The sequence below is a fragment of the Ascaphus truei genome, unplaced genomic scaffold (assembly GCF_040206685.1).
Source record: "Ascaphus truei isolate aAscTru1 unplaced genomic scaffold, aAscTru1.hap1 HAP1_SCAFFOLD_199, whole genome shotgun sequence".
In the NCBI taxonomy this organism is placed as follows: domain Eukaryota; kingdom Metazoa; phylum Chordata; class Amphibia; order Anura; family Ascaphidae; genus Ascaphus; species Ascaphus truei.
In genome coordinates this window covers 369,772-441,860 of record NW_027454897.1, presented here as the reverse complement: position 1 = coordinate 441,860, position 72,089 = coordinate 369,772, and the positions used below count along the sequence as shown (strand labels likewise).

Here is a 72,089-nt window from a genome sequence, read left to right as displayed (position 1 = left end):
AACATTGTGTAAAAAAGTTGCTCACAGCTGTTCTAGGAACACATTGTGAAATCGCGTATATCTTTGCTTCTACACATAACAATGTATTGTGCTTTGCTTTACACACTATTCTACAGTCAAGAGGAGAGAATTCATCAAGTTTAATAAGCAAAAACACTGTATAAGTCGATTTTCAGCATTATTGTGTGACCGGGAAAACCACAGTCACAAGCCGAGATGCAGTTCCATAGAAACTTGCCATTTTACCGCTGAACCTAAAAATGGGTAGAAAGTACTTTTTTACCCTTCCTGTTAATGCCACAGACTTCGCCTTTACAGGGCACACGTTTTCTATCTTCCTCGCTTTAGCCCATGAAATATTGAGCTTCAAATGTGTTGTTAACATTGTGTAAAAAAGTTGCTCACAGTTGTTCTAGGAACACATTGTGAAATCGCGTATATCTTTGCTTCAACACATAGGAATGTATTGTGCTTTGCTTTACACACTATTCTACAGTCAAGAGGAGAGAATTCATCAAGTTTAATAAGCAAAAACACTGTATAAGTCGAATTTCAGCATTTTTGTGTGACCGGGAAAACCACAGTCACAAGCCGAGATGCAGTTCCATAGAAACTTGCCATTTTACCGCTGAACCTAAAAATGGGTAGAAAGTACTTTTTCTCCCTTCCTGTTAATGCCACAGACTTCGCCTTTACAGGGCACACGTTTTCTATCTTCCCCGCTTCAGCCCATGAAATATTGAGCTTCAAATGTGTTGTTAACTTTGTGTAAAAAAGTTGCTCACAGCTGTTCTAGGAACACATTGTGAAATCGCGTATATCTTTTCTTCTACACATAGGAATGTATTGTGCTTTGCTTTACACACTATTCTACAGTCAAGAGGAGAGAATTCATCAAGTTTAATAAGCAAAAACACTGTATAAGTCGAATTTCAGCATTTTTGTGTGACCGGGAAAACCACAGTCACAAGCCGAGATGCAGTTCCATAGAAACTTGCCATTTTACCGCTGAACCTAAAAATGGGTAGAAAGTACTTTTTCTCCCTTCCTGTTAATGCCACAGACTTCGCCTTTACAGGGCACACGTTTTCTATCTTCCCCGCTTCAGCCCATGAAATATTGAGCTTCAAATGTGTTGTTAACGTTGTGTAAAAAAGTTGCTCACAGCTGTTCTAGGAACACATTGTGAAATCGCGTATATCTTTGCTTCTACACATAGCAATGTATTGTGCTTTGCTTTACACACTATTCTACAGTCAAGAGGAGAGAATCCATCAAGTTTAATAAGCAAAAACTCTGTATAAGTCGAATTTCAGCATTTTTGTGTGACCGGGAAAACCACAGTCACAAGCCGAGATTCAGTTCCATAGGAACTTGCCATTTTACCGCGGAACCTAAAAATGGGTAGAAAGTACTTTTTCTCCCTTCCTGTTAATGCCACAGACTTCGCCTTTACAGGGCACACGTTTTCTATCTTCCCCGCTTCAGCCCATGAAATATTGAGCTTCAAATGTGTTGTTAACATTGTGTAAAAAAGTTGCTCACAGCTGTTCTAGGAACACATTGTGAAATCGCGTATATGTTTGCTTCTACACATAGCAATGTATTGTGCTTTGCTTTACACACTATTCTACAGTCAAGAGGAGAGAATTCATCAAGTTTAATAAGCAAAAACACTGTATATGTCGAATTTCAGCATTTTTGTGTGACCGGGAAAACCACAGTCACAAGCCGAGATGCAGTTCCATAGAAACTTGCCATTTTACCGCTGAACCTAAAAATGGGTAGAAAGTACTTTTTCTCCCTTCCTGTTAATGCCACAGACTTCGCCTTTACAGGGCACACGTTTTCTATCTTCCCCGCTTCAGCCCATGAAATATTGAGCTTCAAATGTGTTGTTAACGTTGTGTAAAAAAGTTGCTCACAGCTGTTTTGGGAACACATTGTGAAATCGCGTATATCTTTGCTTCTACACATAGGAATGTATTGTGCTTTGCTTTACACACTATTCTACAGTCAAGAGGAGAGAATTCATCAAGTTTAATAACCAAAAACACTGTATAAGTCGAATTTCAGCATTTTTGTGTGACCGGGAAAACCACAGTCACAAGCCGAGATGCAGTTCCATAGAAACTTGCCATTTTACCGCTGAACCTAAAAATGGGTAGAAAGTACTTTTTCTCCCTTCCTGTTAATGCCACAGACTTCGCCTTTACAGGGCACACGTTTTCTATCTTCCCCGCTTCAGCCCATGAAATATTGAGCTTCAAATGTGTTGTTAACGTGGTGTAAAAAAGTTGCTCACAGCTGTTCTAGGAACACATTGTGAAATCGCGTATATCTTTGCTTCTACACATAGCAATGTATTGTGCTTTGCTTTACACACTATTCTACAGTCAAGAGGAGAGAATTCATCAAGTTTAATAAGCAAAAACACTGTATAAGTCGAATTTCAGCATTTTTGTGTGACCGGGAAAACCACAGTCACAAGCCGAGATGCAGTTCCATAGAAACTTGCCATTTTACCGCTGAACCTAAAAATGGGTAGAAAGTACTTTTTCTCCCTTCCTGTTAATGCCACAGACTTCGCCTTTACAGGGCACACGTTTTCTATCTTCCTCGCTTCAGCCCATGAAATATTGAGCTTCAAATGTGTTGTTAACATTGTGTAAAAAAGTTGCTCACAGCTGTTCTAGGAACACATTGTGAAATCGCGTATATCTTTGCTTCAACACATAGGAATGTATTGTGCTTTGCTTTACACACTATTCTACAGTCAAGAGGAGAGAATTCATCAAGTTTAATAAGCAAAAACACTGTATAAGTCGAATTTCAGCATTTTTGTGTGACCGGGAAAACCACAGTCACAAGACGAGATGCAGTTCCATAGGAACTTGCCATTTTACCGCGGAACCTAAAAATGGGTAGAAAGTACTTTTTCTCCCTTCCTGTTAATGCCACAGACTTCGCCTTTACAGGGCACACGTTTTCTATCTTCCCCGCTTCAGCCCATGAAATATTGAGCTTCAAATGTGTTGTTAACGTGGTGTAAAAAAGTTGCTCACAGCTGTTCTAGGAACACATTGTGAAATCGCGTATATCTTTGCTTCTACACATAGCAATGTATTGTGCTTTGCTTTACACACTATTCTACAGTCAAGAGGAGAGAATTCATCAAGTTTAATTAGCAAAAACACTGTATAAGTCGAATTTCAGCATTTTTGTGTGACCGGGAAAACCACAGTCACAAGCCGAGATGCAGTTCCATAGAAACTTGCCATTTTACCGCTGAACCTAAAAATGGGTAGAAAGTACTTTTTCTCCCTTCCTGTTAATGCCACAGACTTCGCCTTTACAGGGCACACGTTTTCTATCTTCCCCGCTTCAGCCCATGAAATATTGAGCTTCAAATGTGTTGTTAACGTTGTGTAAAAAAGTTGCTCACAGCTGTTTTGGGAACACATTGTGAAATCGCGTATATCTTTGCTTCTACACATAGGAATGTATTGTGCTTTGCTTTACACACTATTCTACAGTCAAGAGGAGAGAATTCATCAAGTTTAATAAGCAAAAACACTGTATAAGTCGAATTTCAGCATTTTTGTGTGACCGGGAAAACCACAGTCACAAGCCGAGATGCAGTTCCATAGAAACTTGCCGTTTTACCGCTGAACCTAAAAATGGGTAGAAAGTACTTTTTCTCCCTTCCTGTTGACCTGTTGAAGTGGCTTGACCTTTATTAGTGAGCCTGGTTACCCCTTCTCGGAACCACAGACTTAGAAATCGCCAGCTCATATACAGTGCATAAAATATATTTATATATATACCCTTATACAGTACACCATTTTAATAAAAAATATCACAAAATTCTTCTAAGTCCCTCGGGAAGAGTGAAAGACGCACACGTTCATTTTCAGAGCTCCTAGACCTTCCTATAAGAAGTTAGCCAAAAAGTAGCTTCGAAAAACGCTTAGGTTAAGTTTCAGAGTTGCTTCTAATGTACCAAAGCTGGACTTAGACATAATTTCACTCTCACAACATTATGGCTGGTTGGAGACAGTCCGAACCACAAGTACCGAGTCCATGGTTCTGGCCGTATACTGGGGGGACGGGGACGACTCCCATTAACCCCTGACTATACCGGGGATACGCTTATCACAATGCCTTTCTGGTCTGTGCTGAAGCAGGGCATTCTGGCAGCCAAGTGGCTTGACCTTTATTAGTGAGCCTGGTTACCCCCTCTCGGAACCACAGACTTAGAAATCGCCAGCTCATATACAGTGCATAAAATATATTTATATATATACCCTTATACACCATTTAATAAAAAATATCACAAAATTCTTCTAAGTCCCTCGGGAAGAGTGAAAGACGTGCACGTTCATTTTCAGAGCTCCTAGACCTTCCTATAAGAAGTTAGCCAAAAAGTAGCTTCGAAAAACGCTTAGGTTAAGTTTCAGAGTTGCTTCTAATTTACCAAAGCTGGACTTAGACATAATTTCACTCTCACAACATTATGGCTGGTTGGAGACAGTCCGAACCACAAGTACCGGGTCCATGGTTCTGGCCGTATACTGGGGGGGCGGGGACGACTCCCATTAACCCCTGACTATACCGGGGATACGCTTATCACAATGCCTTTCTGGTCTGTGCTGAAGCACGGCATTCTGGCAGCCAAGTGGCTTGACCTTTATTAGTGAGCCTGGTTACCCCCTCTCGGAACCACAGACTTAGAAATTGCCAGCTCATATACAGTGCATAAAATATATTTATATATATACCCTTATACACCATTTTAATAAAAAATATCACAAAATTCTTCTAAGTCCCTCGGGAAGAGTGAAAGACGCGCACGTACATTTTCAGAGCTCCTAGACCTTCCTATAAGAAGTTAGCCAAAAAGTAGCTTCGAAAAACGCTTAGGTTAAGTTTCAGAGTTGCTTCTAATGTACCAAAGCTGGACTTAGACATAATTTCACTCTCACAACATTATGGCTGGTTGGAGACAGTCCGAACCACAAGTACCGGGTCCATGGTTCTGGCCGTATACTGGGGGGACGGGGACGACTCCCATTAACCCCTGACTATACCGGGGATACGCTTATCACAATGCCTTTCTGGTCTGTGCTGAAGCAGGGCATTCTGGCAGCCAAGTGGCTTGACCTTTATTAGTGAGCCTGGTTACCCCCTCTCGGAACCACAGACTTAGAAATCGCCAGCTCATATACAGTGCATAAAATATATTTATATATATACCCTTATACACCATTTAATAAAAAATATCACAAAATTCTTCTAAGTCCCTCGGGAAGAGTGAAAGACGCGCACGTTCATTTTCAGAGCTCCTAGACCTTCCTATAAGAAGTTAGCCAAAAAGTAGCTTCGAAAAACGCTTAGGTTAAGTTTCAGAGTTGCTTCTAATGTACCAAAGCTGGACTTAGACATAATTTCACTCTCACAACATTATGGCTGGTTGGAGAGAGTCCGAACCACAAGTACCGGGTCCATGGTTCTGGCCGTATACTGGGGGGACGGGGACGACTCCCATTAACCCCTGACTATACCGGGGATACGCTTATCACAATGCCTTTCTGGTCTGTGCTGAAGCAGGGCATTCTGGCAGCCAAGTGGCTTGACCTTTATTAGTGAGCCTGGTTACCCCCTCTCGGAACCACAGACTTAGAAATCGCCAGCTCATATACAGTGCATAAAATATATTTATATATATACCCTTATACACCATTTTAATAAAAAATATCACAAAATTCTTCTAAGTCCCTCGGGAAGAGTGAAAGACGCGCACGTTCATTTTCAGAGCTCCTAGACCTTCCTATAAGAAGTTAGCCAAAAAGTAGCTTCGAAAAACGCTTAGGTTAAGTTTCAGAGTTGCTTCTAATGTACCAAAGCTGGACTTAGACATAATTTCACTCTCACAACATTATGGCTGGTTGGAGACAGTCCGAACCACAAGTACCGGGTCCATGGTTCTGGCCGTATACTGGGGGGACGGGGACGACTCCCATTAACCCCTGACTATACCGGGGATACGCTTATCACAATGCCTTTCTGGTCTGTGCTGAAGCAGGGCATTCTGGCAGCCAAGTGGCTTGACCTTTATTAGTGAGCCTGGTTACCCCCTCTCGGAACCACAGACTTAGAAATCGCCAGCTCATATACAGTGCATAAAATATATTTATATATATACCCTTATACACCATTTTAATAAAAAATATCACAAAATTCTTCTAAGTCCCTCGGGAAGAGTGAAAGACGCGCACGTTCATTTTCAGAGCTCCTAGACCTTCCTATAAGAAGTTAGCCAAAAAGTAGCTTCGAAAAACGCTTAGGTTAAGTTTCAGAGTTGCTTCTAATGTACCAAAGCTGGACTTAGACATAATTTCACTCTCACAACATTATGGCTGGTTGGAGACAGTCCGAACCACAAGTACCGGGTCCATGGTTCTGGCCGTATACTGGGGGGGCGGGGACGACTCCCATTAACCCCTGACTATACCGGGGATACGCTTATCACAATGTCTTTCTGGTCTGTGCTGAAGCACGGCATTCTGGCAGCCAAGTGGCTTGACCTTTATTAGTGAGCCTGGTTACCCCCTCTCGGAACCACAGACTTAGAAATCGCCAGCTCATATACAGTGCATAAAATATATTTATATATATACCCTTATACACCATTTAATAAAAAATATCACAAAATTCTTCTAAGTCCCTCGGGAAGAGTGAAAGACGCGCACGTTCATTTTCAGAGCTCCTAGACCTTCCTATAAGAAGTTAGCCAAAAAGTAGCTTCGAAAAACGCTTAGGTTAAGTTTCAGAGTTGCTTCTAATGTACCAAAGCTGGACTTAGACATAATTTCACTCTCACAACATTATGGCTGGTTGGAGACAGTCCGAACCACAAGTACCGGGTCCATGGTTCTGGCCGTATACTGGGGGGACGGGGACGACTCCCATTAACCCCTGACTATACCGGGGATACGCTTATCACAATGCCTTTCTGGTCTGTGCTGAAGCAGGGCATTCTGGCAGCCAAGTGGCTTGACCTTTATTAGTGAGCCTGGTTACCCCCTCTCGGAACCACAGACTTAGAAATCGCCAGCTCATATACAGTGCATAAAATATATTTATATATATACCCTTATACACCATTTTAATAAAAAATATCACAAAATTCTTCTAAGTCCCTCGGGAAGAGTGAAAGACGCGCACGTTCATTTTCAGAGCTCCTAGACCTTCCTATAAGAAGTTAGCCAAAAAGTAGCTTCGAAAAACGCTTAGGTTAAGTTTCAGAGTTGCTTCTAATGTACCAAAGCTGGACTTAGACATAATTTCACTCTCACAACATTATAGCTGGTTGGAGAGAGTCCGAACCACAAGTACCGGGTCCATGGTTCTGGCCGTATACTGGGGGGACGGGGACGACTCCCATTAACCCCTGACTATACCGGGGATACGCTTATCACAATGCCTTTCTGGTCTGTGCTGAAGCAGGGCATTCTGGCAGCCAAGTGGCTTGACCTTTATTAGTGAGCCTGGTTACCCCCTCTCGGAACCACAGACTTAGAAATCGCCAGCTCATATACAGTGCATAAAATATATTTATATATATACCCTTATACACCATTTTAATAAAAAATATCACAAAATTCTTCTAAGTCCCTCGGGAAGAGTTAAAGACGCGCACGTTCATTTTCAGAGCTCCTAGACCTTCCTATAAGAAGTTAGCCAAAAAGTAGCTTCGAAAAACGCTTAGGTTAAGTTTCAGAGTTGCTTCTAATGTACCAAAGCTGGACTTAGACATAATTTCACTCTCACAACATTATGGCTGGTTGGAGACAGTCCGAACCACAAGTACCGGGTCCATGGTTCTGGCCGTATACTGGGGGGACGGGGACGACTCCCATTAACCCCTGACTATACCGGGGATACGCTTATCACAATGCCTTTCTGGTCTGTGCTGAAGCAGGGCATTCTGGCAGCCAAGTGGCTTGACCTTTATTAGTGAGCCTGGTTACCCCCTCTCGGAACCACAGACTTAGAAATCGCCAGCTCATATACAGTGCATAAAATATATTTATATATATACCCTTATACACCATTTAATAAAAAATATCACAAAATTCTTCTAAGTCCCTCGGGAAGAGTGAAAGACGCGCACGTTCATTTTCAGAGCTCCTAGACCTTCCTATAAGAAGTTAGCCAAAAAGTAGCTTCGAAAAACGCTTAGGTTAAGTTTCAGAGTTGCTTCTAATGTACCAAAGCTGGACTTAGACATAATTTCACTCTCACAACATTATGGCTTGTTGGAGACAGTCCGAACCACAAGTACCGGGTCCATGGTTCTGGCCGTATACTGGGGGGGACGGGGACGACTCCCATTAACCCCTGACTATACCGGGGATACGCTAATCACAATGCCTTTCTGGTCTGTGCTGAAGCACGGCATTCTGGCAGCCAAGTGGCTTGACCTTTATTAGTGAGCCTGGTTACCCCCTCTCGGAACCACAGACTTAGAAATCGCCAGCTCATATACAGTGCATAAAATATATTTATATATATACCCTTATACACCATTTGATAAAAAATATCACAAAATTCTTCTAAGTCACTCGGGAAGAGTGAAAGACGCGCACGTTCATTTTCAGAGCTCCTAGACCTTCCTATAAGAAGTTAGCCAAAAAGTAGCTTCGAAAAACGCTTAGGTTAAGTTTCAGAGTTGCTTCTAATGTACCAAAGCTGGACTTAGACATAATTTCACTCTCACAACATTATGGCTGGTTGGAGACAGTCCGAACCACAAGTACCGGGTCCATGGTTCTGGCCGTATACTGGGGGGACGGGGACGACTCCCATTAACCCCTGACTATACCGGGGATACGCTTATCACAATGCCTTTCTGGTCTGTGCTGAAGCAGGGCATTCTGGCAGCCAAGTGGCTTGACCTTTATTAGTGAGCCTGGTTACCCCCTCTCGGAACCACAGACTTAGAAATCGCCAGCTCATATACAGTGCATAAAATATATTTATATATATACCCTTATACACCATTTAATAAAAAATATCACAAAATTCTTCTAAGTCCCTCGGGAAGAGTGAAAGACGCGCACGTTCATTTTCAGAGCTCCTAGACCTTCCTATAAGAAGTTAGCCAAAAAGTAGCTTCGAAAAACGCTTAGGTTAAGTTTCAGAGTTGCTTCTAATGTACCAAAGCTGGACTTAGACATAATTTCACTCTCACAACATTATGGCTTGTTGGAGACAGTCCGAACCACAAGTACCGGGTCCATGGTTCTGGCCGTATACTGGGGGGGACGGGGACGACTCCCATTAACCCCTGACTATACCGGGGATACGCTAATCACAATGCCTTTCTGGTCTGTGCTGAAGCACGGCATTCTGGCAGCCAAGTGGCTTGACCTTTATTAGTGAGCCTGGTTACCCCCTCTCGGAACCACAGACTTAGAAATCGCCAGCTCATATACAGTGCATAAAATATATTTATATATATACCCTTATACACCATTTAATAAAAAATATCACAAAATTCTTCTAAGTCACTCGGGAAGAGTGAAAGACGCGCACGTTCATTTTCAGAGCTCCTAGACCTTCCTATAAGAAGTTAGCCAAAAAGTAGTTTCGAAAAACGCTTAGGTTAAGTTTCAGAGTTGCTTCTAATGTACCAAAGCTGGACTTAGACATAATTTCACTCTCACAACATTATGGCTGGTTGGAGACAGTCCGAACCACAAGTACCGGGTCCATGGTTCTGGCCGTATACTGGGGGGACGGGGACGACTCCCATTAACCCCTGACTATACCGGGGATACGCTTATCACAATGCCTTTCTGGTCTGTGCTGAAGCAGGGCATTCTGGCAGCCAAGTGGCTTGACCTTTATTAGTGAGCCTGGTTACCCCCTCTCGGAACCACAGACTTAGAAATCGCCAGCTCATATACAGTGCATAAAATATATTTCTATATATACCCTTATACACCATTTTAATAAAAAATATCACAAATTTCTTCTAAGTCCCTCGGGAAGAGTGAAAGACGCGCACGTTCATTTTCAGAGCTCCTAGACCTTCCTATAAGAAGTTAGCCAAAAAGTAGTTTCGAAAAACGCTTAGGTTAAGTTTCAGAGTTGCTTCTAATGTACCAAAGCTGGACTTAGACATAATTTCACTCTCACAACATTATGGCTGGTTGGAGAGAGTCCGAACCACAAGTACCGGGTCCATGGTTCTGGCCGTATACTGGGGGGACGGGGACGACTCCCATTAACCCCTGACTATACCGGGGATACGCTTATCACAATGCCTTTCTGGTCTGTGCTGAAGCAGGGCATTCTGGCAGCCAAGTGGCTTGACCTTTATTAGTGAGCCTGGTTACCCCCTCTCGGAACCACAGACTTAGAAAGTGCCAGCTCATATACAGTGCATAAAATATATTTATATATATACCCTTATACACCATTTTAATAAAAAATATCACAAAATTCTTCTAAGTCCCTCGGGAAGAGTGAAAGACGCGCACGTTCATTTTCAGAGCTCCTAGACCTTCCTATAAGAAGTTAGCCAAAAAGTAGCTTCGAAAAACGCTTAGGTTAAGTTTCAGAGTTGCTTCTAATGTACCAAAGCTGGACTTAGACATAATTTCACTCTCACAACATTATGGCTTGTTGGAGACAGTCCGAACCACAAGTACCGGGTCCATGGTTCTGGCCGTATACTGGGGGGGACGGGGACGACTCCCATTAACCCCTGACTATACCGGGGATACGCTAATCACAATGCCTTTCTGGTCTGTGCTGAAGCACGGCATTCTGGCAGCCAAGTGGCTTGACCTTTATTAGTGCGCCTGGTTACCCCCTCTCGGAACCACAGACTTAGAAATCGCCAGCTCATATACAGTGCATAAAATATATTTATATATATACCCTTATACACCATTTAATAAAAAATATCACAAAATTCTTCTAAGTCACTCGGGAAGAGTGAAAGACGCGCACGTTCATTTTCAGAGCTCCTAGACCTTCCTATAAGAAGTTAGCCAAAAAGTCGTTTCGAAAAACGCTTAGGTTAAGTTTCAGAGTTGCTTCTAATGTACCAAAGCTGGACTTAGACATAATTTCACTCTCACAACATTATGGCTGGTTGGAGACAGTCCGAACCACAAGTACCGGGTCCATGGTTCTGGCCGTATACTGGGGGGACGGGGACGACTCCCATTAACCCCTGACTATACCGGGGATACGCTTATCACAATGCCTTTCTGGTCTGTGCTGAAGCAGGGCATTCTGGCAGCCAAGTGGCTTGACCTTTATTAGTGAGCCTGGTTACCCCCTCTCGGAACCACAGACTTAGAAATCGCCAGCTCATATACAGTGCATAAAATATATTTATATATATACCCTTATACACCATTTTAATAAAAAATATCACAAATTTCTTCTAAGTCCCTCGGGAAGAGTGAAAGACGCGCACGTTCATTTTCAGAGCTCCTAGACCTTCCTATAAGAAGTTAGCCAAAAAGTAGTTTCGAAAAACGCTTAGGTTAAGTTTCAGAGTTGCTTCTAATGTACCAAAGCTGGACTTAGACATAATTTCACTCTCACAACATTATGGCTGGTTGGAGAGAGTCCGAACCACAAGTACCGGGTCCATGGTTCTGGCCGTATACTGGGGGGACGGGGACGACTCCCATTAACCCCTGACTATACCGGGGATACGCTTATCACAATGCCTTTCTGGTCTGTGCTGAAGCAGGGCATTCTGGCAGCCAAGTGGCTTGACCTTTATTAGTGAGCCTGGTTACCCCCTCTCGGAACCACAGACTTAGAAATCGCCAGCTCATATACAGTGCATAAAATATATTTATATATATACCCTTATACACCATTTTAATAAAAAATATCACAAAATTCTTCTAAGTCCCTCGGGAAGAGTGAAAGACGCGCACGTTCATTTTCAGAGCTCCTAGACCTTCCTATAAGAAGTTAGCCAAAAAGTAGCTTCGAAAAACGCTTAGGTTAAGTTTCAGAGTTGCTTCTAATGTACCAAAGCTGGACTTAGACATAATTTCACTCTCACAACATTATGGCTGGTTGGAGAGAATCCGAACCACAAGTACCGGGTCCATGGTTCTGGCCGTATACTGGGGGGACGGGGACGACTCCCATTAACCCCTGACTATACCGGGGATACGCTTATCACAATGCCTTTCTGGTCTGTGCTGAAGCAGGGCATTCTGGCAGCCAAGTGGCTTGACCTTTATTAGTGAGCCTGGTTACCCCCTCTCGGAACCACAGACTTAGAGTCTCCCTTTCAGGCGATAAGTTCAAGACTTCTACCGCCGCTTTCATTGACTCAGGAGCTGGAGGAAACTTCGTGGATCTTGAATTCGCCAGGTTAAACCGCATACCACTCGTGAGAAAGAAGGTTCCCATCGCACTCGTCTGTATCGATGGACGTCCTCTTACCCCGGCCCACATCTCCTTAGAGACGGCTCCCTTGCTTCTGTCCTCACATCTGCACAAGGAGATCTTAGTTCTCGATGCCACTCACGCTCCTGGGATACCCATCACCCTTGGTCTTCCTTGGCTACAGCTTAACAATCCTCTCATTGACTGGACTTCCTCTGCTCCCATTTCCTGGAGGCCGAGGTCAGACGAGACTCATCAACTGCTGGCCAATACCTCTGTTCCCGAAGTTATTCTACCTTCCATTTACCATCAATTCCGGGACGTTTTCAATAAGGTACAGTCAGACCTCTTGCCGCCACACAGGACTTACGATTGTCCGATCGATCTAGTTCCCGGTTACTCCCTACCCAATATGTATAAACGTAGAGATTGACGCTCATACAAGTGTATGGACTCACAAGCTGTATTACAGCATATAGGTAGATAGGAACTTCTATAAATAATTCCAGCATGTATATAATACTAGGTCAAGGGGGGACATGAACATGGGACCTAGCGGTCAGTCAGCGCGACTACCGCAGATATGGTTTACCCTGCTTACCCCCCTTAACATATACACTTCCCTAAATACACTTATCTACTTAGATTAGAATATAGTCTTCTAAAATGATTGAAGTCTAAATGTAGCTTTGTGACTGCTTAAAACATCTTCTTTCTCTTTATTTATCAAAGGTTATTCAATGTGATTAGTGTTTGTTTTTAATGTAATCCTAAACTAAAGTAGCACTGTGTCTGTTTGCAAAGTTTAGCTATGGGCAAAATATGTTTGTCTCTTTTTTTAACATTAATAAAGTTGTTGAGTGTAAAAAAATGTAGCTTTCATCCCTCTTCCGCCTTCGCCCAATAGGAGCACAGCTGGCATGCGTTCCAGGGTGGAAACGGACGCATCCCAGTGACGTGGTCTCTGACTCTAGGACTAGTGCCAGAGGGGAGGCGATGTCACAGAGATGCGACGCGTCGCCGGCGCGCATGCGCAGTGTACTCGGTTGGGCGATTTTGGCGCAAAACGGGTGTATTAAAGGTAAGGAGGTATAGTGATGTGGTACACCTTGATAAAGTCCCGTGGGACGAAACATGTCGGTTGTGGGCTGTGTTTCTGTCCCTGTGCATTTATCCAATAAATCACCCTCAGTTTTAGCACGGAGTTGTGCCCTTTATTCATTTTTTCTACAGGATTCTCCCTGCAGACTTCTACTTCAGCTGTGCTCCTTGCTTCCCAAAACTCTACTCCCTACCCAAGTCCAAGACCTACCCCTTGTCGTTACCAGAATCTCACGCTATGGATGAATATATCCAGGAGAATCTCAAGAAAGGCTTTATTCGTCACTCCAATTCCCCAGCAGGGGCTGGGTTTTTCTTCGTCAAGAAAAAGGACGGATCGTTGAGGCCTTGCATCGACTACAGGGGTTTAAACCACATCACTATTAAAAATCGTTACCCCTTCCCCTTATTACCGAACTGTTCGATAAATTACAGGGGGCCAAGATTTTTTCCAAGTTAGATCTACATGGTGCCTATAACCTGGTGCGCATCAGGAAGGGGGATGAATGGAAGATGGCCTTCAACACGCGTCGCGGAATCACTCCCCTCGGCGATTCCTCTGCACAGCGCCGGGCGCGCCCACGCCCTCCTGCACGCACACCTGCACCATCCACTGGCTCTGTTCACACGCGTACACGAGTTACGGAGCAAGCTCAGTCTGCACACTCTTATTCCCGTCCCCCGGACCTCAGGCTCCGCCCCCGCACACTGCACGGGCATACTCAGGTTACTAACAAGACTCACCTGGCCTGTTATGCCTGCACCAATCTGCAGTGTCTCCCTGTAGCTCTTCCTGTCCCGCCTCCGTTCCTAATTAGACCTTCCTGCTTTATCTAGCTCCTCTCTGCTCAGTCTTTGCTCGACATAGTCTCTGTATGGAAGTACTTCTGGATTCTCTCAGTGTTTTCACAGGTTCTGACGCAGCTCGTACGACTACGCCTCTGGCTCTCGATCTCGGCACTCCTTGGACAACGCTCACTCTGGTAACCCCTTGAACTCGGCTTGGACTACGACCTATCTCCACTCTCCACTCCCTGACTTCGGAAAGGCATCATTCACTCTATCTCTACAACCGGTACCGGCAAGTATTGTCTACCTTACTACACCTGGCCTGGCAACGCTTCATACCACACTACGGACACGCTCCCTTTGCTGCGGGTGCGTGTATTACCACTTCCCCCTTCAGCTCAGGGGACGGGTCTGGTCTGCGGGCAGCACCGGCGTAACAAGCGCCTCCATCTATAGTAAGCCCCAGGAATGCGGGGAGGAATCCTTACCACAGAGATTCCCCACAGGGATGAGAGATTCCAGTCTCACACACGGATTATCTTTAAAAGCAGCAGTCTCTTTATTCTCTTGGGCAGCAGCAGCAGCAGCCGACAGGTACAGTTGATGCACAGTCCACTAACTGTTCTCCCTTATGATGTTCCCTGCCGTCACTCTGGACCCAAAGGTCATCCAGAGTGGGGCTAGCTCTTCCCTCACCCCCTAAGCAGGGTGAGAGGTATTTGGTCCACCTCACTAACTACAGCTATTTCAGCTCTACTCATGAGCTGATCACTCCTCTCCTCACTAACTCACTCACTCACTACTCTCAGACTGACAGAACAGAACACACTAAATAGGAAATGCACTGCTCTTTTATGATCTCAGCAGGCACCGCCCCTGTGTCTCTTGCTTTGACACAGGGTCAGGTGACCTACCTCCACCACTCAGGGCAAGTGCTTGAAGTGGGGGGAACCCATTATAACTCCAGGCAACCTGCCCTTACCAGGGATTATACCAGGAGAAGGATAGAACTATAGCACCATTTCTTACCAGGGCTACATATAATAGGATTGCAGCAATAAAAGTACAGTACTACATTAAGACGTATATTCAAAATAGGAGGTAAATGAATAGAAGATTATTTACAGGGAAAAATCAGAGTGTAGACAAAGAGAATAATAATCTACTGAGGATGTAACGGACAAGCACACATTCTCAATCACAGACAGGTTATTGCCCCACAACCAGTGTATGTATGTATATATATACAGTATTTCAATATCCCTTTTAATTGCTAATAGTAAAGCTTCTCTCTGCATTGATCTAAATCATTTTCAGATGAGGTTTTAGAGGACAGATCCAAACCGCCCCCCCCCCCCCCTTCATTTCTTTAATACAAGAATGAAGCAGACGGTCTCGGGAGCAGAACCCCGTTAATTTCAGCTCTGGGGTCCCCCTGCTTCCGAAGATACTGTCCTCCGAAGGGGGTGCCTGTATCTCCTGCAGTTTTCTGCAGTTTAAAGCCCCCGATCACATGGGCCAATAGGAAGTTGCACCTGATGACATTACGGCTTCCTATTGGCTCGCGAGCTTTGAAAAGCAGTCGTAATGTGAACCCTGGAGTGGCTTCCGGCACCCACCACGGAGGTAAGTACCTCTGGAAGCAGGGGGTCCCCAGATGTGAAATTAATGGGGTTCCACTCCGGAGACCCCCTGCTTGAATTCTGTATTTAAAAAAATTAAAGAAAACAACAAAACAAACGGCTTGGATTTCCTCTGCAGGGGGGACATTATTGCTAAGAGGGTAATGATCAGTAATTAATCTTGTAACAAAGCTCCCATCAGGCGTCCAAGGATCGGCAATTTTCAGATTCAGTCCATTTTCTTGGTACCATTTTTACACAGACAGTACTTAGAGATAACATTTGTAAATGTACCCACCCCTTATTTATTTTTTTATATATAAACCAATAACTTTGACATATAGCCATTTCTAATTATGTCAGCTGCAGCAGATCACAGGGACCCTGTGTGTGCACGTACAAAAGAACCTAATACAAATGTTGACTGATGTCATCAACATTGAGGTTACATCACCAGATAATGCCAATTCTATGCCGTTCTTATTAACACAAGTTAAAACTGCAGTAGATTACTATTCTGTGATTTAAAGAGATTTATGGTGGTATCAGCTTAAATCTGCTTTCTTCTTTATTAAAGTTATTAGGTCTTTAGCCTTTAAAAAAAAAAAAAAAAAAGCATTTAATCATTTTTTTTTCTTTTTATGGGCGCATAGATGAATGTTGTTATGAACAGATGGCAACACCCCAAGAGAGAAACAGAAGAATTCCAGGTGCTGTCTTCTATTTTATATTTCCAAGCAAGACACAAACATACACGAATACTCTGATCACAGTAGAGAACTCTGAACAGCTTCACATTTTCAATGTGTAATCATTACTATACGCTTGACACAGCCTGGATGAGGTAAAGGAAGATGTATACATTGGTGAGGCTGATGTGGTAGAAAGTCTTGACTGGTCAGATTAAGGAATAAAAGCGTTTTAAAAGCAATATCTATTCTCTCTCTTCTCTCTCTTCTCTCTCTCTCTCTCTCTCTCTCTCTCTCTCTCTCTCTCTCTCTCTCTCTCTCTCTCTCTCTCTCTCTCTCATTATGCACGCCAAACTATAAGACCTAGGGCAACCAAACTTGGAAGGTTTACTTTATGTATAAAAACCATAGTCATGGTTTGGATCCTCTCGAACATTCCAAAGAGGGTGCTGCTAGGAACGTTATGTTCCATGTGCTGTAACTGGTAGGCTTTGTATCTGGCACGTGCCATCATAATGCACATAGCCTGGTTGGTAGCAGATAAGGAGAGTCAGATAGCTATAAAGTTTACCCAGAAAGCAGACGAAGAAAGAAAGAGGAAGTCAGGTGGCACGTGAGGAGAAAAATCGGGTTATAACGGAAGGTCTGCTGCAGCTATATCAAATCGAATTGTACTGGAGAACAGGAGGAGACATAATGTATAAGGGAGATGTTTTATAGAGCTATAAGCAAAAATCCCTGAGTCCTCGGTTAAGCCGGTGTGAGTAGCCTCTACTCACTATTAAGCACCGCCCTGTGACTCCTTTGGATTGAAGCTGCTAGCATGGCTGCTGCTAAACTGTGTGCGTCCTCCGGTTTGCCCCCGGTGGCGTTTCCTCGATCAAAAAAGTAGACAGAACAAAAAAGGATCAAAGTAACAGCTGCTCCAAGGTAGAAAAAAATGGGGAAACCCACCAGCCATAGAAAATTAAAAACAATTTATTAGGCTACATAAAAAACATAAAGACAGTGAAAAAACTCCACCCACGCATTTCACGCCACCTATGGTGCTTTTTCAAGGAAAAAGATTCCCCATTTTTTCTACCTTGGAAGAGATGTTACTTTGATTTTTTTTTGTTCTACAGACATAAATTGGCATATTTTATTATTATTTTATTACAAACTTTGAAAGAAAGACTGTTGATCACATTTTCCTTTTATTTTATTTGTTTACTATATTCTTCAGGTGGAATTTGAGGAACAAGTGTGTTATGCAGCACTGGACCTCAGCCCTAAAAAGCCCAGGAAAAATAAAAAAAAGAAAGCCTGCCATATAGATGCTCAAGATTGTGTGGAGGACAGAAAACCCCTGAAGCCTGGCAATATCGTATCTAGATCCAGCATATACCTCAACAGTGAGCAGTTAAAAGCTGAAAGCAATGCCGCAGAGGATATGATCCATGACGACCCAATCAGGCTCTACCACCTAATACATATGTAACCCTTCTATGGTACCCCACCTGACATGAGATTGGGGGTACACTCCTTCTGGTCACTGAGTGGTCTGGGTGCTGTGACCTGCTGGTAAACAGGAGGGCTGAGTGCTCCGCGGTGTTGTGGGGAGAACCCAGGACAGGGACAGGAGGTGTGGTGTGGGACAGGTTACCTTGTTCTCTCAGGGTGCACAGTGCCTCCAGCCAGCAGGGATCCCCTGGGTCTACAGAGGAGAGACCCCCACTGACACTCCATTCTCCATACACAGGGACACACACAGCAGCTTCTTTTCTGTGGATCTTTATTCAGAGCAGCATAGATGTGCAGACAGCATACAGCATGATATCACAGGCTTGGAGTAATCTCTGCCCCTCTGCTCATGGGAGCTTAAATTCCCCTCCCTCCTCACCCAGGTGGGGAAGGAGGGAGAGAACTCTTCTTGGCTTGCTATCTCTCTCAGCTCTCTCTGAAGACTAACTCCTGATCACTAACTAACATACTATATTTTTGGAGACATGTCTCAATTTGAATATCCTCAGGGAGTGTCTCTAACTTTGAATCATTACAACTCAAAGCTGGATAACGATTGTCTCACACACACATCCGGGGGTGTTCCAACCCATATCCACCCTTTGGATTAACATGCTCAAAGGTTGCTTAGGCCCGCCTCTGAATATTGCTACAATACTTCAGAGCTGAAACTCACAAACAGGCTAACTGAAGGAATGAACCTTTCCACTGCCCGTTCTAACAGGACTGACAGAGGAAAGGCCCAGAATTAGCAATAGCTGCCGAAGGCCAGGCTATACATAAAACAAGAAACATATCTACAGAGGACCAAAATCAAACTGATTGACCCACCCGAAGCAGAATTTGTGATCTGCTGACTGGGATTTTTTTGTGCTTAATATGATCTGGGGTACTTGCATCATCTGTACTTGGCATATACCACGAACGGAAAAAGTGTAATTGCGAAAATAATATACTGAGCAATAAACAAGAAGAATATAAAGGAAGCATGTTGAAAGAAAACATGATAGGGAGCTCACTTTAACAGGTCAACGGCCTCTAGATTCTTTTAGTACTGAGATGAGAAAAGGTACAAGCACAGATCCCTCATGACCAATTGTTAGTAGCCTTATTTACTGACTGTGGGACCTTCCTTAGGTCTTACAGTAGTAGTAGAAAATGAGTGTGCTGAAAGCTCTTTCATCTCACTGGTAAAGATGTTTGCAGTAGTGTGAAACATGAATACAACTGCACAAAAGAGCGTTCAATAATGCCAGCCTTGATTACACATCCAAAGCGAAGTAAATATATTGCAATAAGACTGTTTTGTATCGGTCTTCGTTTGGAAGGACTGTAATACTTACTAAAAATGAACAGTGCAGTATACGGAAAAATGGTTGTAGATAACTTTGTATAAAATGATTTCATATATAAACAAGTACATATACATGTGCTGGATTATATGAATATATTAAGATGCTGGAAGAACCACTGTGTGAATTTACAAATAACCTATATATGTTTTTTTATATTTAAGGACCTGAAGAATCCAGTTCTCCATGTTAATTTGTTGGTAAAATCTGTGTTTATTTATTTTGTTTTTCCAGTGCTCTCCTTTGTATATATTAAAAAAAAAAATTAAGGGACACATCTGAATTAGGTGCCTGTCTGTGCACTTTTTTTTGTGGTTCCCATTGTGTCTTTTTTCTTTATCTCATAGCTTAGTGATGAAAGTTATAGGAAGGGGTGCTTAACAGTCAGTACAATTCTTCTTTTTTTTTTTTTTTACGGTGATTAGTTTATAATTTTTCACTTACAACAAAAATTCTTATGTATAGTTTATTAATCTATTTCAAGTTTTCATTGCTGCAACAGATAATAATGGGGTCCATATGCAGTAAAGCGCAGAGATTCTCAAATGTCCCCATCTTGTGGGCAACTGCATTGTTAGTAAACATTTGGAAGATACACACACACACACACACACACACACACACACACACACACACACACACACACACACACACACACACACACACACACACACACACACACACACACACACACACACACACACACACACACACACACAGTATATAGCAAATGAAAATATAAATTGTGAGCACATTCACATGTCTTAGACAGGTCTGCAACCCCGCCTTTCAACCATTATCACCTAACATACAGTGCTTCCACTGCAGCAAGGGATTCTGGGAAATTACATGCAAATGAGCACACAATGTGTCACCTTTTGCCTGAAATCCATTTACATGGACCCCATATAAGCAAATGCTCTGCTGTTCACACAGCTTTTACGCACAGCATGGGATTAGATGCAAAGCCAGTCAAATCACGCACAGACATGCTTCAACCTTAATGGGTCTCATCAATGTGAGGTTTGTTGTACTGGCTTTGCAATTTTCAAGGCTGGGTGGATTTACCTAACACATTTTAAGTCATGGTGGGTGAAAAAGGCAACAAAAAATCTCCAGCGTTAGCATATAGCCAATAAAGAATATCACTTGTGAGCACATTCATATCCCAGAATCCCTTGCTGCAGTGGAAGCACTGTATGCTAGATGATAATGGTGAAAGGCAGGTTTGTAGACCTGTCTAAGACATGTGATTGTGCTCACAAGTGATATTCTTTATTGGCTATATGCTAACGATGGAGGTTTTTTGTTGCCTTTTTCACCCACCAAAACTTAAAATGTGCACACACACCACTACAAAGGAAAAGGGGGGAGAAGCTGGTACAAATTAACAGGGTCTGAAAGGGGGCCCGGGACCCGACTATATTGCATGTTTTCGCTTTCTCGGTAGTATCATTATTTGTCACTCCTTGCTGCCGCCCTCCTTCTCCTTCTGAACCGCAGTATTAAATGACATCAGAACGTCGTGTTATCATGGCAACGCGACACCGTCACGGTGACGTCAGCGGCGTCATTTTACGCTGTGGTTCAGATGGAGAAGGAGGCCGTAAGCAAAGAGGCGGCCACACATCTAAGTGCGGGAGAGAAAAGAGCTGCTAAGTGTCCCGGAAAAAAACATTTCACCGGGGCCCGAACTCACTCTTGGCAGCCCAGCATGTATCTACGATTAACCATATATACCGTACAATACCCAGGCAGGAACTTGGATAAAGGACACAGCACACTGAGTGAATCAAAAAAGTTTGTATTGTGGTCAAGAAATGATACCAATGTTTTGGTCAGCTATGGGGCCTTCATCAGCAGACGGAGACGTTGGTACCATAAATAAGTAAGATAAAAGTGACAGACCTCAGCAGAAAGTTGTGTGGAGAGAATATGAAAGGCTTCAGGGATAATCACTGTTGAGTCAAGGTCTGATGCATCTGAACTTCATAAAGAAACATAGAAACCTTAGAACCTTAGAACAACACTCCATTCCATTACTCATTGTACTATGACCTGCACGGTATTGTGATGTCATTTCACCCATTCAATATGTTCTCAGAGGATACCAGTAACTCAGACTAATCCACGGAGGAAACTTGGATTCACTTTACTATTTGGGATTACACATGGACTACCTGATTCCCACTCAGATTTTGTGATTGATACTACTGTAACCCCCTGTATCTGCTATCAGCACAGGACATGGCCCCTTTAAGAATTACATTCCACTGGACCATGTGACTGTGCTTAGCCAGTGGAGTGACAGTTGGAAAGGGAGCCGAGGGAGTGAGGCTACTACAGAGAGAGATTAGGGAGCCCGGCTGTGCATGAATTACACCAGGTTGGAGTGGGTGAGCTAACCCACAAAGGATTTAAACTGCAGTTATATTGCCATCAGTTTGATCTTTATGAAGCACCAGGCCTGCAACACACACACAGTTTATGAGCTGCAACGATTGTGCTAGCGCACCAGGATCTACAGGCCAGTACCCCATGATTGGGAGGCCAGACAGAAATAAAAGTTATTATTTGTTTGCACAGCGTTCGCACTGTTGGTATAGTTTGCTTAAATATGTGTATGGAGTGATTCTGAGATTAAGTCACCGTACTAATTCATATGAGATATGCAACACCACAAATTATAGCTATGAGAATATAAAAATTGTTATAATTCATTACCACTGTGTTGTATCTTGTCACTACAGTCTCACACAACATGTAGCTCACACTATAAGAATTAAACAATAACCCATAGGACTCAGGCTCCCACCTCAGTGATAGGCCATATAATCTGAGGTAAAATAAAGAGGGGTTATATGTATATAATATATATATATATATTTTTTAATTCTCAATATATTTTAATACATAACACAAAAAAAAGCACACGCTTCATAGCGCGTAACTGTGTACAAAAATGGGTAAATTTATTAAGGAGAGTGTCCTTAGGAGATACACTTACAAAAGGTTAAAATAACATGTACATTGGAGAGAAACTGTATGGGGCGTCATCTACAGGAGCAGGGGGGGGGGGGGTGGGGGGCATAGTGATACTGTGCATCTGGTGTAGCTGCATCTGACTCCTGCCACGAGCCCTGCAGCGTTTCAAGTGCTCAAAAGAGCTTCCTTCTGTAATGCACCGTTGGAAATACAGGCAGAGCAGCTGAAAGGTAACGAGAACACAGTACCTCCTCCCACACGCCCGCCTGAGATGACGTCACCGCGTCTCTACGCGTTTCGTCACGTTGCGTGACTTCCTCAGGAGTTGATTGGTTGATGTGTCATAGCCAGTTTTATAGGGCAAAGTCCACGTAAACACGGCGAAAAAAGCTCAAAGAAGACTGGAATCAGCTCTGCTGATTCAACACACAATCGAAAACGGCTAATAGTATGATATTATTGTTAGAAAAATGATATAATCAATACTAAAATCGCATAAAATGCACTGTGTGCTATACAAAACTAACAAAAACAAACCAGTATAAATATTAAAGGTGGATACATTAGTGATAAATATAAAAATAAACACTAGCAATAAAAATCGGTGTATATATAATACCCGTAAATATAGCATAAACTAATCTAATCATTAGATCTTCAGTGGTGATAGAAAATAAATGCACTGTGGTATACAGCTACTTGAAGTAAAATTTATAATATTTGCAGTCCACCTACAATCAATGAGAAGCATTGATTTAATTATTTTGTCGAGGGAGTTTATGATTTTTCGATTAACTGGGTCAAAGTTACAAGATTATACAAAAATTGTGACAAGTTTTAGAAGTAGATAAAAAGGAATCTGTACGTTGCTTTGTATAGGGTTCCTGAAAGATTACGGGTAGATTTGGAACAGATATTAGCACGCATTAAAGAACTGCATCCGTTATAATAAAAAACAAAGAGAATATCCACCCAAGTTAAACTTCGTATCTCTGACCAACATTGTGTATATTTGTCAAGAGTTGGAAAACTTCAGAAGAATGTCAAATATTGAAAAGACCCAGAGCTAGATATTTATCCTGATCCCCTTCACCCATGATGTGATCAATGAAAAGTGTATGACCTAGATCTATATACAGATGAGGCGCGATACAAGTTCCCCGTGCATCACGTGGTGGACCGCGGCTCAAGTGCGGCCAAGCACGATCACAGCCCAGCGCAGAGGTAATTTCCCTAGAATTTTTAACGTTGCTGCCTATATCTATACTGTATATATTTGTTTATTCTCTAATTAAGTTTACGTCAAACCACTTATTTTGCTTAGGGAGTGTACAAAATACATATTGGGTGTTATTCATTCAATTGAGATGGAGCCGATAGAGGCACTATGGCACACAAACTCCCATGGATGTCAATGGCAATTTCCACTCGATGGTGCCATTACAGATGAATTAATAACCCCCATTGTCCCATCTGTAACCCCAGGGGATGCTATGTACAATAATGGTTGTGTTACCACTTATATAGTAATATTCTTTGCAAGTACCTAAGCAACTGAAGGTTCACATATCAACAAAATAACACTGCTGTACTAAAACCATGACGACACAGCACTGGTTGTTCCAAGAACAGTCTGACATTGATTGACCTGCTAAATCTGAAAGGAATTTCAAGATTAACTAAACCCTAGTATCTCTGCCTATGAAAAGAATATGAAAACCAGAAACAGGCACTCAAAACATTAATATTTGACATTTCAGTTACTGTACCAAAGTAATCTTTATCAAGCCTTAATGAATAAGCACAAGCAAAGCTCCCTTCATTACACCTTCTTCAATGTTATGGTTAGAGGTCCAAGAAAAATCAAGGTCTTGGCAATTAAAGATTGAATGCGTAATTGAGAAGACTCCCACCCCCTCATTAAGAGGTCCTTGATGAAAATAAAATTTTACTTAAAAGAAGTTAAAGCAGACATGTTTTAAAGTCTGATTACATTTGTTTAAACAAAGACCATTTCATTGCTACATTTTCATTATACCGCTCAACCCCCTTATAACGCTTTTCTTGGGGTCCAAAGAATCACATCGCGCTATAAGCAGATCGCGTTAGAAATAATGTATAATTGTATGCATTGTACAAGAAAGTATTTAAGATATCAATAATCGTGTTAAGTATTCATAAATAAGAAAAGTGGGAGCCACGCTTGCATCGCGGTATAAGCAGATTCGCGTTGTAACGGATCGCCTTATAATGGGGTTGAGCTGTATATATGTTTTGGTAAACTAGGATTGTGCATGTAAAGGCAGGCTACAGATTAAAAAAACAATACATTATGAGGCAAAGTAATACATTTTACACCTACGGAAGGGAATGCCAAACCAGTTTACATTCTTGCACCCAATACAAAATCCTTAGAATAATTCAAGGAGAACAAGTTATTGTAAAAAGTATGCCCTCTAACAGCCAGGTATATTTTATGCATCATTCAGTGTTGAATGAACGTGACTTGTTGCTAAATGCTGGCCTTATATATGGTGAGAACGTATAGTAGAGGACTTGCTATACAGGTGTAGTGTGTTAGGATCGTGCAGTAAACTTCAATTTCAGGAAATATAACTTTCTTGCTTTTTTTTGAGAACATGAATATTTTCACAAAATCTGGACATACAAAAACAATAACTATACAAGACGAAGTATTTTATATAGTAAACCACAAAGTTTAATGACAGTTCCACAATATTAACTCACAAAAACATTACATTGAACAAATACTGTATAAAAGTAACCATATACAGGTTTAGTGAACACAACCATACTGTTGAAAATATTTACATCTTTCAGCATAAATGTTGAGGTTTCCATAGTATTTGTATAACTGGGCAATCGGTGTTTTAAAATAATAATAAAAAAATTTAAAAAAAAGAAAAGAATCGCCACAATATTTAAAATAAGTATTACATTTGGATAAAACGGATCTAAATAGAAATGTTTTTACAATTAAGAAACAGTTGAACTAGACACACTAAGTGGCAGTTAAAATAAAAAAAAAACATGTACATTACAGGAATATCCCGTTATCAGTTACACAATTGCCTCGATTAAAAATGTATCCTAACATTAAAACCATGCTTTTCAACTCAACTGAATTTACTTGCTAATTGGAAGTAAAAAAAGGATAAAATGCGGCGAATTCAGATTTCCCCAAATCTGCATTTCAAATCCACTTAACACGTTAGTAATATAGCTGAGACTTCCTATCCACACAAAAGGTTTACAGGTTTATTCTCAGTCGGCACACGAAATACGCGTCAAGAATGGAAATGTTGGATTCCGTGATGTTACGGCGCATCTCATGACATGACCAACTGAGTTCTATGACAACATTTTCACGTGCGTATTATAGCTCCTGGGAGATAGGCGATGGAGAGCAATATCCACCTTCACCTACATAAGGGACAATGCAGAAACTGGAGACGTACAGCTGTGGACTCCCGTTGTAAAATGTGCAGATGCTTAATACAGGTGTAGCTAAACTAAATTTACCTATAAGCTAGGAAAGCCACAGGCTTGTGACCACAGCGTTCCCCGGCAGCAGGCATCGATAGTGCCTAGGGACAGATACAAGGAATGAACCCTCTCCCACAGGAAGCCGTGGCTTTTACCTTCCCTGGAGCCTAGGGATGTTTGTTTTTTTTCTGCCGTGGCTCCAGGAATGCTAGATTTGCCTACATTTGTAGGCAACCTAAAAGGACTTTAATGATTTACTCTTAGGATAAAATGCAACCAGCAAAGGGATTGCTTAAGCATGAATCAGTACAAAAATATACATATTTCAAAAATGATCTTGCAGTTCTCAGCAGCCGAGTCAATATCTTACTTGTAGCTCAATTTCCTGTAGATGCTAAAAAGAAGAGCAGTATTTTAGAAATCTTTAATATCCCATAACTCTTCACAAATACAAAGAGATGAAAAAGACAAATACAGGGGGTCTCTAATGCTGTTACTTCTTCACCCCCCCCCCCCCCATATCTGGCATTCACTAATCTACCAGGATCTATGGAGCATGTGGTTAACTTAATTTATCATAACTAGAATGTACACAACTTTCACGTTAACCCTTAAGAGAAGTTTCAACAGTTTATACATTGGCAGGTTCTACGTATTCTATTTTAATGTCGCGACTGGAGATAAAAATGTTACACAAATGAGCAAAACTGGTCAATTTGGGACTTCCGCCACAAACAAATAATTAGTGACATTTCCAAATATTCGCCACGCTTTACAAATGTATTATTTACTACAAGCTCTGGTGAGATGCCATCTTCAGCAAAATGTACGTGAAATTAGTTACTGTAAATACAATCTGCGGCACAGAGACAGAAATACACCACATGCCTAACTGGAGTCAGAGTTGGTAGTAATACTGTAGTATTTGTGTATGAATGGGAGTCTTCTGGGCTGCATATTTCCATAAGGGAAACAGTAAAAATCCTGATGAACAATAGGCCTCAGCCCCTAGGAGAGTGCAAGAGAACCTGCCACGCCCTGGCTACTTTTCCCCCACTTCACAACTGCCACTTCAATGTGAGGAGCGTAGGGGGGATGGAAACTGAATGCAGAACACGGATCTCAGTCTCGCGATCCCTCTGAGCTCAAGCACAGTGCTAGGACATGTCAGTAGGGACCACCACAACCTGTTAGAGCCACCAAGAGAACCATATGATACCTCTAGCACCGATTGACTATATATATATATATATATATATATATATTATATATATATATATATATATATATATGAACAGATGGCATTCTCGTGTATAAAAGTGATTGTAGGTGCTTGTCCCATAATAAGCAGATAGACAAAAGTATCCTCACCGGGCAGACTTTGTAGCAGGCTTTCCAGAAAGAACGAGACCGCACATCAGGCAACCTGAATTCCAAGATGTATTGCAGGTAAGTGGCACAAACACCCGACGTTTCGGTCCAGTTTGTAGGACCGAAACGTTGGGTGTTTGTACCACTTACCTGCAATACATCTTGGAATTCAGGTTGCCTGGTGTGTGGTCTCGTTATTTCTGGAAAGCCTGCTACAAAGTCTGCCCCATATAGTTACTGGAGTAATAATTATGATTCAACATTTAATTATTATTCAATTGAATTTATATAGTCACAATATAGTAAATATTGCTTTTGTGTGCGGTATGATGAACACATTTAGTAAGGTTAATACCCTGGTTAAGTTCTGCCTTGCGTCTGTGTCAAAAGCTTAGGTTCCAAGTGCAGGCCCATGTACTAAAATATATAAGGGAATGCCGGCTCTCTAATTCTTTATATGAAAATGACAGCTGGGGCGACCAAGACGGATCGCGTGTACTCAGATTTGCAATTCTAAGGACGTTCTCTCCAAAGGATCCATTAAAACCAGATTTAAATGGAGTTACCATGGGGTTGGTATGTCTTTACAACTACAGGCTAGCAAGAATTAAATGTTTTGTACAGTATGTGTTGGTGTACAAACCAATGTACGTGGTTGTTATAATGATATTCTACACATTTTTACATGTAACCAGTTGCAGATACATTAATTTCACCCACAAATTACATTTAATATGTATATATCTGAGGGGTTATCTGGAATATGATGGTGCTGGTTAAGTACTTGGAGAGACTTATGGAGTCTTTTATACTCTGATTAAAGTCGAAATAAATGAAAGTCCTCGATTTCAGGTCATAAATCTGTCCCCGGTCAAGGGAAAGTGATAAACAATCAAGACACTCCCCTACAGACTTGTAAAGGTATTTAGAGACCCGTTTTGTGGTTGATCCCTTTCATACACTCAAGCATCTACGTGACATTTATCAACATGGCTTTCTTTCTATTGTACTCTTTTTCCATAGGAGAAATTCTCTACCCGCAGATTAGTGAAGTGCTCAGGGACGAGAATGCGGTAAACACTCCCTAATTGGAATGCATGTTAAATGTGGTGAGAGATAATATAATGTGTACAGTTGCATTTATGCTTGTACTGTACTTCTTTTACATCTGACATTCAGCTCTCGTGACATGTTTTACAGGAACATTTATCACGACTCCATATATTAACCAAACTGTGATGGTAATAACAACAGCCAAACCAGGATTTGATACTAAACATTGTGCCTTTAAAAACAAAAAACAGAAACAATGCACATTTATGCTTTCAAACAAATAGTTAAGAAATGAAAAAACACATGGATTTTTACTGGCTGCTCAACAGCTAAATCAGGTTTCAAATTAAACTAAGGAGTACTGAAGAAAGCTTATGTTACTAAATCCTTTGTTCCATTTTTTAGAAGTTACCGTCATTTCACCATACCTGGTGTTGGTCCTTTGTACTCTTCTAGGTGAGCTCCAAGTATTGGGACCTCTTGGGCTCCAGCTGTATCCCCTCTGAGCCAAAGAACCTTGAAGCAGAATGAAAATTCATATACCGAGATTTGGTCATAGGAATGACAGGCTGTCGTAATTTACTTCTGTTGTAAACATGTTGTTTTCATTGGAATTAGACAGTCAATACACATTTGAAGTGAGATAATATCATAGGTAAGTTGGCAAGAGAAAACTGTGCTGTGATGAGTAACAAAATAATACCTATAACAGAAAACCTGCTGCACTGCACCTTCCTATATCGATGTTCTCTCTTGGTCATCATACCATAAATATGTCAGTATATCTACTCGTTCCATACTCAAAAATAATTCAAAATGTGTGTGAAGTCTGCTTCTCAACAGGTTAACTACAGATTTGACAATCAATTAGGTAAGATTGTTTTTCTCTGTACCTGTTCCCAAATCTCTGTCACCCAGAGTACACCAAATTATTGTAAAATGAACTTGCACTGCAAATTGATAATGAAATACATTGCTAAGTGTTCTAAACAACTTACCAGAGGCACTTGGACTCAGAGATAATGTACGATTTGAAAGAGCAGGATATTCATTCTGCAAATCAAATAGTTCTATATTATGCAAAGCACAGACTTATTATTTCTTACCTTAACTACTAAACATTGCTAATAAACATTATTTGAATTTAAACCGGTCACCAAAAGAACAGGAAATTTGGCATACTTTCTAGGAGCACGTGCCGTCCGACTTAAGAATGTAAACTGGCGATGCAATAAGGATTAAGCAATATAACATTGTCTCTTCAACTTTGTTAGCCCTTCACAGTTTAAAGTACAAAATTGAGACCACTGCAACATTAAAAAAAAAAAAAAAAGCTGTGTGTGCTGAGCACGCGCATAGTAAGTGAAACTTCTTTGACTTTTGTCACAGAAATTGTATTTGTGTTGGTGATGTTTTAATTAAAAATCAAAATACAATTTCAGTTACAAAACGCAAATAAATTTGACTTAGAATGCGCGTGCTCGGCACACATCCCATGTATTAGCTATTTGCACTAAGTGTGAATTCCTTGTGTGTATGTGTGTCAGTGTGTGTGTCAGTCAGTCAGTCAGTCAGTCAGTGTGTGTGTGTGTATGTCAGTCAGTCAGTCAGTGTGTGTGTCAGTCAGTGTGTGTGTGTGTGTCAGTCAGTGTGTGTGTATGTGTGTCAGTCAGTGTGTATGTGTAAGTCAGTGTGTGTGTCAGTCAGTGTTTGGGTGGGTCAGAGTGTGCGGGGGGGTGTGGGTGAGTCAGTCAGTGTGCGGGGAGGGGTGGGTGAGTCAGTCAGTGTGCGGGGAGGGGTGGGTCAGTCAGTCAGTGTGTGGGGAGGTGTGGGTGAGTCAGTCAGTGTGCGGGGAGGGGTGGGTCAGTCAGTCAGTGTGCGGGGAGGTGTGGGTGGGTCAGTCAGTCAGTGTGCGGGGAGGTGTGGGTGGGTCAGTCAGTCAGTGTGCGGGGAGGTGTGGGTGGGTCAGTCAGTCAGTGTGCGGGGAGGTGTGGGTGGGTCAGTCAGTCAGTGTGCGGGGAGGTGTGGGTGGGTCAGTCAGTCAGTGTGCGGGGAGGTGTGGGTGGGTCAGTCAGTCAGTGTGCGGGGAGGTGTGGGTGGGTCAGTCAGTCAGTGTGCGGGGAGGTGTGGGTGGGTCAGTCAGTCAGTGTGCGGGGAAGTGTGGGTGGGTGGGTCAGTCAGTCAGTGTGCGGGGAAGTGTGGGTGGGTGGGTCAGTCAGTCATTGTGCGTGGAGGTGTGTGTGGGTGGGTCAGTCAGACAGACAGTGTGCGGGGAGGTGTGGGTGGGTCAGTCAGTGAGTGTGCGGGGAGGTGTGGGTGGGTCAGTCAGTCAGTCAGTGTGCGGGGAGGTGTGGGTCAGTCAGTCAGTCAGTGTGCGGGGAGGTGTGGGTGGGTCAGTCAGTGTGTGGGGGGGTGGGTGGGTCAGTCAGTGTGTCAGTCAGTGTGTGGGGGGGGGTGGGTGGGTCAGTCAGTGTGTGGGGGGGGGTGGGTGGGTCAGTCAGTGTGTGGGGGGTTCAGTCAGTGTGTGGGGGGCGGGGGTGGGTGGGTCAGTCAGTGTGTGGGGGGGTGGGCGGGTCAGTCAGTGTGTGGGGGGGGTGGGTGGGTCAGTCAGTGTGTGGGGGGGTGGGTGAGTCAGTGTGTAGGGGGGTGGGTGGGTCAGTCAGTGTGTGTTCAGTCAGTGTGTGGGGTGGTGGGTGGGTCAGTCAGTGTGGGGGGGGGTGGGTGGGTCAGTCAGTGTGTGGGGGGGGGGTGGGTGGGTCAGTCAGTGTGTGGGGGGGGTAGGTGGGTCAGTCAGTGTGTGGGGGGTGGGTGGGTCAGTCAGTGTGTGCGGGGAGGTGTGGGTGGGTCAGTCAGTCAGTGTGTGGGGAGGTGTGGGTGGGTCAGTCAGTCAGTGTGCGGGGAGGTGTGGGTGGGTCAGTCAGTCAGTGTGCGGGGAGGTGTGGGTGGGTCAGTCAGTCAGTGTGCGGGGAGGTGTGGGTGGGTCAGTCAGTCAGTGTGCGGGGAGGTGTGGGTGGGTCAGTCAGTCAGTGTGCGGGGAGGTGTGGGTGGGTCAGTCAGTCAGTGTGCGGGGAGGTGTGGGTGGGTCAGTCAGTCAGTGTGCGGGGAAGTGTGGGTGGGTGGGTCAGTCAGTCAGTGTGCGGGGAAGTGTGGGTGGGTGGGTCAGTCAGTCATTGTGCGTGGAGGTGTGTGTGGGTGGGTCAGTCAGACAGACAGTGTGCGGGGAGGTGTGGGTGGGTCAGTCAGTCAGTGTGCGGGGAGGTGTGGGTGGGTCAGTCAGTCAGTCAGTGTGCGGGGAGGTGTGGGTGGGTCAGTCAGTGTGTGGGGGGGTGGGTGGGTCAGTCAGTGTGTGGGGGGGTGGGTGGGTCAGTCAGTGTGTGGGGGGGGGTGGGTGGCTCAGTCAGTGTGTGGGGGGGGGTGGGTGGGTCAGTCAGTGTGTGGGGGGTTCAGTCAGTGTGTGGGGGGGGTGGGTGGGTCAGTCAGTGTGTGGGGGGGTGGGTGGACACCACTACAAAGGAAAGGGGGGGAGAAGCTGGTACAAATTAACAGGGTCTGAAAGGGGGCCCGGGACCCGACTATATTGCATGTTTTCGCTTTCTCGGTAGTATCATTATTTGTCACTCCTTGCTGCCGCCCTCCTTCTCCTTCTGAACCGCAGTATTAAATGACATCAGAACGTCGTGTTATCATGGCAACGCGACACCGTCACGGTGACGTCAGCGGCGTCATTTTACGCTGTGGTTCAGATGGAGAAGGAGGCCGTAAGCAAAGAGGCGGCCACACATCTAAGTGCGGGAGAGAAAAGAGCTGCTAAGTGTCCCGGAAAAAAACATTTCACCGGGGCCCGAACTCACTCTTGGCAGCCCAGCATGTATCTACGATTAACCATATATACCGTACAATACCCAGGCAGGAACTTGGATAAAGGACACAGCACACTGAGTGAATCAAAAAAGTTTGTATTGTGGTCAAGAAATGATACCAATGTTTTGGTCAGCTATGGGGCCTTCATCAGCAGACGGAGACGTTGGTACCATAAATAAGTAAGATAAAAGTGACAGACCTCAGCAGAAAGTTGTGTGGAGAGAATATGAAAGGCTTCAGGGATAATCACTGTTGAGTCAAGGTCTGATGCATCTGAACTTCATAAAGAAACATAGAAACCTTAGAACCTTAGAACAACACTCCATTCCATTACTCATTGTACTATGACCTGCACGGTATTGTGATGTCATTTCACCCATTCAATATGTTCTCAGAGGATACCAGTAACTCAGACTAATCCACGGAGGAAACTTGGATTCACTTTACTATTTGGGATTACACATGGACTACCTGATTCCCACTCAGATTTTGTGATTGATACTACTGTAACCCCCTGTATCTGCTATCAGCACAGGACATGGCCCCTTTAAGAATTACATTCCACTGGACCATGTGACTGTGCTTAGCCAGTGGAGTGACAGTTGGAAAGGGAGCCGAGGGAGTGAGGCTACTACAGAGAGAGATTAGGGAGCCCGGCTGTGCATGAATTACACCAGGTTGGAGTGGGTGAGCTAACCCACAAAGGATTTAAACTGCAGTTATATTGCCATCAGTTTGATCTTTATGAAGCACCAGGCCTGCAACACACACACAGTTTATGAGCTGCAACGATTGTGCTAGCGCACCAGGATCTACAGGCCAGTACCCCATGATTGGGAGGCCAGACAGAAATAAAAGTTATTATTTGTTTGCACAGCGTTCGCACTGTTGGTATAGTTTGCTTAAATATGTGTATGGAGTGATTCTGAGATTAAGTCACCGTACTAATTCATATGAGATATGCAACACCACAAATTATAGCTATGAGAATATAAAAATTGTTATAATTCATTACCACTGTGTTGTATCTTGTCACTACAGTCTCACACAACATGTAGCTCACACTATAAGAATTAAACAATAACCCATAGGACTCAGGCTCCCACCTCAGTGATAGGCCATATAATCTGAGGTAAAATAAAGAGGGGTTATATGTATATAATATATATATATATTTTTTTTAATTCTCAATATATTTTAATACATAACACAAAAAAAAGCACACGCTTCATAGCGCGTAACTGTGTACAAAAATGGGTAAATTTATTAAGGAGAGTGTCCTTAGGAGATACACTTACAAAAGGTTAAAATAACATGTACATTGGAGAGAAACTGTATGGGGCGTCATCTACAGGAGCAGGGGGGGGGGGTGGGGGGCATAGTGATACTGTGCATCTGGTGTAGCTGCATCTGACTCCTGCCACGAGCCCTGCAGCGTTTCAAGTGCTCAAAAGAGCTTCCTTCTGTAATGCACCGTTGGAAATACAGGCAGAGCAGCTGAAAGGTAACGAGAACACAGTACCTCCTCCCACACGCCCGCCTGAGATGACGTCACCGCGTCTCTACGCGTTTCGTCACGTTGCGTGACTTCCTCAGGAGTTGATTGGTTGATGTGTCATAGCCAGTTTTATAGGGCAAAGTCCACGTAAACACGGCGAAAAAAGCTCAAAGAAGACTGGAATCAGCTCTGCTGATTCAACACACAATCGAAAACGGCTAATAGTATGATATTATTGTTAGAAAAATGATATAATCAATACTAAAATCGCATAAAATGCACTGTGTGCTATACAAAACTAACAAAAACAAACCAGTATAAATATTAAAGGTGGATACATTAGTGATAAATATAAAAATAAACACTAGCAATAAAAATCGGTGTATATATAATACCCATAAATATAGCATAAACTAATCTAATCATTAGATCTTCAGTGGTGATAGAAAATAAATGCACTGTGGTATACAGCTACTTGAAGTAAAATTTATAATATTTGCAGTCCACCTACAATCAATGAGAAGCATTGATTTAATTATTTTGTCGAGGGAGTTTATGATTTTTCGATTAACTGGGTCAAAGTTACAAGATTATACAAAAATTGTGACAAGTTTTAGAAGTAGATAAAAAGGAATCTGTACGTTGCTTTGTATAGGGTTCCTGAAAGATTACGGGTAGATTTGGAACAGATATTAGCACGCATTAAAGAACTGCATCCGTTATAATAAAAAACAAAGAGAATATCCACCCAAGTTAAACTTCGTATCTCTGACCAACATTGTGTATATTTGTCAAGAGTTGGAAAACTTCAGAAGAATGTCAAATATTGAAAAGACCCAGAGCTAGATATTTATCCTGATCCCCTTCACCCATGATGTGATCAATGAAAAGTGTATGACCTAGATCTATATACAGATGAGGCGCGATACAAGTTCCCCGTGCATCACGTGGTGGACCGCGGCTCAAGTGCGGCCAAGCACGATCACAGCCCAGCGCAGAGGTAATTTCCCTAGAATTTTTAACGTTGCTGCCTATATCTATACTGTATATATTTGTTTATTCTCTAATTAAGTTTACGTCAAACCACTTATTTTGCTTAGGGAGTGTACAAAATACATATTGGGTGTTATTCATTCAATTGAGATGGAGCCGATAGAGGCACTATGGCACACAAACTCCCATGGATGTCAATGGCAATTTCCACTCGATGGTGCCATTACAGATGAATTAATAACCCCCATTGTCCCATCTGTAACCCCAGGGGATGCTATGTACAATAATGGTTGTGTTACCACTTATATAGTAATATTCTTTGCAAGTACCTAAGCAACTGAAGGTTCACATATCAACAAAATAACACTGCTGTACTAAAACCATGACGACACAGCACTGGTTGTTCCAAGAACAGTCTGACATTGATTGACCTGCTAAATCTGAAAGGAATTTCAAGATTAACTAAACCCTAGTATCTCTGCCTATGAAAAGAATATGAAAACCAGAAACAGGCACTCAAAACATTAATATTTGACATTTCAGTTACTGTACCAAAGTAATCTTTATCAAGCCTTAATGAATAAGCACAAGCAAAGCTCCCTTCATTACACCTTCTTCAATGTTATGGTTAGAGGTCCAAGAAAAATCAAGGTCTTGGCAATTAAAGATTGAATGCGTAATTGAGAAGACTCCCACCCCCTCATTAAGAGGTCCTTGATGAAAATAAAATTTTACTTAAAAGAAGTTAAAGCAGACATGTTTTAAAGTCTGATTACATTTGTTTAAACAAAGACCATTTCATTGCTACATTTTCATTATACCGCTCAACCCCCTTATAACGCTTTTCTTGGGGTCCAAAGAATCACATCGCGCTATAAGCAGATCGCGTTAGAAATAATGTATAATTGTATGCATTGTACAAGAAAGTATTTAAGATATCAATAATCGTGTTAAGTATTCATAAATAAGAAAAGTGGGAGCCACGCTTGCATCGCGGTATAAGCAGATTCGCGTTGTAACGGATCGCCTTATAATGGGGTTGAGCTGTATATATGTTTTGGTAAACTAGGATTGTGCATGTAAAGGCAGGCTACAGATTAAAAAAACAATACATTATGAGGCAAAGTAATACATTTTACACCTACGGAAGGGAATGCCAAACCAGTTTACATTCTTGCACCCAATACAAAATCCTTAGAATAATTCAAGGAGAACAAGTTATTGTAAAAAGTATGCCCTCTAACAGCCAGGTATATTTTATGCATCATTCAGTGTTGAATGAACGTGACTTGTTGCTAAATGCTGGCCTTATATATGGTGAGAACGTATAGTAGAGGACTTGCTATACAGGTGTAGTGTGTTAGGATCGTGCAGTAAACTTCAATTTCAGGAAATATAACTTTCTTGCTTTTTTTTGAGAACATGAATATTTTCACAAAATCTGGACATACAAAAACAATAACTATACAAGACGAAGTATTTTATATAGTAAACCACAAAGTTTAATGACAGTTCCACAATATTAACTCACAAAAACATTACATTGAACAAATACTGTATAAAAGTAACCATATACAGGTTTAGTGAACACAACCATACTGTTGAAAATATTTACATCTTTCAGCATAAATGTTGAGGTTTCCATAGTATTTGTATAACTGGGCAATCGGTGTTTTAAAATAATAATAAAAAAATTTAAAAAAAAGAAAAGAATCGCCACAATATTTAAAATAAGTATTACATTTGGATAAAACGGATCTAAATAGAAATGTTTTTACAATTAAGAAACAGTTGAACTAGACACACTAAGTGGCAGTTAAAATAAAAAAAAAACATGTACATTACAGGAATATCCCGTTATCAGTTACACAATTGCCTCGATTAAAAATGTATCCTAACATTAAAACCATGCTTTTCAACTCAATTGAATTTACTTGCTAATTGGAAGTAAAAAAAGGATAAAATGCGGCGAATTCAGATTTCCCCAAATCTGCATTTCAAATCCACTTAACACGTTAGTAATATAGCTGAGACTTCCTATCCACACAAAAGGTTTACAGGTTTATTCTCAGTCGGCACACGAAATACGCGTCAAGAATGGAAATGTTGGATTCCGTGATGTTACGGCGCATCTCATGACATGACCAACTGAGTTCTATGACAACATTTTCACGTGCGTATTATAGCTCCTGGGAGATAGGCGATGGAGAGCAATATCCACCTTCACCTACATAAGGGACAATGCAGAAACTGGAGACGTACAGCTGTGGACTCCCGTTGTAAAATGTGCAGATGCTTAATACAGGTGTAGCTAAACTAAATTTACCTATAAGCTAGGAAAGCCACAGGCTTGTGACCACAGCGTTCCCCGGCAGCAGGCATCGATAGTGCCTAGGGACAGATACAAGGAATGAACCCTCTCCCACAGGAAGCCGTGGCTTTTACCTTCCCTGGAGCCTAGGGATGTTTGTTTTTTTTCTGCCGTGGCTCCAGGAATGCTAGATTTGCCTACATTTGTAGGCAACCTAAAAGGACTTTAATGATTTACTCTTAGGATAAAATGCAACCAGCAAAGGGATTGCTTAAGCATGAATCAGTACAAAAATATACATATTTCAAAAATGATCTTGCAGTTCTCAGCAGCCGAGTCAATATCTTACTTGTAGCTCAATTTCCTGTAGATGCTAAAAAGAAGAGCAGTATTTTAGAAATCTTTAATATCCCATAACTCTTCACAAATACAAAGAGATGAAAAAGACAAATACAGGGGGTCTCTAATGCTGTTACTTCTTCACCCCCCCCCCCCCCCATATCTGGCATTCACTAATCTACCAGGATCTATGGAGCATGTGGTTAACTTAATTTATCATAACTAGAATGTACACAACTTTCACGTTAACCCTTAAGAGAAGTTTCAACAGTTTATACATTGGCAGGTTCTACGTATTCTATTTTAATGTCGCGACTGGAGATAAAAATGTTACACAAATGAGCAAAACTGGTCAATTTGGGACTTCCGCCACAAACAAATAATTAGTGACATTTCCAAATATTCGCCACGCTTTACAAATGTATTATTTACTACAAGCTCTGGTGAGATGCCATCTTCAGCAAAATGTACGTGAAATTAGTTACTGTAAATACAATCTGTGCGGCACAGAGACAGAAATACACCACATGCCTAACTGGAGTCAGAGTTGGTAGTAATACTGTAGTATTTGTGTATGAATGGGAGTCTTCTGGGCTGCATATTTCCATAAGGGAAACAGTAAAAATCCTGATGAACAATAGGCCTCAGCCCCTAGGAGAGTGCAAGAGAACCTGCCACGCCCTGGCTACTTTTCCCCCACTTCACAACTGCCACTTCAATGTGAGGAGCGTAGGGGGGATGGAAACTGAATGCAGAACACGGATCTCAGTCTCGCGATCCCTCTGAGCTCAAGCACAGTGCTAGGACATGTCAGTAGGGACCACCACAACCTGTTAGAGCCACCAAGAGAACCATATGATACCTCTAGCACCGATTGACTATATATATATATATATATATATATATATATATATTATATATATATATATATATATATATGAACAGATGGCATTCTCGTGTATAAAAGTGATTGTAGGTGCTTGTCCCATAATAAGCAGATAGACAAAAGTATCCTCACCGGGCAGACTTTGTAGCAGGCTTTCCAGAAAGAACGAGACCGCACATCAGGCAACCTGAATTCCAAGATGTATTGCAGGTAAGTGGCACAAACACCCGACGTTTCGGTCCAGTTTGTAGGACCGAAACGTTGGGTGTTTGTACCACTTACCTGCAATACATCTTGGAATTCAGGTTGCCTGGTGTGTGGTCTCGTTATTTCTGGAAAGCCTGCTACAAAGTCTGCCCCATATAGTTACTGGAGTAATAATTATGATTCAACATTTAATTATTATTCAATTGAATTTATATAGTCACAATATAGTAAATATTGCTTTTGTGTGCGGTATGATGAACACATTTAGTAAGGTTAATACCCTGGTTAAGTTCTGCCTTGCGTCTGTGTCAAAAGCTTAGGTTCCAAGTGCAGGCCCATGTACTAAAATATATAAGGGAATGCCGGCTCTCTAATTCTTTATATGAAAATGACAGCTGGGGCGACCAAGACGGATCGCGTGTACTCAGATTTGCAATTCTAAGGACGTTCTCTCCAAAGGATCCATTAAAACCAGATTTAAATGGAGTTACCATGGGGTTGGTATGTCTTTACAACTACAGGCTAGCAAGAATTAAATGTTTTGTACAGTATGTGTTGGTGTACAAACCAATGTACGTGGTTGTTATAATGATATTCTACACATTTTTACATGTAACCAGTTGCAGATACATTAATTTCACCCACAAATTACATTTAATATGTATATATCTGAGGGGTTATCTGGAATATGATGGTGCTGGTTAAGTACTTGGAGAGACTTATGGAGTCTTTTATACTCTGATTAAAGTCGAAATAAATGAAAGTCCTCGATTTCAGGTCATAAATGTGTCCCCGGTCAAGGGAAAGTGATAAACAATCAAGACACTCCCCTACAGACTTGTAAAGGTATTTAGAGACCCGTTTTGTGGTTGATCCCTTTCATACACTCAAGCATCTACGTGACATTTATCAACATGGCTTTCTTTCTATTGTACTCTTTTTCCATAGGAGAAATTCTCTACCCGCAGATTAGTGAAGTGCTCAGGGACGAGAATGCGGTAAACACTCCCTAATTGGAATGCATGTTAAATGTGGTGAGAGATAATATAATGTGTACAGTTGCATTTATGCTTGTACTGTACTTCTTTTACATCTGACATTCAGCTCTCGTGACATGTTTTACAGGAACATTTATCACGACTCCATATATTAACCAAACTGTGATGGTAATAACAACAGCCAAACCAGGATTTGATACTAAACATTGTGCCTTTAAAAACAAAAAACAGAAACAATGCACATTTATGCTTTCAAACAAATAGTTAAGAAATGAAAAAACACATGGATTTTTACTGGCTGCTCAACAGCTAAATCAGGTTTCAAATTAAACTAAGGAGTACTGAAGAAAGCTTATGTTACTAAATCCTTTGTTCCATTTTTTAGAAGTTACCGTCATTTCACCATACCTGGTGTTGGTCCTTTGTACTCTTCTAGGTGAGCTCCAAGTATTGGGACCTCTTGGGCTCCAGCTGTATCCCCTCTGAGCCAAAGAACCTTGAAGCAGAATGAAAATTCATATACCGAGATTTGGTCATAGGAATGACAGGCTGTCGTAATTTACTTCTGTTGTAAACATGTTGTTTTCATTGGAATTAGACAGTCAATACACATTTGAAGTGAGATAATATCATAGGTAAGTTGGCAAGAGAAAACTGTGCTGTGATGAGTAACAAAATAATACCTATAACAGAAAACCTGCTGCACTGCACCTTCCTATATCGATGTTCTCTCTTGGTCATCATACCATAAATATGTCAGTATATCTACTCGTTCCATACTCAAAAATAATTCAAAACGTGTGTGAAGTCTGCTTCTCAACAGGTTAACTACAGATTTGACAATCAATTAGGTAAGATTGTTTTTCTCTGTACCTGTTCCCAAATCTCTGTCACCCAGAGTACACCAAATTATTGTAAAATGAACTTGCACTGCAAATTGATAATGAAATACATTGCTAAGTGTTCTAAACAACTTACCAGAGGCACTTGGACTCAGAGATAATGTACGATTTGAAAGAGCAGGATATTCATTCTGCAAATCAAATAGTTCTATATTATGCAAAGCACAGACTTATTATTTCTTACCTTAACTACTAAACATTGCTAATAAACATTATTTGAATTTAAACCGGTCACCAAAAGAACAGGAAATTTGGCATACTTTCTAGGAGCACGTGCCGTCCGACTTAAGAATGTAAACTGGCGATGCAATAAGGATTAAGCAATATAACATTGTCTCTTCAACTTTGTTAGCCCTTCACAGTTTAAAGTACAAAATTGAGACCACTGCAACATTAAAAAAAAAAAAAAAAGCTGTGTGTGCTGAGCACGCGCATAGTAAGTGAAACTTCTTTGACTTTTGTCACAGAAATTGTATTTGTGTTGGTGATGTTTTAATTAAAAATCAAAATACAATTTCAGTTACAAAACGCAAATAAATTTGACTTAGAATGCGCGTGCTCGGCACACATCCCATGTATTAGCTATTTGCACTAAGTGTGAATTCCTTGTGTGTATGTGTGTCAGTGTGTGTGTCAGTCAGTCAGTCAGTCAGTCAGTCAGTGTGTGTGTGTGTATGTCAGTCAGTCAGTCAGTGTGTGTGTCAGTCAGTGTGTGTGTGTGTGTCAGTCAGTGTGTGTGTATGTGTGTCAGTCAGTGTGTATGTGTAAGTCAGTGTGTGTGTCAGTCAGTGTTTGGGTGGGTCAGAGTGTGCGGGGGGGTGTGGGTGAGTCAGTCAGTGTGCGGGGAGGGGTGGGTGAGTCAGTCAGTGTGCGGGGAGGGGTGGGTCAGTCAGTCAGTGTGTGGGGAGGTGTGGGTGAGTCAGTCAGTGTGCGGGGAGGGGTGGGTCAGTCAGTCAGTGTGCGGGGAGGTGTGGGTGGGTCAGTCAGTCAGTGTGCGGGGAGGTGTGGGTGGGTCAGTCAGTCAGTGTGCGGGGAGGTGTGGGTGGGTCAGTCAGTCAGTGTGCGGGGAGGTGTGGGTGGGTCAGTCAGTCAGTGTGCGGGGAGGTGTGGGTGGGTCAGTCAGTCAGTGTGCGGGGAGGTGTGGGTGGGTCAGTCAGTCAGTGTGCGGGGAGGTGTGGGTGGGTCAGTCAGTCAGTGTGCGGGGAGGTGTGGGTGGGTCAGTCAGTCAGTGTGCGGGGAAGTGTGGGTGGGTGGGTCAGTCAGTCAGTGTGCGGGGAAGTGTGGGTGGGTGGGTCAGTCAGTCATTGTGCGTGGAGGTGTGTGTGGGTGTGTCAGTCAGACAGACAGTGTGCGGGGAGGTGTGGGTGGGTCAGTCAGTGAGTGTGCGGGGAGGTGTGGGTGGGTCAGTCAGTCAGTCAGTGTGCGGGGAGGTGTGGGTCAGTCAGTCAGTCAGTGTGCGGGGAGGTGTGGGTGGGTCAGTCAGTGTGTGGGGGGGTGGGTGGGTCAGTCAGTGTGTCAGTCAGTGTGTGGGGGGGGTGGGTGGGTCAGTCAGTGTGTGGGGGGGGGTGGGTGGGTCAGTCAGTGTGTGGGGGGTTCAGTCAGTGTGTGGGGGGCGGGGGTGGGTGGGTCAGTCAGTGTGTGGGGGGGTGGGTGGGTCAGTCAGTGTGTGGGGGGGGTGGGTGGGTCAGTCAGTGTGTGGGGGGGTGGGTGAGTCAGTGTGTAGGGGGGTGGGTGGGTCAGTCAGTGTGTGTTCAGTCAGTGTGTGGGGGGGTGGGTGGGTCAGTCAGTGTGGGGGGGGGTGGGTGGGTCAGTCAGTGTGTGGGGGGGGGGGGGTGGGTCAGTCAGTGTGTGGGGGGGGTAGGTGGGTCAGTCAGTGTGTGGGGGGTGGGTGGGTCAGTCAGTGTGTGCGGGGAGGTGTGGGTGGGTCAGTCAGTCAGTGTGTGGGGAGGTGTGGGTGGGTCAGTCAGTCAGTGTGCGGGGAGGTGTGGGTGGGTCAGTCAGTCAGTGTGCGGGGAGGTGTGGGTGGGTCAGTCAGTCAGTGTGCGGGGAGGTGTGGGTGGGTCAGTCAGTCAGTGTGCGGGGAGGTGTGGGTGGGTCAGTCAGTCAGTGTGCGGGGAGGTGTGGGTGGGTCAGTCAGTCAGTGTGCGGGGAGGTGTGGGTGGGTCAGTCAGTCAGTGTGCGGGGAAGTGTGGGTGGGTGGGTCAGTCAGTCAGTGTGCGGGGAAGTGTGGGTGGGTGGGTCAGTCAGTCATTGTGCGTGGAGGTGTGTGTGGGTGGGTCAGTCAGACAGACAGTGTGCGGGGAGGTGTGGGTGGGTCAGTCAGTCAGTGTGCGGGGAGGTGTGGGTGGGTCAGTCAGTCAGTCAGTGTGCGGGGAGGTGTGGGTGGGTCAGTCAGTGTGTGGGGGGGTGGGTGGGTCAGTCAGTGTGTGGGGGGGTGGGTGGGTCAGTCAGTGTGTGGGGGGGGGGTGGGTGGCTCAGTCAGTGTGTGGGGGGGGGGTGGGTGGGTCAGTCAGTGTGTGGGGGGTTCAGTCAGTGTGTGGGGGGGGTGGGTGGGTCAGTCAGTGTGTGGGGGGGTGGGTGGGTCAGTCAGTGTGTGGGGGGGTGGGTGGGTCAGTCAGTGTGTGGGGGGGTGGGTGAGTCAGTGTGTAGGGGGGGTGGGTGGGTCAGTCAGTGTGTGGGGGGGTGGGTGGGTCAGTCAGTGTGTGGGGGGGGTGGGTGGGTCAGTCAGTGTGGGGGGGGGGTTGGTGGGTCAGTCAGTGTGTGGGGGGGGGGGTGGGTGGGTCAGTCAGTGTGTGTGGGGGGGGGTGGGTCAGTCAGTGTGTGGGGGGGTGGGTGGGTCAGTCAGTGTGTGGGGGGGGGGTGGGTGGGTCAGTCAGTGTGTGGGGGGGGGTGGGTGCGTCAGTCAGTGTGTGGGGGGGGGGGGTCAGTCAGTGTGTGGGGGGGGGTGGGTGGGTCAGTCAGTGTGTGGGGGTGGGTGGGTCAGTCAGTGTGTGGGGGGGTGGGTGGGTCAGTCAGTGTGTGGGGGGGGGGGTGGGTCAGTCAGTGTGTGGGGGGGGGGTGGGTGGGTCAGTCAGTGTGTGGGTCAGTCACTGTGGGGGGGTGTGGGTGGGTCAGTCAGTGTGTGGGGGGGGGGGGGGTGGGTCAGTCAGTGTGTGTCGGGGGTGTGGGTTCAGTCAGTGTGTGTGTGGGGGGGGGGGGTCAGTCAGTGTGTGTGGGGGGGGGGGGGGTCAGTCAGTGTGTGTGGGGGGGGGGCGGGTGGGTCAGTCAGTGTGTGGGGGGGGTGGGTGGGTCAGTCAGTGTGTGGGGGGGTGGGTGGGTCAGTCAGTGTGTGGGGGGGGGGTCAGTCAGTGTGTGGGGGGGTGGGTGGGTCAGTCAGTGTGTGGGGGGGGGTGGGGGGGTCAGTCAGTGACGGGGGGGGTGGGTGGGTCAGTCAGTGTGTGGGGGGGGTGTGGGGGTCAGTCAGTGTGTGGGGGGGGTGGGGGGGGTCAGTCAGTGTGTGTGGGGGGGGTCAGTCAGTGGGTGGGGTCAGTCAGTGTGTGGGGGAGGGGGTCAGTGAGTGTGTGGGGGTGTGTGTCAGTGTGTGTGTCAGTCAGTGTGTATGTGTGTGTGTGTATGTGAGTCAGTGTGTGTGTATGTGAGTCAGTATGTGTGTATGTGTCAGTGTGTATGTGTCAGTGTGTATGTATGTGTGTGTGTGTGTGTGTGTGTCCTGCCCCCCTTTCTCCTGACTCTCCCCAGCACACTTGTCCTCCCCCCAGCACACTTGTCCTCCCCCCAGCACCCTTATCCTTTCCCTGCACCCAGACCCTTTCAGCATTCCCCCCCCCCCCGTTCCTACCAGATCGCGGCACAGAGGAGATGGAGGCAGTGTCGGCGGGGGGAGAGGGAGAAGCGCGTCATCGTCAGCTGGAGCCAACTCGGAGGCTTCTGATGGTGCTGTGGGGGACGTGGGGGACGCAGCGCACTCATCACCCCCCTCCTCCCCCCCCCGTTTCCGGAGCAGTTCTATGCCTCGGCCGGGGCATGCACCGGGAGGAGAGGCCGCAGGAGATCAGTGCCTGCATAGAGCCCCGGGGAGCAGTGTGGGCTTCAGTGTCCCTGTGAGGAGAGTCATGGCGTCTCGAGCGTCGCCATGACTACCGGGCATGCGCAGCATATCAATGGGCGGGGAACGGGCGGGGAATCAGCGGCGCCGTCACAACTGCGCATGCGCGGCATAGCAGCGGCCGTTAGGAGCGCCGCATTTGTCACGATGTGTGGGGGGGGTGGGGCTGGGGGGGGGAGGGGGCTTAGGGGGGGGAGCGATTAGGAGCGGCGCCGGCGGCGATCTGATTTGTGGAGCGGGTGTGATGTCAGTGTTGGGGTCGGGCTGAGCCAGAACACAGCCCGGCCTCAACTGCCAGCACTGACGTCACATCCGTTTCATTTCTGTCTCCACAATTCTTTTTTGCCCCATCACGAATGAGGTGCCACTAAGGAAGTTTCACTTCAAAAAAAGTTTGCACTCACTATAATCAGTTTTTCTCAACAATCTTCTCAGGACAACTCAAATGTTAGGAATAACAAATTAATTACCAAGCATGTGTGCAATTATATTAAATATGAATGTGTGATGGATATAACCAGCCAATAGCCTAGCTAAGGTGCCCAAGTGAGAAGATTGAGAGAAAGTGTCGCAGACACACACAATTACAAGTTGCTATAAAACTACTTCAGAGCAATTTGCAGTCAGCTCTGAAGTGGGATCCAGCAGAACTTTCTAATGCACTAATTTGCACAGAACGATAGCCTACAAAGTGAAAAAAGATCCCAGCTCTGCAAGCTGAGGCAAAGAGACTAGTAACAGGCACTGGCATTCACGGACCGTTCTACTCCAAAAAGCTCAAATGGCTAAAATTCAACTAAAGCGTATTTTTGGAACAAAGGATCAGAGTTACAGTTTTGATTTGATTCAATAAGGTGGGTGGGGAGGGAGAGAACCCATACACTGCACTATATCCAGGAGGAAGATTAGAAAACAGACTTTGGCTTAGTCAGTATGCACTCTGTTCTAGAACCATAACAGTAAAATACATTTGCAAGACCAAAAAGGCAGATTGACTTACTGGATAATGACTAGAGTTGCCATTGTACGAGGCTTCGAAAACACTCTCAGTCATGCCAGTCCTTTCCCACTGGGGACACCGGTTTGCTATATAATAAGATTGTGGCTGCAATGCACCCGACATATGGCTTTCTGGTATACTTCTGTGCCTTTTAAGCTTTGAAAAAGACAGATCATCACTTGCTGCCCTTTTACGTCTGCTTGACACTGGTGAATTGATCAGAGCATTTACAGTTTCTGATACTTGCGTTTCTTGGCTAATTGCGTTTAGGATTCTTCGCCTGGGCAAAAACATCGGATGTGGATCCCCTAAAACTAGTTTCCTGTACACGGTTTTAAGTTCTGAACTGGTTTTAGCAGGACTTTTCACTATAGGAAATGTGGAAAAAGAATGCCTTCTTCTTATGGTGCCTTGAATCTCTTTGGGCCACATAATCAGCCCTACATGGTTAGAAGTCTGTGCTGGTGACTTTATCTCACAATTCTCCAGCTTCCTTTGATTCAGCAACGCCGCAGACAACAGTTTTGATGGCGATTCACCAACTTGATAGCTTTCTCTTGGACCCAATAATGAAGAACATGGAAGTACACATCTGGTAAACCATGCGTCACTTTTACGCAAACATTCTGGCCTTGATGCGATGCCGCTCTCATTACAGATTTCGTTAGTAAAAGTCTGGTCTGTGGGAAGGGTATGTGACAAAAAAGAAGCTTGCAGTAGATTCGGCTTTGCAACTTGAAGACTTTGTTCTGTGTAAGGATCTCTGGAGCACAAGCTCCTCTGCCCACGTTCAGCAATACCGGAATTGTTCAAATCGCTTGTATCTTCAGGTCTCCAAGGCATGTGGGAATTTGCCTCATAATTAACAGTGCAACACGCTTTCTCTTTCTTAGAAATTGGGCCCAGCAGCGACTTTGAAAGCCTGGATGTGGGAATCTCTCTTTTTACTCTGGTAAGATCTGTCTTGTGCTTGTTAGCGTACCAAACATTGCGTCTGTAGTATTGAAGTACATTAACGGCTGCCCATTTTTTGCTTTGGATTTCCATCAGTCTGCTGAAAAATTGTATCATATTCGGATAAAAGTCAGCAAGAGTGACATCCCCGAATTCAGAGAAATTAGAGTCGTTACAGTCCACAGATTCTGGCTTATCTGTTTCACTGTCCTCCCCTTCCGTAAAACAAAGTGTCTGCTTACATGCTCCTGCTGTACTATCCGACGCCAACTGTCTATTGTGTCTACCAATAAATCTTTTCAGTTGTGTGGCAATGGAGACTTTTAGAGGAGAAGCAAAAGAACGGGAAGCATTGGTACTTTTATGTTCAAGATATCCAAGAGAAATATCTTCTCTGTTACCTGGAAAATGAAAATTTATAACGTTATCAATTACATTTTAAAGATCTAAAAAAAGTCAATAATTGTTCAGCTTTAACACTGTGTATTTATTCTGCAGTTGTTTTTGTAACTGGATTGGACAAGTCCCATGACCTGCATTATTTTCAGCTCTGTGACCTCCTAGTTCCAGACATACCTTCGGTGAAGTTACCGCTGTGGAAGCAGGAGATTTAAATGGCCATGATTCCAGCTTCCTATTGGCCTGCGATTTGAACGGACATTTAATTTCCCTGGAGGCTTTATACCAGTAATTTGCACCAGCATATAGTAAGATTCAGCTCCGGGGAACTCCCCAAAACTAATAAAAACCAGCCGGGTTTGCCGCGAGATCTTTGATAGATGTACAATGTTCTGTTACGTATGCTGTAGAATAGGGGCTAGTGAATATATTCTGTCATGATGTAACAATGTGACAAAACATTGACATAATGCTAACTCAGATCACACAAGCTTTCCATCTGCAATGACACACCCTCTGTGAAGTGAAGTAATGCACCATTATAACAGTGACGTCACTTCCATTCACATAAATGAAAGTTAATGCACCATTGATTGTACAGTACAGCACATTGCTTCTCACCATAAAAGAGACCGCAGTTCCTAAACAACCAACTGGACAAGACAGATATCAGATTTTTCAGTGAATGGTTTCCAAATCAACCAATTTTGTCTACAAGGTCCTTGAGCAATCTACCAAACATTACTATACAGATGCAGCCTTGGTCGTATCAGGTAGAATAAACCCACTGAAAGCAGCCATGGTTTTTACGGTTCGTTCCCCGAGCCGCAGCGTTTTGCTTTTCTTCACACAGCTCTGGCGATAGTAATACTGGCTACATCTGTATCCAATACAAAGGCAGAGAATGGCGGGGGAGGGGGGCATTTTTTATTACCGTGTTTATTTTTCATTGGCGAAACTTTTACAGAAAAATATTTTTCTCCTGTGCGTTCAACCTACAAAAAAAAGAAAAGAAAAAGATAATAGATCACGTCCTAACTAAGGCCTCGTCCAGGCTCTTCGCTTGCGTGCTGAGGCGCAGGGAAAGCGTTGTCTTTCCCTGGCCTTGCGGTTGCTTGCCCTGCGCTCCGTCAGGGGGCGGGCCAGTTCCGTCACGGAGCTGGTCCGCCCTCATTGGGCGAACCGCTCACGTGACCGGCAAGCGCTTGATTTTTTTGGATTTTTAAAATTGGGTAAGACCTACGGTTCCGCGCGCTTGCGGAAGCGTAAGCGAGCCCCTACTGAAGCCGCTCTAATTGCGACTGTAGGGGCTCAGTGCTGAACGGGAGCGCGCGTCAGCATGCTTCAGCAAGCAAGTGCTTACCATGGACGAGGCCTAAAGGTGTAATTAGCAGTGACATCTACAAGTCATACTCTACATTTTACTTGCCAATTTCCTATCAAATGGCAGAAAAGCCAATTGGCTACAGATCATAGAATTTACTTAGTAAAAAGTCATTTATTTATAAAGAGATAATATTTAGCAGCGCAGTACAACGGGCTGTGAAAGACCATAACAATAAAATGACATTAACAGACAATAAGCAAGGAGGGCCTTGCTCAAAGGATACAGTCCAAAACGTGAGGGCGTGCAAGTTACAGTGGGGAAGAAAAAAGGAAGGGTGTGTGCCGAGCATGCGCGTTCTAAGTGAAACTTCTTTGTGTTTTGTCACTGACATTGTATTTTGATTGTTATGATTTTGATTGAATTAAAGACTTGAGTATAATTTTTTTTCCTGCAGAAATTTCCATAATACCAGTTGGAAAAGATGATACAATTGACTTATGATAACTAAAGTAAGATATACAGGTAAACCCCGTTATAGCGCGACCCGTTATAACGCGGTTTTCACGTGGCTCCCGTTTAAAAATAAATAAATATATAAATCAAAATTTTTTTTTACATGTTTTTTTGCACACTGCACGCTTCACACTGCACACACTGCACACACACTCTCACTGCACACACACACACTCTCACTGCACACACACACTCACTGCACACACACTCTCACTGCACCACTGCACACACTCACAGGACACTACATACTCACAGGACACTGCACACACTGACTGCACACTGCACACACACTGCACACACTCACAGGACACTGCACACACTCACAGGACACTGCACACTGCACACACTCACAGGACACTGCACACACTCACAGGACACTGCACACACTCACAGGACACTGCACACACTCACAGGATACTGCACACTGCACACACATTCACAGGACACTGCACAGCACACACACTCACAGGACACTGCACAGCACACACACTGACAGGACACTGCACAGTACACACACTCACAGGACACTGCACAGCACACACACTCACAGGACACACACACTCTCTCCCTCTCCCCCCCCCCCCCACACACAGGATAGAATGTCTGTGGTGTAGAGCAGGAGAAGCTATCAGGAACACAGACACACAGACACACAGCTCTCTTTCTAGACAGGGCAGGCTCCCCTGGCGTCCCTGAAAAGTTTGCGAGTGAGAGCAGGAGAAGCTGCTGTGCGGGTGATCAGTGGACATGTGAGTAAAATTGCCATGGAGAGAAGGCTGCAGCCCTGAGCCTCGCACTCTCCAAGCACTGCCTGCAGCTCTCTGACTGCTGGGGAGGAGGGAGGAGTAGCACAGTGCAGCACAGTGCGATGATGCGATCCCAGCTCTCCCCCCTCTGTAGACACGGAACCCCGGGCGCGGCGGCCATTTTTAAATTTGTTTAATTAATTAATTAATTTAATTAGCGCGACCCCGTTTGTAGCGCGGTCGGATCGGGTGGTCCCCGAGGACCGCGCTATAACGGGGTTTACCTGTATACATAATTTGGATTTTAAAGTATCTAAATGCCGATACTTTCAAAAGTCTTTCATTCAATCAAAATCATAAAAATCAAAATACAAATCAGTGACAAAACAAAGAAGTTTCACTTCGAACGCGCGTGATCGGCACACACTTTTTTTTTAAAACTCACTTCTATATTTTGCTTTCATTCAGGATTACCCATGTTGTCCTTAGTTACAGTATGTGATACATTTGTATTTTATTTATTATTCATCCTCATGCTTGTGTTGCTGGTTCTTTTCATTCATAAATTTTCAACACACATACTAAGTTTTTTTTTTCAATTATCCTTAGACCAGAAGTGTTTGTTTATTTAGACAGTTGCATACATTGTATTGTATTGTATTGTATTGTATGTCTTTATTTATATAGCGCCATTAGTGTACATAGCGCTTCACAGTAGTAATACATGTGGTAATCAAATAAATAACAGATAATATAAATAACAGATCATGGGAATAAGTGCTTTAGACATAAAAGTAACATTTCGGAAGAGGAGTCCCTGCCCTGAGGAGCTTGCATTCTAATTGGTAGGTAGGGAGAACGTACACAGACAGTAGGAGGGAGTTCTGGTAAGTGCGTCTGCAGGGGGCCAATCTTTATGTATCCTGTGTTCAGAATATCCACAGTGCTATTCATATGCTTCTTTAAGTAAGTGTGTCTTAAGGTGGGTCTTAAAGGTGGATAGAGAGGGTGCTAGTCGGGTACTGAGGGGAAGGGCATTCCAGAGGTGTGGGGCAGTCAGTGAAAAAGGTTTAAGGCGGGAGAGGGCTTTAGATACAAAGGGGGTAGAAAGTAGACATCCTTGAGCAGAACGCAAGAGTCGGGATGGTGCATAGCGAGAAATTAGGGCTGAGATGTAAGGAGGAGCAGAAAAGTGTAAAGCTTTAAAAGTGAGGAGAAGAATGGAGTGTGAGATGCGGGATTTGATCGGAAGCCAGGAGAGGGATTTCATGAGGGGAGATGCTGAGACAGATCTAGGAAAGAGTAGAGTGATTCTGGCAGCAGCATTTAGGATAGATTGTAGGGGAGACAGGTGAGAGGCAGGAAGGCCAGACAGCAGGAGGTTACAGTAATCAAGACGGGAGAGAATGAGGGCCTGAGTCAGAGTTTTAGCAGTCGAACAACAGAGGAAAGGGCGTATCTTAGTTATATTGCGGAGGAAAAAGCGACAAGTTTTAGAAATGTTTTGAATGTGAGGGGCGAATGTGAGAGAGGAGTCGAGTGTGACCCCTAGGCAGCGTGCTTGGGCTACTGGGTGAATGATTGTAGTTCCAACAGTAATGTGGAAGGAGGTAGTAGGGCCAGGTTTGGGAGGAAGTATGAGGAGCTCTGTTTTAGCCATGTTGAGTTTAAGGCGTCGGAGGGCCATCCAGGATGATATAGCAGAGAGACATTCAGAAACTTTGGTTTGTACAGCAGGTGTAAGGTCAGGTGTTGAAAAGTATATTTGTGTGTCGTCGGCAAAGAGGTGATAATTAAACCCAAAAGATGTTATTAGGTCACCTATAGAGAGTGTGTACAGAGAAAAGAGAAGAGGTCCCAGGACAGAGCCCTGGGGTACCCCCAAAGAGAGATCAAAAGAGGAGGAGGAGGTGTTAGCAGAAGAGACACTAAAAGTACGATGGGAGAGGTAGGATGAGATCCATGATAGAGCTTTGTTCCGAATACCTAGAGTATGGAGAATGTGGAGGAGAAGAGGGTGGTCCACGGTGTCAAATGCTGCAGAGAGGTCGAGTAATATGAGCAGAGTGTAATGACCTCTGTCTTTGGCAGCATGGAGGTCGTCAGTTATTTTGGTGAGGGCTGTTTCGGTGGAGTGAGCAGTGCGGAAGCCAGATTGTAGAGGGTCTAGGAGAGAATAGGTGTTGAGAAAATGGAGCAAGCGAGAGAATACAAGACGTTCAAGTAGTTTAGAGGCAAAAGGCAGGAGGGAGACAGGTCGATAGTTAGAAAGACAGGTAGGGTCAAGCTTGCTGTTTTTGAGTAATGGTATGACTGTTGCATGTTTGAAGGAGGATGGAAAGGTTCCAGAGCAGAGGGAGGAGTTAAAAATGTGTGTAAGCGTAGGGATTATAGTAGGAGCTAGAGGTTTTAGGAGATGGGAGGGAATGGGGTCAAGAGGGCAAGTGGTAGAGGGAGAAGAGGAGATCAACAGCGACACATCCTCCTCTGAGACAGTGGAAAAAGACTCAAGGAAGGCAGGAGGAGAGTTAGGAAGAGGTGTAGGATGGGGGGAAGAAACAGAGGGGATGTTCTGCCGTATGGATTCCACCTTTTCCTTAAAATAGTCAGCAAAGTCCTGAGCGGAGATGGAAGAAGGAGAGGCAGCTGAGGGTGGTTTGAGTAGAGTATCAAAGACAGAGAACAGTCGGCGTGGGTTAGACTTGTGCATGTTGATTAGTGCAGAAAAGTAGGCTTGTTTAGCTTGCGAGAGGGCAGAGTTGAAACAGGATAGCATAAATTTGTAGTGAAGGAAGTCTGCGAGAGTGTGAGACTTCCTCCAGAGGCGTTCAGAGGAACGAGTGGAGGAACGCAGCATGCGCGTGTGGGAATTTAGCCAGGGTCTAGGGTTAGAAGGGCGAGGGCGGCAGAGAGAAAGCGGGGCATGTAGATCAAGAGACGAGGACAAGACAGAGTTGTACTTTCTTTCATACATACAATGAATTTAACAGATGGGTGTGTAATATCAATTGTTACTTCTTTATAAGCTCATGTTCTGCTCATTTAGAGGGCTATTGAATCACCTTTGATGAAGCGAGAATTTACCTCACAAAATGTGCCAGGTGTGCCATAAATAGTGGGAACACCATAGCAACGTTTCCCAACATCCAGCACATGTGCAAGCAGCTCTGGCTGTTTCTGCACATGCGTGAAAATGGGAAACCTCTTCTATGCATGCGTGAGGGTGGACGGCCGTTTACACGCATGCACAAGCGGCTCTGGTCGTTTCTGCGAATGCGGTGCTGGCCTCTGTTAGTTGTTTCTGTGCATGCACGATAATGGAAAAGTTCTTCAGCACATGCGCGAATGCCATCAGGCGTTTGTACGCATGTGGATGCAACTTTTGCCGCTTCTGCGCATGCACTCTGACTGCTCCTGCACAAGCGGTTCTGATGTCACCTGCGCATGCGGCGACCACTTCTGTGTATGCGCGGTGCAGCACCAGCAAATTACGTCACTTCCGTTACACATTTTCGCCTCCGTGAAGGAGATTTTGTCCTATGAGAATTTACTAGGTGCCATTAAAGTTTCACTTCAAAAGATGGGTGTGGTTGTAAAGACTACTATGAATCTAGCACAGGGGTGGGCAACTCCAGTCCTCAAGGGCCACCAACAGGTCTGGTATTAATGATATTCCTGCGTCAGCACAGGTGGCTCAGTCAAAAACTGCCACCTGCGCTGAAGCAGGGATATCCTTAATACCGGACCTGTTGGTGGCCCATGAGGATTGGAGTTGCCCACCCCTGAGCTAATGTGTGTTGCAGTAGAGGCAGGAATAAGCAGAGTAACATAACAGGAGGATGTTGAAAACCATTCTTCGAAGGAAGGCGTTTTTCAGACACCTTATGTGAAGGGTAAGGCAAATTTGATGTTCCAGGGTAGGTAGAAAATGTTTGGACCCGGCAGAGGTTTTGGATGCAAGTTGAGGAATAGGAGACTAAAAAGTGAGATATCATGGAAAATGTGTGTGTGGAAGAGTTGTTTGGAGAGAACTTGCAATGTGTACAGAGCAGTGGTTCTAAAATGTAAGATTCAAAAATATATACTTACGGCCAATGTTTTAGGAATTGCTCTTTCATTGAAGTGAACAATAATATCTACATCTGCAACATATTTTTTCCCAAGCTTCAGATCTGAAAAATGCACTAAAGGAGCATGATCCTGTTAAAAAAAAAAAAAATATATATATATATATATATATATATATATATATATATATATATATATATATATATATATATATATATATATATATATATATATATATATCACTATATATAGTATAGAATAGATCATGAAGCATATTTATATAATTTTTAAAAAAAAAGGGAAGAAGGGGAGGATTCAGCACCCACCTTCCGATTTCATTTTGGACAGACCATACTGTGCAGTGATATTTTGTGGATACCTCCCACGGGAAAATAGACCTTTAACTTGATCCAAAAAGTATGGGGTGTCACATAAATGGAATGATTTACTTAAATCTGCAGTTCAGGCTGCCGTTTTTTTTTAATGTATTTATTTTTTCATTTAATATGTGCATCAATAAAATCTGCACACTGACAAGTGATTAGCTAAGCTGCAGATCGATTGTTTCTCCTGTAATTAATCGCTGAAGATTTGGTTTTGGGGGTTCTTTACATCACCATTAGGGCAGCAGAAGATTCCCCAAGATGCAAAGTTCTGTGGGAAAGATCATGTGACCAGGCAGCCACTAGATACAATTGGTGTACTGCTAGAGAGGGCAAAAGGGGTATGCCAGAGCGTTTCAGAAGAGGAAGTGTGTGTGACTTTGTAAATGGTTGCTATAGAAACAAAAATGCTTGTTACATTATAATACATTAAAAATGTCTTTAAAAAATTGTTAAAAAAAAAAAAAGGGCTACAAGTATTTTCTCATTGTACAGAACTGATTTATTAAAACAAACATACACGTAGGATATTGCTTGAACTGCAGCTTTAAACCCGTCCCCTGAGCTAAAATCTCACTTCTTTGTATTAACTAATTGCAACAACAAAATTGAAACAGAAAAAAAGCCCGTCTCTCAAAAACGAATTTTAAATAAATGGTTACATTGCGCAAACGTGGGAAATTCTGGTGGTCAGTTTGCCTCCAAACTGAAGATGGACTTCCTGTTTTTGTAAGCAACACATTCCACATCGGACAAAATAGCCACCATCCCTGGTTCAAATCCAAGCCTAAGGCTGGGTCCATAGAAGGGGAAGCAGGGCTGGACCGCGCTGACGCTGAGGCTCGCCTGCTGAAATCTGCGCGATTTCATGCCCATGCAGGCGAGCCAGCGGGCGCGATCGGAGGCGGGGGGAGACTGAGGGAGGCGGGGCAGTGACGTCGCTGGGCCAATCGCCCGCGACGCACCAATGTCAACGTCACGGCGCCGTGACATTGACGCTGCTCCGCGCTGATTGGTTGTTTTCAGCCGACAGCGCTCTGAAAAACAGCTTGGCTGTCGGCTGAAAAATCCAGCGCCTCAGCATGCCTGCGGACGCTCGCGTGAGCCCCCTCTCAAGGCATCCTCATTGAGGATGCAGGGGCTCAGCGCGGAGCGTATATATAAGAAAATAGATCAGGCAATTAAGTCACCAGCAAAACAATGTAATAAGTTAATAATGAATTTCACTGTATCCAATGAGGGAGCAGCAACAACTGAACCCTTTTAGGCACGCTAGATCGTGCGGGTAATCGCTGAGAGAGTTGTGCATCTTCATCTGCACATGAAAAAGAGATGCAGGGGTTTGTAAATCTCTGTACACTCAATTATCTCTGAAAAATTCTAGTTGTTGGTTTATTAAAAAATGTATGACAGTCATTGAATCATTTAAAACTATGAAGGAACATTAATACATAGTGACGGAAGAGTAACAGGGTAAGTTCTTTTTGTTTTTGTTTCCTGTCAATATAAATACTAATAGGGATTGGTTCATTGAACTGCTGCAATTACCTCCACACTCATTTCACTCCATGTTAGAGTGTTTTTGTCATTGAAGACAGACAGATGTAGTCAGATTGAATGATTAGAAGGACGCTCCCTCCCCATCAGAGGTACACACAAAAGCACCCTAAATAATGTAGTTAATGGCTGAACAATAAAGCAAAACATTCTCATGCAAACAATTTATTAAGCCTTAGGCAGAGGCCAGGCAGGGAGCGGGCGCTCATGCGCGGTGACGTCACTCTCCCTGCTCGGTTGGGAGATTTGTGGCTGGCTAGATGCGCACACTGGGGGCGCGGCCATGACGTCACAGAGCTGGTTCGCCCTCATTGGGCAAACAGCTCACGTGATGTGCGAGGAACAAATTCAATTTTGCTTGCTTTGGCAAGCAGGTAGGCGCCGCTCATGCACTTGCTCACACTGGCCACACATTGTCGCAATGTGTTTCATCGCGGCCAGCGTGAGCGCCCGCTCAGCGCCACCCTGACCGAGGCCTTCGTGTTGCATTCATTATCAGGAGCAAATAAATAACAGGCAGTCCTTGGTTATCCAACAGAATCCGTTCTGGAAGTAGCGTTGGATAATGAAAACGTTGTAAAGTGAGTCCCATGTTAATCAGTGGTGGTGAGCGTTGGATAACGCATTCCGGCGTAGAAAAATGGCCCATAGGGTTGCATTGTAAAGCATTGGATATGCCATTCATTGTAATGTGAAACGTTGGACAGCGAGGACTACCTGTACTTGTGATGGATGGGGTAGCTGTCATCACAAAACTGGGATGAAGCCCAGCTAGCTACCCCATAATCCATGTAACTTGGCCACCTATGTAAGGCTTATTTTGGCCAAATGTACTTTAATATCTGGGGGAGAACAGGGAAAGTATAATGCACTATGTATGTAAATCAAAGCACTTTATTCCCTGTAAATGCAAGCCCCCAGTTTAGTGAATCAACATTGTTCTGTGATGTGATTTGGGAGTCAGCCCTGTAAAGTGTAAATTGGATTAGGTGACTGTATGTGCTCATTTCTAAGATGACAGACTTGTAATGTGATTTGCATGTGTACATTTCTATAGAGGGGACTCTGTGATTTAATCAGCTGAGGTTCCTTCAGAGAAATGTGTATTGTGACAAAGGCTGGGAACGTGGAGGTGTTAAAGACATTTGGCGAGTGGGAAAGAGTGGTCAATCAGGTCTGCTCTGATTGGCCAGCAACCCGTCCCATGTAAAGGATAGCAACAGAGGGCTATATAAGAGGCACTGCTGATCAGAGAATCTATCTGGGAGACATTCTGTGAAGGAGTTTGGATCTTGACTGTGACCAGCTGGAGATACGTTAGAGGGGCTGCTGTGTGATCAGCACTCTGATATCCTGGACGAGAAGCGGACAGGGCAAGCCTTTTTGAAGCAGGCCCCTGCACCTAGCGAGGCTAGTCTACTCCCCAGGTGGTATTGTATCTTGCTTTGTGCATCTTTGTTTTGTCTGCTGGCGTGCCAGAATAAACCTCATTTTACTCAACAACCTTGTCCTATTTGGTGCTAGTGATCCCGGTGTAAAAGTTCTGGTCTCCTGTGACAGTACTTACATTAGAAGATTTCAGTTCGGAATTGCTGGTAGTATCTGGATGGCTTCCACTGTCATCTTCACCTTTAACAGAAAGAAAATATATTCTTGCAAACCAATTCATTTAGTATTTTTTTTTTTTAGGGACAGAGTAATATTTTATCCTTCTTACCGGAGATAACGTAGCTGTCACAGCACACATTAATATTATCTTCAATCGCATGCACCTGACAAGGAGTAAAACGAAAGTATCACACCTTTATTCTAAAAACAGTGAAATAATTACAGAATATGGATGTCTGGTAAATAATGTCACCCATTAAAACAAATTTCAGGTATCAGCATTGCATCTTCGTTCGACTTTTTGATAACTCCTATGAACAGCCAGCTGATAAATGCTGGTTAAACCATACTCAAGTTAAAATGATGGAATTGTGAGGCGAGAGAATTTGAGGCCACGCTGGTGAACTGGGAATCTATATTCAGCTACTGTATAAACATGCTTCATAGATAAAATCAATAATCTACTCTACACTCTGTTTTGCCAACACAAAAGGCAAATCACACCTGGCAAGGGGGTCACCCCCTTTATCATTGGAACATGTGAATAACAATCAATAAACCCCACGTATTAAAAAAAAAAAATCTAAATGTAATATCCTCATTACCCGTTATAGAGCTGGCCTAGCCCGCATGGGTGGCTACAGCTATTGACCGGGGGGTGCGGCCCCCCCCCCCCCCCAGCTAGGCTGTTGGTCGCGTGCACGATCAGGGAAGGCAGTTGGGGCGGTTAGTTTTTAAATAGAGCCAAGGAACAAGCAACTGTCACTTGTTCCTTGGCGTTCAACAGTTTCACACACTCTCCTCTCTTCTCCTGCGTTTAGTAGGTTAAAATTGGTTTGATTTGGGCCCCCCTCCCGGGGTGAGGGATTTTCCCTTCCCTCCTCGTGGTGAGGGACCCTCCGCCTCCCCCCGTGTGTTTTTGCCGGTTTTGCCAGTGCCCGGGGGGGGGGGGGGGATTGCAAGTAAGGCTGTTGTTTTTTGTCCTGCGTGGGACCTCCCTTCCTTCCTCGTGGTGAGGGACCCTCCGCCCCCCCCCCCCATGTGTTTTTGCCGGTTTTGCCGGTGCTCGGGGGGAGGTTGGGGATTGCGAGTAGGGATAGGTTTTTGTCCTGCCTTTCGTTATCGCGCTGTTTTATTGGTAGCAGCGGCGGGGGGAGGAGGGAGAAGGATGAGGAGAGTGACTCCTACCTGGGGCTGATGCGTGTAGGAAGGCGCATCGGCGTGGAGGAGGTTTTTGCTTGGCGCCGTTTGCGAGCCCTGTTCCTGTCCTCCTATTGTGGCCGCTTGTGTGGCTGGGGGGGGGAAGAGAGGCTCGCCCAGCCCACGCTTAGCCGTGCGGTTGGGCTAATGGCAAGGGAGGTCTTTGCATACACGAGTGTCATGTGGTTCCGCCTCCTGACGATGATCAGGGGGTGGTTTTTTTGGGGGGGGGCTGGGGGCAAGGCTGTTATTACGTCTGGGGGAGGGGGCTGTTCGTGGTTTGGCTGGAATGGTGGGCTTTTGCCCCCCCTCCTCCCTCCTCCTTGGGGAGATATTGGCCCTTTTCCTTCCCCCCCCTTTTTCTTCCACTCTTTTAAACAGGGGCTGTCCATTTAAAAAAATAATAATAATTAAATAAATAATTAAAAATATATATTAAAAAAAAAAAAAGGTTTAAAAAAACAAAACGCCTTTTGAGGTTGGTCTTGGTTGTGGTTAATGGAAGCCAATTCTAAGGTTTTTCGTGTCGTGGGTGACACCATACTTAAAAAAAAAAAAAAGCTTTAGAGCGGTTCTAAGTCTATTCAAGTGAACTGGTTTTCGTGGAAAGATCGGCCAGGCAAGAGTTCAAGAGTAGTTTGCTGGCAGGATTTAGGTGGTGGAATTAAACCAGTGTTTGACGAGCCATTGGATAAATTCAGCGCTAGTAGCGATGTCCTTTCAGGTCAGCACCATGCAGCTTTTGGCGGAGGCGCACAACCATGAGGAAGGATGGTTTCAGAAGCAGATGTGTGCACTAGTGCTGAAAGCTGGAAGTGATCAAGGAAGTTTGGGCAGTCGTGGAAACGCGAGAGGACAGGGTGGTTCCCATGCTACCTGCGCTGAGGCGTGGCCATCATCAAGTGATGAAGGGGGTCCTAGTTACGGAGCACGGGAAGCGTTGGTGGTGCAGAAGGGTATGTCATGGCGGAGTTTTTGGAAATCACAGCCTATTTGGTTGAAGGCTGGGTGACTTTTGGGAGGAGCCTGGGAGATGGGTTCCCACATGAACAGGTGTGGGACATTGGGTCCCTGGAAAAACAGGGGTGGGACATGGGTCTCCACAAAAACAGGTGTGCGACATGGGTCCCCACAAAAAACAAGTGTTGGACATGGGTCCCCACAAAAACAGGTGTGGGACATGGGCCCCTGGAAAAAACAGGGGTGGGACATGGGTCTCCACAAAAACAGGTGTGGGACATGGGTCCCCACAAAAACAAGTGTTGGACATGGGTCCCCACAAAAACCGGTGTGGGACATGGGTCCCTGGAAAAAGCAAGGGTGGGACATGGGTCCCTGGAAAAAACAAGGGTGGGACATGGGTCCCTGAGAAAAAAAAAATAAATAAAAAAAAAAAACAAGGGTGGGACATGGGTCCCTGGAAAAACAGGGGTGGGACATGGTTTCCAACCTTATATAAAAAAAAAAAAAAAAAAAGCATGGATGGAGGCGAGCAGTAGGTGGCTAAGTATTCCATTTCTCCCCTAAAAAAAAAAAAAAGGGGGGGATTTTGGGAGAGGGCCGACATGCTCGCCATAGCCGGTTACTGGTGAAAGGAAAGCTGGAAAAGGATAGTTGGTAATAAAAAAAAAAAAAAAAAAATAGAGGTTGGGGGGTTTGGTCCCAGCCTAGAAGAGAACGTAGGTAAAGGATTGGTCCTTTTAAAAAAAAAAAAAAAATAAGCGTTTATTCAGGAATAAAGGTTAGCTTAATTGGGGGTTTAATATTTGCTTCCTCATTTACAGGTAAATCTGGAACGGCCGGGACGCGGTCGACCTCGCTTCGTGGCGCTGGTACGTCGTCCACGGCTCGCAAGCGGTCCGGGCCTCGGGTTGAGCTTGCTGTCAGAGGCTTAGAGGACAAGGGTCTTGGGGCAGGTCCCGACAGGCGGTTCAAAACACCGCCGGGGACTGGGGCATCGAAGGGTAAGCGAAAAAGAGTTGCTTGTTTGGGAAATAAGGGCGTTACCTTGCCGGGCATTGTTAGCTCCCCTGGGCCACAGGTGTTGGAGTTGGGGTTAGCGGGCGATGCCGAGGCAAGAATGATTAGTGCGGTGGTTAAGGGCGTTCAGTTAGCTTTATTGCCGATGACAACGTTATTATCCACTAAGCAAGCAGTGGAGGCATGCAAGTCAAGTGAGCGGCAGGGGGGGTCAGATTCAGTGCTTGATGGGGGGAGCAACCGTGGAACAGTGGGTGGAGAGTTGGCTCAGGTGTCTTTGGGTGGGGAGAGTACAGCAGGTTGTACCCTTAGCACAGTGCCGAAAGTTATTCAAGATGCGTTGGCATCGGCCACAGCATTGCCGGTGCAGGTGGCGGGACAAGGAGCTGATTTAACGACAGTTGTTAGTTTGTTAGGTGAGCATCCGGTGGTGAATTCAGGTGCTGGGCAGGGGACAGGGCTCGGAAGGCCATTGGCAGGTTCAAAAAGGCTGCCGGATGCGGCCTATGGGGACTCATGTACGACCATATCACGTTCCTTAGGCGTGCATTTGTCAAAGGAAGTAAAGGAAAAGATTTGGGCGGGTGATTACGTTGAGATTTTGTCATTGCTTCCGGGTTACAATGAAGCGGTAGCTAAATCCGGAAAAAAAAAGGGGGAGGCTAAAAAGGAGGATGTGGAAAAGCGTCTTTTTCCTCGCAAGTTCAGTAATTGGTCGCAGGCATTTGGGATTTTGGCGGGCGTTGCGGGGGAAAAGGATCCGCATTTATGCTCGGCGCTTTTTAAGTATCAGGATACGATTAGAAAAGCGTTTCAGAAACACGGGGGGTCGTCCTTTCGTGGGTCAAATAGCCTCAAAGGGGTCTGGCGGGAGCATTTTCAGGTGCGCACATCAGGGAGAGGGCGTGCAGGTGGGAAGCAGTCGGGGGTATGTTGGCGTTACAACGAGTCAAGATGCAATTTTGAGAATTGTATGTAGATTCCAACATACTTGCGCTGGGTGCGGGGGTCAGCATCCCAAATCAAAGTGCTTTAAGAAAGATAGTAAGGGTTTCAAGGGAGCAGGACAGCAGGCTGTTCAGGAAGGCGGGAACGCCAGTTTCAGCAGAGGCAATGGCGCCTTGGCTGGAAAAATACCCCAATAGACGGGCAGCTAGCTTATTACGAGAGGGGTTTAAGGAAGGATTCAGGATCCCCTTTGAGTATCAGGAGGGATCGGGGGGCGAGAGGAATTTGAAGTCGGTACAGGGCACACGTTTTCTATCTTCCCCGCTTCAGCCCATGAAATATTGAGCTTCAAATGTGTTGTTAACGTGGTGTAAAAAAGTTGCTCACAGCTGTTCTAGGAACACATTGTGAAATCGCGTATATCTTTGCTTCTACACATAGGAATGTATTGTGCTTTGCTTTACACACTATTCTACAGTCAAGAGGAGAGAATTTATCAAGTTTAATAAGCAAAAACACTGTATAAGTCGAATTTCAGCATTTTTGTGTGACCGGGAAAACCACAGTCACAAGCCGAGATGCAGTTCCATAGAAACTTGCCATTTTACCGCTGAACCTAAAAATGGGTAGAAAGTACTTTTTCTCCCTTCCTGTTAATGCCACAGACTTCGCCTTTACAGGGCACACGTTTTCTATCTTCCCCGCTTCAGCCCATGAAATATTGAGCTTCAAATGTGTTGTTAACGTTGTGTAAAAAAGTTGCTCACAGCTGTTTTGGGAACACATTGTGAAATCGCGTATATCTTTGCTTCTACACATAGGAATGTATTGTGCTTTGCTTTACACACTATTCTACAGTCAAGAGGAGAGAATTCATCAAGTTTAATAAGCAAAAACACTGTATAAGTCGAATTTCAGCATTTTTGTGTGACCGGGAAAACCACAGTCACAAGCCGAGATGCAGTTCCATAGAAACTTGCCATTTTACCGCTGAACCTAAAAATGGGTAGAAAGTACTTTTTCTCCCTTCCTGTTAATGCCACAGACTTCGCCTTTACAGGGCACACGTTTTCTATCTTCCCCGCTTCAGCCCATGAAATATTGAGCTTCAAATGTGTTGTTAACATTGTGTAAAAAAGTTGCTCACAGCTGTTCTAGGAACACATTGTGAAATCGCGTATATCTTTGCTTCAACACATAGGAATGTATTGTGCTTTGCTTTACACACTATTCTACAGTCAAGAGGAGAGAATTCATCAAGTTTAATAAGCAAAAACACTGTATAAGTCGAATTTCAGCATTTTTGTGTGACCGGGAAAACCACAGTCACAAGACGAGATGCAGTTCCATAGAAACTTGCCATTTTACCGCTGAACCTAAAAATGGGTAGAAAGTACTTTTTCTCCCTTCCTGTTAATGCCACAGACTTCGCCTTTACAGGGCACACGTTTTCTATCTTCCCCGCTTCAGCCCATGAAATATTGAGCTTCAAATGTGTTGTTAACTTTGTGTAAAAAAGTTGCTCACAGCTGTTCTAGGAACACATTGTGAAATCGCGTATATCTTTTCTTCTACACATAGGAATGTATTGTGCTTTGCTTTACACACTATTCTACAGTCAAGAGATGAGAATTCATCAAGTTTAATAAGCAAAAACACTGTATAAGTCGAATTTCAGCATTTTTGTGTGACCGGGAAAACCACAGTCACAAGCCGAGATGCAGTTCCATAGAAACTTGCCATTTTACCGCTGAACCTAAAAATGGGTAGAAAGTACTTTTTCTCCCTTCCTGTTAATGCCACAGACTTCGCCTTTACAGGGCACACGTTTTCTATCTTCCGCGCTTCAGCCCATGAAATATTGAGCTTCAAATGTGTTGTTAACGTGGTGTAAAAAAGTTGCTCACAGCTGTTCTAGGAACACATTGTGAAATCGCGTATATCTTTGCTTCTACACATAGGAATGTATTGTGCTTTGCTTTACACACTCTTCTACAGTCAAGAGGAGAGAATTCATCAAGTTTAATAAGCAAAAACACTGTATAAGTCGAATTTCAGCATTTTTGTGTGACCGGTAAAACCACAGTCACAAGCCGAGATGCAGTTCCATAGAAACTTGCCATTTTACCGCTGAACCTAAAAATGGGTAGAAAGTACTTTTTCTCCCTTCCTGTTAATGCCACAGACTTCGCCTTTACAGGGCACACGTTTTCTATCTTCCCCGCTTCAGCCCATGAAATATTGAGCTTCAAATGTGTTGTTAACGTGGTGTAAAAAAGTTGCTCACAGCTGTTCTAGGAACACATTGTGAAATCGCGTATATCTTTGCTTCTACACATAGCAATGTATTGTGCTTTGCTTTACACACCATTCTACAGTCAAGAGGAGAGAATTCATCAAGTTTAATAAGCAAAAACACTGTATAAGTCGAATTTCAGCATTTTTGTGTGACCGGTAAAACCACAGTCACAAGACGAGATGCAGTTCCATAGAAACTTGCCATTTTACCGCTGAACCTAAAAATGGGTAGAAAGTACTTTTTCTCCCTTCCTGTTAATGCCACAGACTTCGCCTTTACAGGGCACACGTTTTCTATCTTCCCCGCTTCAGCCCATGAAATATTGAGCTTCAAATGTGTTGTTAACGTGGTGTAAAAAAGTTGCTCACAGCTGTTCTAGGAACACATTGTGAAATCGCATATATCTTTGCTTCTAGAAATAGCAATGTATTGTGCTTTGCTTTACACACTATTCTACAGTCAAGAGATGAGAATTCATCAAGTTTAATAAGCAAAAACACTGTATAAGTCGAATTTCAGCATTTTTGTGTGACCGGGAAAACCACAGTCACAAGCCGAGATGCAGTTCCATAGAAACTTGCCATTTTACCGCTGAACCTAAAAATGGGTAGAAAGTACTTTTTCTCCCTTCCTGTTAATGCCACAGACTTCGCCTTTACAGGGCACACGTTTTCTATCTTCCGCGCTTCAGCCCATGAAATATTGAGCTTCAAATGTGTTGTTAACGTGGTGTAAAAAAGTTGCTCACAGCTGTTCTAGGAACACATTGTGAAATCGCGTATATCTTTGCTTCTACACATAGGAATGTATTGTGCTTTGCTTTACACACTCTTCTACAGTCAAGAGGAGAGAATTCATCAAGTTTAATAAGCAAAAACACTGTATAAGTCGAATTTCAGCATTTTTGTGTGACCGGTAAAACCACAGTCACAAGCCGAGATGCAGTTCCATAGAAACTTGCCATTTTACCGCTGAACCTAAAAATGGGTAGAAAGTACTTTTTCTCCCTTCCTGTTAATACCACAGACTTCGCCTTTACAGGGCACACGTTTTCTATCTTCCCCGCTTCAGCCCATGAAATATTGAGCTTCAAATGTGTTGTTAACGTGGTGTAAAAAAGTTGCTCACAGCTGTTCTAGGAACACATTGTGAAATCGCATACTGTATATCTTTGCTTCTACAAATAGCAATGTATTGTGCTTTGCTTTACACACTATTCTACAGTCAAGAGATGAGAATTCATCAAGTTTAATAAGCAAAAACACTGTATAAGTCGAATTTCAGCATTTTTGTGTGACCGGGAAAACCACAGTCACAAGCCGAGATGCAGTTCCATAGAAACTTGCCATTTTACCGCTGAACCTAAAAATGGGTAGAAAGTACTTTTTCTCCCTTCCTGTTAATGCCACAGACTTCGCCTTTACAGGGCACACGTTTTCTATCTTCCCCGCTTCAGCCCATGAAATATTGAGCTTCAAATGTGTTGTTAACGTGGTGTAAAAAAGTTGCTCACAGCTGTTCTAGGAACACATTGTGAAATCGCGTATATCTTTGCTTCTACACATAGCAATGTATTGTGCTTTGCTTTACACACTATTCTACAGTCAAGAGATGAGAATTCATCAAGTTTAATAAGCAAAAACACTGTATAAGTCGAATTTCAGCATTTTTGTGTGACCGGGAAAACCACAGTCACAAGACGAGATGCAGTTCCATAGAAACTTGCCATTTTACCGCTGAACCTAAAAATGGGTAGAAAGTACTTTTTCTCCCTTCCTGTTAATGCCACAGACTTCGCCTTTACAGGGCACACGTTTTCTATCTTCCCCGCTTCAGCCCATGAAATATTGAGCTTCAAATGTGTTGTTAACATTGTGTAAAAAAGTTGCTCACAGCTGTTCTAGGAACACATTGTGAAATCGCGTATATCTTTGCTTCTACACATAGGAATGTATTGTGCTTTGCTTTACACACTCTTCTACAGTCAAGAGGAGAGAATTCATCAAGTTTAATAAGCACAAACACTGTATAAGTCGAATTTCAGCATTTTTGTGTGACCGGGAAAACCACAGTCACAAGACGAGATGCAGTTCCATAGAGACTTGCCATTTTACCGCTGAACCTAAAAATGGGTAGAAAGTACTTTTTCTCCCTTCCTGTTAATGCCACAGACTTCGCCTTTACAGGGCACACGTTTTCTATCTTCCCCGCTTCAGCCCATGAAATATTGAGCTTCAAATGTGTTGTTAACATTGTGTAAAAAAGTTGCTCACAGCTGTTCTAGGAACACATTGTGAAATCGCGTATATCTTTGCTTCTACACATAGCAATGTATTGTGCTTTGCTTTACACACCATTCTACAGTCAAGAGGAGAGAATGCATCAAGTTTAATAAGCAAAAACACTGTATAAGTCGAATTTCAGCATTTTTGTGTGACCGGTAAAACCACAGTCACAAGCCGAGATGCAGTTCCATAGAAACTTGCCATTTTACCGCTGAACCTAAAAATGGGTAGAAAGTACTTTTTCTCCCTTCCTGTTAATGCCACAGACTTCGCCTTTACAGGGCACACGTTTTCTATCTTCCCCGCTTCAGCCCATGAAATATTGAGCTTCAAATGTGTTGTTAACATTGTGTAAAAAAGTTGCTCACAGCTGTTCTAGGAACACATTGTGAAATCGCGTATATCTTTGCTTCTACACATAGCAATGTATTGTGCTTTGCTTTACACACTATTCTACAGTCAAGAGGAGAGAATTCATCAAGTTTAATAAGCAAAAACACTGTATAAGTCGAATTTCAGCATTTTTGTGTGACCGGGAAAACCACAGTCACAAGCCGAGATGCAGTTCCATAGAAACTTGCCATTTTACCGCTGAACCTAAAAATGGGTAGAAAGTACTTTTTCTCCCTTCCTGTTAATGCCACAGACTTCGCCTTTACAGGGCACACGTTTTCTATCTTCCCCGCTTCAGCCCATGAAATATTGAGCTTCAAATGTGTTGTTAACGTTGTGTAAAAAAGTTGCTCACAGCTGTTCTAGGAACACATTGTGAAATCGCGTATATCTTTGCTTCTACACATAGCAATGTATTGTGCTTTGCTTTACTCACTATTCTACAGTCAAGAGGAGAGAATTCATCAAGTTTAATAAGCAAAAACACTGTATAAGTCGAATTTCAGCATTTTTGTGTGACCGGGAAAACCACAGTCACAAGCCGAGATGCAGTTCCATAGAAACTTGCCATTTTACCGCTGAACCTAAAAATGGGTACAAAGTACTTTTTCTCCCTTCCTATTAATGCCACAGACTTCGCCTTTACAGGGCACACGTTTTCTATCTTCCACGCTTCAGCCCATGAAATATTGAGCTTCAAATGTGTTGTTAACGTGGTGTAAAAAAGTTGCTCACAGCTGTTCTAGGAACACATTGTGAAATCGCGTATATCTTTGCTTCTACACATAGCAATGTATTGTGCTTTGCTTTACACACTATTCTACAGTCAAGAGATGAGAATTCATCAAGTTTAATAAGCAAAAACACTGTATAAGTCGAATTTCAGCATTTTTGTGTGACCGGGAAAACCACAGTCACAAGACGAGATGCAGTTCCATAGAAACTTGCCATTTTACCGCTGAACCTAAAAATGGGTAGAAAGTACTTTTTCTCCCTTCCTGTTAATGCCACAGACTTCGCCTTTACAGGGCACACGTTTTCTATCTTCCCCGCTTCAGCCCATGAAATATTGAGCTTCAAATGTGTTGTTAACATTGTGTAAAAAAGTTGCTCACAGCTGTTCTAGGAACACATTGTGAAATCGCGTATATCTTTGCTTCTACACATAGGAATGTATTGTGCTTTGCTTTACACACTATTCTACAGTCAAGAGGAGAGAATTCATCAAGTTTAATAAGCAAAAACACTGTATAAGTCGAATTTCAGCATTTTTGTGTGACCGGGAAAACCACAGTCACAAGCCGAGATGCAGTTCCATAGAAACTTGCCATTTTACCGCTGAACCTAAAAATGGGTAGAAAGTACTTTTTCTCCCTTCCTGTTAATGCCACAGACTTCGCCTTTACAGGGCACACGTTTTCTATCTTCCCCGCTTCAGCCCATGAAATATTGAGCTTCAAATGTGTTGTTAACGTTGTGTAAAAAAGTTGCTCACAGCTGTTCTAGGAACACATTGTGAAATCGCGTATATCTTTGCTTCTACACATAGCAATGTATTGTGCTTTGCTTTACTCACTATTCTACAGTCAAGAGGAGAGAATTCATCAAGTTTAATAAGCAAAAACACTGTATAAGTCGAATTTCAGCATTTTTGTGTGACCGGGAAAACCACAGTCACAAGCCGAGATGCAGTTCCATAGAAACTTGCCATTTTACCGCTGAACCTAAAAATGGGTACAAAGTACTTTTTCTCCCTTCCTATTAATGCCACAGACTTCGCCTTTACAGGGCACACGTTTTCTATCTTCCCCGCTTCAGCCCATGAAATATTGAGCTTCAAATGTGTTGTTAACGTGGTGTAAAAAAGTTGCTCACAGCTGTTCTAGGAACACATTGTGAAATCGCGTATATCTTTGCTTCTACACATAGCAATGTATTGTGCTTTGCTTTACACACTATTCTACAGTCAAGAGATGAGAATTCATCAAGTTTAATAAGCAAAAACACTGTATAAGTCGAATTTCAGCATTTTTGTGTGACCGGGAAAACCACAGTCACAAGACGAGATGCAGTTCCATAGAAACTTGCCATTTTACCGCTGAACCTAAAAATGGGTAGAAAGTACTTTTTCTCCCTTCCTGTTAATGCCACAGACTTCGCCTTTACAGGGCACACGTTTTCTATCTTCCCCGCTTCAGCCCATGAAATATTGAGCTTCAAATGTGTTGTTAACATTGTGTAAAAAAGTTGCTCACAGCTGTTCTAGGAACACATTGTGAAATCGCGTATATCTTTGCTTCTACACATAGGAATGTATTGTGCTTTGCTTTACACACTATTCTACAGTCAAGAGGAGAGAATTCATCAAGTTTAATAAGCAAAAACACTGTATAAGTCGAATTTCAGCATTTTTGTGTGACCGGGAAAACCACAGTCACAAGCCGAGATGCAGTTCCATAGAAACTTGCCATTTTACCGCTGAACCTAAAAATGGGTAGAAAGTACTTTTTCTCCCTTCCTGTTAATGCCACAGACTTCGCCTTTACAGGGCACACGTTTTCTATCTTCCCCGCTTCAGCCCATGAAATATTGAGCTTCAAATGTGTTGTTAACATTGTGTAAAAAAGTTGCTCACAGCTGTTCTAGGAACACATTGTGAAATCGCGTATATCTTTGCTTCTACACATAGCAATGTATTGTGCTTTGCTTTACACACTATTCTACAGTCAAGAGGAGAGAATTCATCAAGTTTAATAAGCAAAAACACTGTATAGGTCGAATTTCAGCATTTTTGTGTGACCGGGAAAACCACAGTCACAAGCCGAGATGCAGTTCCATAGAAACTTGCCATTTTACCGCTGAACCTAAAAATGGGTAGAAAGTACTTTTTCTCCCTTCCTGTTAATGCCACAGACTTCGCCTTTACAGGGCACACGTTTTCTATCTTCCCCGCTTCAGCCCATGAAATATTGAGCTTCAAATGTGTTGTTAACGTGGTGTAAAAAAGTTGCTCACAGCTGTTCTAGGAACACATTGTGAAATCGCATATATCTTTGCTTCTACAAATAGCAATGTATTGTGCTTTGCTTTACACACTATTCTACAGTCAAGAGATGAGAATTCATCAAGTTTAATAAGCAAAAACACTGTATAAGTCGAATTTCAGCATTTTTGTGTGACCGGGAAAACCACAGTCACAAGCCGAGATGCAGTTCCATAGAAACTTGCCATTTTACCGCTGAACCTAAAAATGGGTAGAAAGTACTTTTTCTCCCTTCCTGTTAATGCCACAGACTTCGCCTTTACAGGGCACACGTTTTCTATCTTCCGCGCTTCAGCCCATGAAATATTGAGCTTCAAATGTGTTGTTAACGTGGTGTAAAAAAGTTGCTCACAGCTGTTCTAGGAACACATTGTGAAATCGCGTATATCTTTGCTTCTACACATAGGAATGTATTGTGCTTTGCTTTACACACTCTTCTACAGTCAAGAGGAGAGAATTCATCAAGTTTAATAAGCACAAACACTGTATAAGTCGAATTTCAGCATTTTTGTGTGACCGGGAAAACCACAGTCACAAGACGAGATGCAGTTCCATAGAGACTTGCCATTTTACCGCTGAACCTAAAAATGGGTAGAAAGTACTTTTTCTCCCTTCCTGTTAATGCCACAGACTTCGCCTTTACAGGGCACACGTTTTCTATCTTCCCCGCTTCAGCCCATGAAATATTGAGCTTCAAATGTGTTGTTAACGTGGTGTAAAAAAGTTGCTCACAGCTGTTCTAGGAACACATTGTGAAATCGCATATATCTGTGCTTCTACAAATAGCAATGTATTGTGCTTTGCTTTACACACTATTCTACAGTCAAGAGATGAGAATTCATCAAGTTTAATAAGCAAAAACACTGTATAAGTCGAATTTCAGCATTTTTGTGTGACCGGGAGAACCACAGTCACAAGCCGAGATGCAGTTCCATAGAAACTTGCCATTTTACCGCTGAACCTAAAAATGGGTAAAAAGTACTTTTTCTCCCTTCCTGTTAATGCCACAGACTTCGCCTTTACAGGGCACACGTTTTCTATCTTCCCCGCTTCAGCCCATGAAATATTGAGCTTCAAATGTGTTGTTAACGTGGTGTAAAAAAGTTGCTCACAGCTGTTCTAGGAACACATTGTGAAATCGCGTATATCTTTGCTTCTACACATAGGAATGTATTGTGCTTTGCTTTACACACTCTTCTACAGTCAAGAGGAGAGAATTCATCAAGTTTAATAAGCACAAACACTGTATAAGTCGAATTTCAGCATTTTTGTGTGACCGGGAAAACCACAGTCACAAGACGAGATGCAGTTCCATAGAGACTTGCCATTTTACCGCTGAACCTAAAAATGGGTAGAAAGTACTTTTTCTCCCTTCCTGTTAATGCCACAGACTTCGCCTTTACAGGGCACACGTTTTCTATCTTCCCCGCTTCAGCCCATGAAATATTGAGCTTCAAATGTGTTGTTAACGTGGTGTAAAAAAGTTGCTCACAGCTGTTCTAGGAACACATTGTGAAATCGCATATATCTTTGCTTCTACAAATAGCAATGTATTGTGCTTTGCTTTACACACTATTCTACAGTCAAGAGATGAGAATTCATCAAGTTTAATAAGCAAAAACACTGTATAAGTCGAATTTCAGCATTTTTGTGTGACCGGGAGAACCACAGTCACAAGCCGAGATGCAGTTCCATAGAAACTTGCCATTTTACCGCTGAACCTAAAAATGGGTAGAAAGTACTTTTTCTCCCTTCCTGTTAATGCCACAGACTTCGCCTTTACAGGGCACACGTTTTCTATCTTCCCCGCTTCAGCCCATGAAATATTGAGCTTCAAATGTGTTGTTAACATTGTGTAAAAAAGTTGCTCACAGCTGTTTTGGGAACACATTGTGAAATCGCGTATATCATTGCTTCTACACATAGGAATGTATTGTGCTTTGCTTTACACACTATTCTACAGTCAAGAGGAGAGAATTCATCAAGTTTAATAAGCAAAAACACTGTATAAGTCGAATTTCAGCATTTTTGTGTGACCGGGAAAACCACAGTCACAAGCCGAGATGCAGTTCCATAGAAACTTGCCATTTTACCGCTGAACCTAAAAATGGGTAGGAAGTACTTTTTCTCCCTTCCTGTTAATGCCACAGACTTCGCCTTTACAGGGCAACGTTTTCTATCTTCCCCGCTTCAGCCCATGAAATATTGAGCTTCAAATGTGTTGTTAACGTTGTGTAAAAAAGTTGCTCACAGATGTTTTGGGAACACATTGTGAAATCGCGTATATCTTTGCTTCTACACATAGAAATGTATTGTGCTTTGCTTTACACACTATTCTACAGTCAAGAGGAGAGAATTCATCAAGTTTAATAAGCAAAAACACTGTATAAGTCGAATTTCAGCATTTTTGTGTGACCGGGAAAACCACAGTCACAAGACGAGATGCAGTTCCATAGAAACTTGCCATTTTACCGCTGAACCTAAAAATGGGTAGAAAGTACTTTTTCTCCCTTCCTGTTAATGCCACAGACTTCGCCTTTACAGGGCACACGTTTTCCATCTTCCCCGCTTCAGCCCATGAAATATTGAGCTTCAAATGTGTTGTTAACGTGGTGTAAAAAAGTTGCTCACAGCTGTTTTGGGAACACATTGTGAAATCGCGTATATCTTTGCTTCTACACATAGGAATGTATTGTGCTTTGCTTTACACACTATTCTACAGTCAAGAGGAGAGAATTCATCAAGTTTAATAAGCAAAAACACTGTATAAGTCGAATTTCAGCATTTTTGTGTGACCGGGAAAACCACAGTCACAAGCCGAGATGCAGTTCCATAGAAACTTGCCATTTTACCGCTGAACCTAAAAATGGGTAGAA

General features: G+C 43.6%; 1 protein-coding gene and 1 long non-coding RNA gene across 2 annotated transcripts; one reads left to right on the top strand and one right to left on the bottom strand.

The window, feature by feature from the left end:
- Window positions 1-36,711: 36,711 nt before the first annotated feature.
- Window positions 36,712-44,553, bottom strand: LOC142477142 (uncharacterized). Its single transcript, XR_012792193.1, has 4 exons — window positions 44,244-44,553; window positions 40,482-40,536; window positions 39,912-39,999; window positions 36,712-37,446 (listed from the first exon to the last, which is right to left on the bottom strand). It is a non-coding gene; the product is annotated as an uncharacterized LOC142477142 (long non-coding RNA).
- Window positions 44,554-58,737: 14,184 nt separating this feature from the next.
- Window positions 58,738-61,482, top strand: LOC142477140 (uncharacterized). Its single transcript, XM_075582190.1, has 2 exons — window positions 58,738-59,221; window positions 60,050-61,482. Exons 1-2 carry the CDS (start codon window positions 58,978-58,980, stop codon window positions 61,222-61,224), a joined length of 1,419 nt encoding a protein of 472 aa, XP_075438305.1. The 5' UTR covers window positions 58,738-58,977; the 3' UTR covers window positions 61,225-61,482.
- Window positions 61,483-72,089: the final 10,607 nt, after the last annotated feature.

Excerpts from the sequence above, each read along its gene's own strand:
- LOC142477140 (XM_075582190.1), top strand. The coding sequence starts at position 58,978 with ATGTCCTTTCAGGTCAGCACCATGCAGCTTTTGGCGGAGGCGCACAAC. Across the intron at positions 59,222-60,049 it reads AGCGTTGGTGGTGCAGAAGG|GTAAATCTGGAACGGCCGGG; the intron begins GTATGTCATGGC and ends CCTCATTTACAG.